Source organism: Oncorhynchus mykiss, chromosome 10 (genome assembly GCF_013265735.2).
Source record: "Oncorhynchus mykiss isolate Arlee chromosome 10, USDA_OmykA_1.1, whole genome shotgun sequence".
Taxonomy (NCBI): Eukaryota; Metazoa; Chordata; class Actinopteri; order Salmoniformes; family Salmonidae; genus Oncorhynchus; species Oncorhynchus mykiss.
Genome location: NC_048574.1, coordinates 61914192 through 61975139, shown reverse-complemented (window position 1 = coordinate 61975139; position 60948 = coordinate 61914192). Strand labels below are relative to the sequence as shown.

Genomic DNA, 60948 nt, shown 5'->3' with positions numbered 1-60948 from the left:
AGGATGGGGGGCTGAGAGATGTGCTCAGGATGGGGGGGCTGAGAGATGTGCTCAGTGAAGTGGCAGCGAGCGAGAGAGCGAGGTTCAGCACACAGTAGCTGTGTTCAAAGAGGGGAGATTGAACACTCAAGAGAAGAAAGTCCTTGAGAAATAACCGTATTTTTCAAATCTTCAGTTTTCCTCAAGGCCAATTCATTGCTGCCTTTGATGACTGTATGCAAGCATGCAGATTTGCAGAATTAGGAAACGTCATAGTGGAGAAAGAGTTGATCAGACTTTTGATTGGATATCTATATCTTACCCTAAGAGGACCAAAATAACTTGAAAGGTGTCGTAGCAGAGGTAACCTGGTAGTTAGTTCGCTGAGCTACGTGCTCTCATTTGCCTGACGGGTAACCTTGCCTGAGACCTGAAGCTCATAGAGATAACACTTAGACTTTAGCTTAGCGGGATAGTATGAGTTGAGTGACAACCATAGACCGGTAAGGACCAACATTTGATACACAGCCTGTTCAATGAAACTCATCCAGGCCAGGGGTAGTCATTGATTAAAGAAACATTTCAGAGCTCCATCAACTGGCAATGAGAATCCTTCAGAAACTAGAAAAGGTCCATTTTCTGAAGAAAATATATGTGTTCTTGCTTCAGCTTTTACTACATGTTTTAGATACAGTGTATATGGTCTAGATTAGAGCTAGCCTGGTCCCAGATCTGTTTGTGCTTTTGCCAACTCCACTGCTGTCATTGTCAAGCCATACATACACTACCGGTCAAAGGTTTTAGAGCACCTACTCATTCAAGGCTCTTTCTTTATTTTGACTATTTTCTACATTGTAGAATAATAGTGAAGACATCAAAACTATGAAATAACACATATGGAATCATGTAGTAACCAAAAAAAAAGTGTTGAACAAATCAAAATATATTTTATATTTGAGATTCTTCAAAGTAGCTACCCTTTGCCTTGATGACAGCTTTGCACACTCTTGGCATTCTCTCAACCAGCTTCATGAGGTAGTCACCTGGAATGCATTTCAATTAACAGGTGTGCCTTCTTAAAAGTTAATTTGTGGAATTTCTTTCCTTCTTAATGCGTTTGAGACAATCAGTTGTGTTGAGACAATGTAGGGGGTGTATACAGAAGATAGCCCTATTTGGTAAAACCAAGTCTATAGTACGACAAGAAAAGCTGAAATAAGCAAAGAGAAATTACTTTAAGACATGAAGGTCAGTCAATACGAAGCATTTCAAGAACTTTGAAAGTTTCTACAAGTGCAGTCGCCAAAGCATTTCGCTACACTCGCATTAACATCTGCTAACCATGTGTATGTGACAAATACATTTGATTTCATTTGATTCTTCCTCGGTTCCTGCCTTTCTAGAGTTTTTCCTAGCCACCGTGCTTCTACATCTGCATTGGTTGCTGTTTTGGTTTTTAGGCTGGGTTTCTGTATAACACTTTGTGACATTTGCGGATGTGAAAAGGGCTTTATAAATACATTTGAATGATTGATTGTTAGACTCCCGCCTGCTGTACTAATAACCAGTAAACAGTGTCCTTCTCCGACAGCGCAATTGTTTCGCCCTGTTCTGGTGCTTGAAGTATGTTTTTTAAGATTTCGCGCACAAGAGCAATATATGCACCAGTAATGTTCAATTGGTTTGAGTAACTAATCCTAGCCTCTGACTCATAAGTACCCGGGACCATTTCACTTTCACGCAAGCCTACATCTGAAAGAGACATGATGAGAGACATTGCATGAGATTAAGAGGATCTGCTTGAATAAAGGTAAGTAAAGTTAATTTAGTGCAACGTTCACGCTTCAGAGTATTAATGCCAGCGCTAGCTAACTTTGATCTAGCTACATAGCTAGCTAACGTTTGTGGAACTACACTTTCGGCTAGAAGTTATCTAGCTAGCTAGCTAACGCAAGTTGGACAAGACAAACATATTGTCCTCCGTTATAACAAACTTCGCTATTTAGTTAATGTAATAAGCGCATTTTCACTATGAATCACAAAGCTAGCTAGCCTAGTTGAAAGTTAGCTGAAGTTAGCACACGTGAGCTAACCAGCTAATCATCCTATCATACATAGATAACGTTACTAGTAGCCAACTGTCTAACTTAGCAAACGTTAAATGTGTAATTGTTTGCTAACTAATCCGTGTGAATAAAAGCAGTTTGAGCTAACTAGCTATCCCGCTAACGACGTTACAAGCAACAGTTAGATAGCTAACTGCTAATAGCTTGTTATAGCAACAGAACCTGGCCACCATCACTTGCTGATTTAGGCGAACTTTTTAAGCTAATAGGTATGTAGCGTGATAACGTTAGCTACTTTTATCAATTGAAACTGACCTTGATATGGCAAGGCTGACTACAAAAATGTATATTCAAACTAAAAATGAACAGTTAGCCTAAAATGTATTTCCTAGCAAGTGTATTCTAGCTAGCTAACATACTGTATCATTGAAATAGCTACATTGTAAATAGCTAGAATATTTCGTCCTTTCATGAGAAATATAAAGTTAGTTGAAACTGGCTAATTATCTTTACCTACTTCTGAGTTTAGCAATGCCCATTACACTATTATTTAATGTACATTTGTTCCGTGAATTTATAGATGGAGGCCTGTCGACTGGCTATTAGAGAATACAGTAGATTTGTGTTTGTTGCGTCAGGTGTGGAATCAAATATTTTGTCCTACCACCACCTATTATTGTACATCAGAGTAAATTCTTAGTATCCCTCTATTTACCAGTGGGTGGCGCAATTTCACTATCAGCAACACGTTATTTATATTAAACTGCCTTTGGATTTGACAGTGTATATAATACAGTATATAGTACAGTATAATATAAATATACTAGGATCTGTCTTTGATTAGGTACGAAATAAACGTGTTATGCAGGCCTATGTCTAGACTCCACAACCTTGGAGACATGCCCTTTTATATCCTAATCAGACAGCACCAAATGTTCTGAAAACACCAGCCTGAGAGTCTAGTAGGAAGTTCAAACAAAAAGGCAATGACTGTCAGTTGCTACAGAATCAGAGTTCACAGGAGGTCTACAATACAACAGTGAATACATCAGTGTGTCCTCGGTCCTTTTACATCCAGTCTGGCGTCAACCATCAACATATGAGAATAATCCATAACATTGAGTATCAAGTCTAGTGACCATCAACCCGCACCTTGAGTATCAAAAACACTGGAAATCAGGTTTCAAACAATTATGCTGCCTCAAGGTCACATTACGAAGTGATGGGTGATGTGCTGTTAGTCAACGGTAGGCAGGCAGGCTATAGACTATGCGTTTGAATGGATGAATCTGAATGAATTGCGAGTTGAGATTGAGAGATAAAAATAGGTCCTTTTTAAATCATGGCCACAACTTTTTTTTTTAATGCGATTCTATTTAGAAATGTTATTTGTTGCGCAATTACTGAGTTTACAAAAGCAGGTTTCACTCTATAGTCTACAGGCTTTTTGAGGAGCTACTGTTGCGCTGTCTGACAGGTGGTAGGTAGGCTATAGTCTCTGTATGCTGTGATATTTAAGATGCATGACGACTAACAAAAATACACACAAGCCAATTTAATTTCAAAATGAATGCAAATTGACCTGTAGACCAATAAACATGTCTGGTAAAATGTATTCTCGCCGACCTAACACTGATTAACTGTTAACATCTCTCTAACCCCCCCAATTAATTCAGGACTCTCCGTAACCAATGTAGCATCTACATTAATGTAGAAGTGTTTAGAAACATTATATTCCTATATATACAATAAAATGGACTTCATAATGACAACACATTATTTCTATTGGGCCACAATTAATCTGAAACACAACCAAAACAAACAGCAAATGCATCCAACAAGTTTGCAGAGTCACACGCTTGATGTAATCATTGCGTGCAAGGAATACGGGACAAAATACTAAACATTTGACTACTTTAATACACATAAGTGGATTTTGCCCAATACTTTTGGTCCCCTTAAATGGGAGGGGCTATGTACAAAAAGTGGTGTAATTTCTAAACGGTTGACCCGATATGGATGATAATACACTCAAATTAAAGCTGACAGTCTGCACTTTAACCTCCATAGTCATTTAATAATGTAAAATCCAACGTACTGGAGTACAGAGCCAAAACAACAAATGGGTCACTGTCCCAATACTTTTGGAGCTTACTGTACAACACATCTCAAACACATCTATGGCATGTTAATATACCTTGCCTAATCGTCCTCTATGTTTGGGCTAGGCCATGTGTTAGGATTATTAATATCCTATGCAAGCAATGTTCTCACTATATAGATGGAGAATGGCGGTGTCTGTGCAAACAAACATCAGGTGAATGGGTCCAAAAATCTCTATTTTTTTTTTCTGGTTGTTATGTAACATACCCCTCAGGTTGTATCATTGCGCCATTCCAACCATTCCCTCAAACCTGGTAAAATAAGGGTTAAAAATAATCATTTCAAAAACACTTGGGGGGAGGGGAATAAATCTCCTTTATCATACGTGGCAGCTTCCCATCTGGACTATGATAATTACACGAAAGAAGGCCAAGGACTCTGGATTTAAGCCTAAACAAGCGAGGACCAATCGAAAGACACCCTGCAGATGGTACATCTTGGAGGAGTTAGAGAGGAGCTAAAGTTTTTACATTTGTTCTTTTATCAGTAAGATTTATAATAACATTAGTAGTAGGTAGACAAATCAAATGGGTACTATAGTGCAGCAGGCAAATCAAGTGGGTACTGTGGTGCAGTAGACAAATCAAGTGGGTACTGTGGTGCAGTAGACAAATCAAGTGGGTACTGTGGTGCAGTAGACAAATCAAGTGGGTACTGTGGTGCAGTAGGCAAATCAAGTGGGTACTGTGGTGCAGTAGATAAATCAAGTGGGTACTGTGGTGCAGTAGACAAATCAAGTGGGTACTGTGGTGCAGTAGACAAATCAAGTGGGTACTGTGGTGCAGTAGACAAATCAAGTGGGTACTGTGGTGCAGTAGACAAATCAAGTGGGTACCGTGGTGCAGCAGACTACCGCATATTACACACGGCAGAACTACATTAAAAAAAGCCCATAGATTTAAGAAGTATTTTGGTACATGCAGTGCATTCGGAAAGTATTCAGACCCCTTGACTTTTTCCTCATTTTGTTAAGTAACAGCCTTATTCTAAAATGGATTAAATAGTTTTTCCCCCTCCAATCTACACACATACCCCATAATGAAAATGAAAAAAACAGGTTTAGATTTGCTAAAAATTCTATCAAATGAAATGACATTTACATAAGTATTCAGACCCGTTCTCAGTACTTTGTTGAAGCACCTTTGGCAGCAATTAATGACTTGCGTCTTCTTGGGTATGACGCTACAAGCTTGGCACACCTGTGTTTGGGGAGTTTCTCCCACTCTTCTCGGCAGATCCTCTCAAGCTCTGTCAGGTTGGATGGGGAGCGTCGCTGCACAGCTATTTGCAGGTCTATCTAGAAATGTTAGATCAGGTTCAAGTCCGGGCTCTGGCTGGGCCACTCAAGGACATTCAGAGACTTGTCCCTTGGCCACTCCTGCGTTGTCTTGGCTGTGGGCTTAGGGTTGTTGTCCTGTTGGAAGGTGAAACTTTGCCCTAGTCTGAGGTACTGAGCACTCTGGAGCATGTTTTCATCAAGGATCTCTCTGTATTTTTCTCCGTTCATCTTTGCCTCATTCCGGACTAGTCTCCCAGTCCCTGCCGCTGAAAAACATCCCCACAGCAGGATGCGGCCACCACCATACTTCAACGTAGGGATGGTGCCAGGTTTCCTCCTTGGTTTCATCAGGTTTCATCAGACCAGAGAATCTTGTTTCTCATGGTCTGAGAGTCTTTAGGTGCCTTTTGGCAAACTCCAAACGGTCTGTCATGTGCTTTTTACTCAGGAGTGGCTTCCGTCTACCATAAAGATCTGATTGGTGGAGTGCTGCAGAGATGGTTGTCCTTTTGGAAGGTTCTCCCATCTCAACAAAGGAACTCTGGAGGTCTTTCAGTGACCATCAGGTTCCTAATTACCTCCCTGACAAAGGCCCTTCTCCCCTGTTTGCTCAGTTTGGCTGTGCGGCCAGCTCTATTAAGAGCCTCGGTTCCAAACTTTTTACATTTTAAGAATGATGGAGGCCACTGTGTTCTTGGGGACCTTCAATGCTGCAGACATTTTTTTTGGTACCCTTCCCCAGATCTGTGCCTCGACACAATCCTGTCTCGAAGCTCGACAGACTATTCCTTTGACCTCGTGGCATAGTTTTTGCTCTGTTATGCACTGTCAACTGTGGAACCTTTTCTATAGACAGGTGTTTTCCTTTCCAAATCATGTCCAATCAATTGAATTTACCACAGGTGGAGTCCAAGTTGTAGAAACATCTCTAGGATGATCAATGGAAACAGGATGCACCTGAGCCCAATTTTGAGTCTCCTAGCAAAGGGTCTAAACACTTAAGGTATTTCTGTTTTATTTTTTTATAAATTTGAACAAATGTCTAAACAAGTTTTCACTTTCATATTATGGGGTAATGTGTGTACATTTAGATATAATACAAAAATATATAGATTTTAGAATAAGGCTGAAAGTAACAGTGGGAAAAGTCAAGGGGTCCGACTACTCTCCGAATGCACTGTCTACTGCAAAATGAAAACTCTAGTAATCGGCTTTGAGTGTGGACAGTATTATTATGCATACTGTATGGACTGGATCTTATGCTACGCTTCAAACAGTGATTGTGCAGGGCAGCTTACAGAATAGTTGGCTTACAATATATAGTGCGTTTTTATTAGATTTTTCAAGAGTAAATGTATATTTTTTTAATAATTAATAGGCTGACATGACCTTTTTATCTACAGAATATTTCACCACTGTGCTTTCCATCGCCACCTCTTGCTCTCCTTCATTCCTTTCTTGAGTGTGCAAAGAGAGGGGCTGTCAACAGTGAAATGTTTAGTTGTGGAAACATGTTAATATGATTGTTCACAGATTTCACTTGTTTATTTGTTGTGACAGTCAACCTGATTTAACTCTTAAAGATTTATTTATAATTTTTTTTTTTTTTAATTGCTAAGCGAAAATTATTGTTCTGGCAAATGGGTTCCGGAAAGCAGCAGTTAAACTCTGACAGCCCTGTTTCTGGTATCATCCTGTTTGTTTTTGCTCCAACCCCAGTTGTGGAACCTGATTCAGCCCTGAGCTACGTCTATTTTTATTTCTCAAGTGATGTTTTGGAAGTGCCAGTGCAGGGAGTAGTTATTTCAACTCAAATGTATTTAAAAAAAATAAAAAGATATTGGGCGTGGAAGGAACAATTTGGACAATGGAACAATGGATGGGAGTAGTAGAGCTAGGACTAACGCAACATGAGGTGAAATCTAGCCTCTTTCTCAAGTATCATGACGTTGCATCAGAAAAGTATCCATAAACATTCTGGTGCTCGCTACAGCTAACCTAGTCATTTCCTTTTGCGGGTGTAGCCTATTTTGCGACTCGTTTCTGACACAGGATAGGCCTAGATGAATCATTCTGGACCACATTTCACACTGTGTGCTTAGAGCTAACATGGTTCTTGCTGGCTGGATCCATTTGGGTGTATCAATCCACACCCAGTGTGTCAATAGCCCATGCTGAATTAAGTCCTATAAGGCCTGGAACTCAACTGTTATTACTAAGTATCTGTCTATTGTGAAGTATCTCACCGTACAACGATTAGTAACCATCTCTATTGTTTACCTTATTACAATTATTAGCCTAATTATCTGTGACTGACCTATGCTGTTCTTGGAACAAGGCTAATAAAAAATATCTGTTAGTACTACTAGCCTGGGGCGACAGACCACGTGGTACAATAACTAGCTAGAAGTGGACTATGGGTCCAGGCTAGGACCAGGCTAGGTCCAGAGTCCAGGCTAGGTTGATGTTACCTGCTTTTAGTTTAGCTTCACTGTCTTTCTACTGCACTGTGAGTTGATATTTTTTTGTTATTCTATTTGGTCTACTGCTTTATGGGGTTATAGAAAGGTTGGGTTCTAGTATTGGTTCTAGTATTGGTTATAGTATTGGTTATAGTATTGGTTATAGTATTGGTTATAGTATTGGTTATAGTATTGGTTATAGTATTGTCTTTTATAAGTCTAGTAGTATTCCTGGCAGGGTTATTATGTCACGCGTCTGGGATGGAGAATATGTCATCAAGTTCTGGTCAATTCTTCACTTGCTTGACCGGATCTATTTTTGTGTTACTTAATTGGCCTAGGCGTTGTCCGTCCTTTTTGAACAACAATGGACACTTTATTCAGCGCAGAGGAGGCTTTTTGGCACGAGAGAATTCGGCATGTGTGTACGTGCATGTGTAGAGAGGCGCAGGCTACAGCAAGTGTTTAGGACTTAGGCTTATCTACAGTAGTAGTGATGGGGGGAATTCATAGCTACGTATTCATAGCTACGTATCGCAATATTATTTTGGACGATATTATGTTGTTACTTTGACTCAAAATTGTAAAAAATATTTGTTGTTGCTAGGTAGCCTTTGCTAGCTCTGGTTGGCTGTACCTGTGCCCAAAATCCAGTATTCATCCTGTAGCTTGTTCTCCATCTTTTTTAAATAGTGAGCCAACATGTTTTTAGTAGGGTCGCACGATATATCGGTGAGCAGTTCACACCCAGTAAGTGTATGTCGTGAATCGCCCATAGATTTGTCCATATCGCCCAGGGCTAAGCTAGGTCTACTACTTCAAAGGATGGCTGATCAAGTGGTTATCTAAGACCAATACTGTGTCTGCCACTCCAAGGAACTGGAAAGGCTGACAAATTATGCCAATAAATGCCTGCTTTTCATCCGTCACAATGAAAAGAAGTAGGAAGAAGTGTTCGAGAAATGGTTTGAGAGTTCATCTATCATCCACCATCACTAAAGAGATGGGCTCTTGCAGTGTTGTCAAGAAACCCGTTGGTCTATAATTCATGTGTGGATACTGACATACTTATTGATTAGGGGGGGGGGGGGGGGGAATGATGGTCATTGATTCCCAGACCTATGGTTGTCACGGTACCAGTATTGCAACACCACGAATCATGATGCTTGAGTTTCCATGACAACAAAGCACACGACTGAACTCTATTGTCCTTAAAAACCTGCTGTTTTAAAATTATTGTATGATGGGCCTTTTAGCTTGGGGGTGACAACAACGGGGTGTGACAACAGAAAGCTGGGGTTTGCAACATTAGGGTGAAAAAGACTTCACTTCATTATCAATATATGGTTATAGGCCTCACATTTCCTATTAATCATTGATTTATCTGGGTTGAGATCATAGTCGGTCTGTGATATGTTGGGCCCTGGCTGTAAGAGGCATCGATGCAGGAAGCTTCAACCGTTCCCTCTCGCCCAGCAGCCAATCAGGGCTCTCTTGAGTCGGATGAGGGAAGCCCCTCCTCCGCTCTACTCTCTCTCTCTCTCTCTCGACAGGCTGCTGCTGCTTTGTCGGGCTAGGAGGAAGACCAGCTATCCTTTTACAGTGAGCCTTTCAAATGATCCGAAGGGAAGGGAAGAGACTAAATAAAGGGGGGGAGAAGGATAGAGAGAGGGAGAGGAGTGGATCACGGAGTGGGCTGACCATGCGTCCAGGGCCTATAGCCAGAAACCCTCATGTGAGTCAAGGTGGCTTTTATCCTATTTTTTTTCCCCCCCTCCTTGCCTGCTGCTGCTCCCCTCATCGCTAGGAAGCAGCCCTGGTCTTGTGACACTTCATTGGAAACAAGGGCAGTGTGTGTCGGGGGGGGATTCTGTCTCGGAAGGCTGCGTTTTTAGACAGGCAGACTCATTCTGATGCTATATTAGTTTCTTATGGCCAATCGCATCAGCTCTTTTCACGTTGGATCTTTTTCAAAGCTGATCTGTTTGGTCATTAGACCAATTCGTGAAAAGACGATCAGAATTGGGCTGCCGATGTAAGCGCAGCCTAAGAACCAACCCAGTGCAGGGAGGAAAATGCCTGGCTGGTATGTTAGCTTTTCAGTGAGACAGCCTGTAGACTAGGCTGGATATATGTGTCTGTGAAGAAATGTAGTGTGTGTGTGTGTGTCTGTGAAGAAATGTAGTGTGTGTGTGTGTGTGTGTGTGTGTGTGTGTGTGTGTGTGTGTGTGTGTGTGTGTGTGTGTGTGAGACAGAGGGAGAGAGATGCAGAGAAAGGAGGAGCTGATGAGAGACCAAGGAGTGGATGGATTGTTGTGATGAATGCATGGACTATCTGTTTAAATGCCTGGACTGACCAATTTGTCTCTGTTGTTATTCAACAAACCAAAGGATAAAGATTTAATTTCATGTTGCAGTTGACTGGGATTTTCCCATGCCTCTTGTATGACTGTGTGGGTAGTTGGCCAATGTTTGTTCATTGAAAAAATGTGACGGTTTCTCTTCCGGTTGTCTGTGTAGCCTAATCATTCTGAATACTTCTTAAATGGCTTTGAGAATATGTGAATGCGACATGTGAATGCGACACGTGAATGCGACATGTTCAACGGAGGCACCGTGTCTTTCATCACTCCACGTGTCATTGAATAAGAATGTGTTTGTCTCCAAGATTACATACCGCAATGTTCGGTTGTAGGCTAATGCATTGACGAGGCCAAACTTTTGACTCCTTATGTTAAGAATGTCACAACATTCGGGTCACTAGCTAAATCTTTTTTTTTTTTATGATGGTCAGAGCGGTTCACGGGCTATACCTTGATATCCCAGGTGTATTGGGAAAAGGTCAGCTAGGTGTCTCGAGTATTTGTGGTCGTTTGGGATGCAGTGACGGTGCCTGAATGTAGGCCCACTGTCTTGATCCTGTACTACATCTAGTTATTTTGTTTAAACCGGGTGTCATTGCAAGCTTTTATGAGAAGCCTCAACTATACTGTGGTGAGCAGCCTTGTTTTTTTTTTTTTGCCTGTCCTAGAGTTTTTAAAATCATTTTCAGTGGAGAAGGCTTAATCGTGGGTCTGAGGAAACTCAAACTTAAATCTCAGTTTACATTGATTTATTATCATCTGCTCCAAAGTTGACTACTTCAGGACCAAGTCTGGCACAGTCTGGTTGTCAACCACCTCCAGGAAGGTCCAGGCTGGGTTATTTGTTGACTCCTCTGTCAATATTAGCCCGTAGTTCACTAACTTTTACAGTCTTGTTCGTTTGGCAGCAGTTGTTTTAGGAGTCTGTTTGCCAGGGCGTTGGTAGAGCTGCGTTTGTACACTGCCGCTCTGCTGCCAGTTAATTATTACTTTACAGCTAGTGGAAGACCTCTCAATGTTCTCTAGTCTTAGTTCTATTGAAGGGGTGATTTAGTTTGGAACAATACAAATCAAATCCAATTTTAGTGGTCACATACACATGGTTAGCAGATGTTATTGCGAGTAGCGAAATGCTTGTGCTTCTAGTTCTGACAGTGCAGCAATATCTAACAAGTAATCCAACAATTCCACAACAACTACCTACAACAACTACCTATACACATGCATCAAAGTAAAGGAATGGAATAAGAATATGTACATGTAAATACAGTGGAGCAAAAAAGTATTTAGTCAGCCACCAATTGTGCAAGTTCTCCCACTTGAAAAGATGAGAGGCCTGTAATTTTCATCATAGGTACACTTCAACTATAACAGACAAAATTAGAAAAAGAAATCCAGAAAATCACATTGCAGGATTTTTTTATGAATTTATTTGCAAATTATGGTGGAAAATAAGTATTTGGTCACCTACAAACAAGCACGATTTCTGGCTCTCACAGACCTGTAACTTCTTCTTTAAGAGGCTCCTCTGTCCTCCAGAGGAGAGGGGGCTTCTGTTTAATTTGATTTTAGCGTTTGACCAATCTTGAATACACAGCATAGCCTAGAGTAGGCTATATCAATACTTTTCTTAATTGAGGTACCACTGAAGTAGATTCATAACATGTTCAGAAACATTCTGTAGTCAGGACGGCTTACAGAGTATGAAATGTTTTATTGACAAAGACAAGCAGAGACATGACAGGCGTCAAAGCAGGCTGCCATGACAGGGCACCCGGGAGAAAAGTACTAGACATCTGAAGTACATTTTCTCAAATCTCTTTTTAATACCTGTTTTTGTTATATGTGCCTAAAAGAAAAATGGCTACAGTAATCAAATGAAACATATTTCACAACAGTTTGAGTGTAGAGTTTCAATAAACCAGTAGACCATATCTGGCTAAGCTTCCAGGTGACCAACTTAACCATGACATCAGTGTTGACACGAGACCACATGTACAGGTAGTTTGTTAGCGGCTGGAGTGTCCAGCAGGGCCTTCTCTCTCAACCTTTGGAGGAAACGCTCCCCAACTTAAACATAATGGATTCATACACAGACTGAATTAGTTTCAGAAACCAGCTGCAGGATGACCCCATATTCTATGATAACAGAGAAAGTATTTTGTTTTTCAAAAGCCCATTGGACGTCACTGTCCATTTTGAGCTTACAAACAAAACACACGGAAGCATATTTAAATACAGTTGCGTTCGGAAAGTATTCAGACTATTATTACTATTTTTATACTTTTAACTACTTTTACTTCACTACATTCATTAAGGAAAATATTTTCCTTAGTCTTATTCAGTTTCCAGTAACCTTTTAACTTTTTTTTTTTTGCTGACAAACCATGCATAATTATCGTTATGAAATCCCTTTATGGTCTATTGAAATCGAGGGTTCAAATTGAGACTGCATCAACCGTGTCAACCTTATCTCCAGATATCAGAAATTAATACGGGACTGTATAGATAAGTCGTTAGTCCTCTATGTAAACATCTTCTTCTATGGGTTCTTATGTCTCCAAATATCTCAAACCCTTAACCTTAAACATAATTCCTTATCTCACAATCAGATGGCCTCCTAAGGATAGCAACTATCTAGATTATCATGTCTTGGCGGCATTGAAATCTCCACCCTCATATTACTTTGACCAGCGGAAATGTTGACAATTTGACTTATTGTCCTCTCATTGTCTCTAAATAAAAATAGATACTTGACTTGTAATTGGTAGCACAAGTATTCACCACAATGAATTGAATGTGGTTGACATCTACCAATCGCATGATCCATGTCCCTGTGTTGTCTGCTTCGTCACAGTATATGGTCCTTTTTAAAAGTAGATTTTTTTTTAGAATAATGACACCTGCTGACCGACTGGTACTAAATGGAAGCCAAATATCATTAACCCATTGACGCTTCCAAAACCCCGTATCTGTGGAACAGGCATGAGTTTCCTGAATTAAATAAGTCGGCACTTACCTTTTTTACAATGCAAAAAATAAAGACTTCCTTTTCAAAATATGACAAATTCCGCTGGAAAAAAAGACTATCAGTGACTACATGAAGAATACTTGTATTTGTTTTTCACCTTTTTATATAACTAGGCAGGTCAGTTAAGATACGTTTTTATTTACGATGACCGCCTACCTCGGCAAACCCTAACCCAGACGACGCTGGGCCAATTGTGCGCCGCCCTATGGGACTCCCGATCACGGCCGGTTGTGATTCAGCCTGGAATCGAACCAGGGTCTGTAGTGACGCCTCTAGCACCGAGATGCAGTGCCTCAGACCGCTGCGCCACTCGAGAGTGTTCACATGAAACGGGTTCTCACAAAATGAAACGTTCTTGCCGGTTACAAATAAAACAGTCCTTTGCACAATGCAGGTAAAAACAATTTTTTTTTTACCAATTGTAAAATAAATCTGACATTTGCGCCATGCATTGGTATTATGAATAGCCATCAAGCTAACATTAAGTGTCAGTGCGAATTGCCATCATTTTTTAAAAAGAAAAACAAAGAATGCTCTTTCCTCACAAAATGGAACATTTTACCAGCTGCAAATAATATAAATCTTAAATAAATAATAATATAAAGCTTATATTCTGGGCTCTGAGGTACAACAGTTGAACTTTAGCTCATGAGGCATTTTACAAGTTATGTTCTTCAAGAATCAATGGGTATATATCATTAATTGCTAAGTCCAAAAACGGATGTAGCAACTGCAGATTCTAGCTTTAACATATATCCACCATGCCACAACAGGACGAGGAGCATCGGACCTCGTTGTTTTCAGCACAGCTTCTTTTCCCCCTGACATTCCAGCATCTCAACGCTGAACACCATCGCTCTTTCTCTGCTCACCAGGAACTGTATTATCTGACAATGCAGAGGATGAGAGAGAAGACTGACAAGATGGAGGAGAACAAAGCCACGAGGAAGCTGCGGGTGTGCGTGGCGACGTGCAACCGGGCGGACTACTCCAAGCTGGCGCCCATCATGTTTGGCATCAAGGCCAACCCGGATGAGTTTGAGCTGGAGGTGGTGGTGCTGGGATCCCATCTCATTGATGATTATGGGTGAGTTTGAGGTGAAGGTGGTGGTGCTGGGAGCCCATCTCATTGATGATTATGGGTGAGTTTGAGGTGAAGGTGGTGGTGCTGGGAGCCCATCTCATTGATGATTATGGGTGAGTTTGAGCTGAAGGTGGTGGTGCTGGGAGCCCATCTCATTGATGATTATGGGTGAGTTTGAGCTGAAGGGGGTGGTGCTGGGAGCCCATCTCATTGATGATTATGGGTGAGTTTGAGCTGAAGGGGGTGGTGCTGGGAGCCCATCTCATTGATGATTATGGGTGAGTTTGAGCTGAAGGTGGTGGTGCTGGGAGCCCATCTCATTGATGATTATGGGTGAGTTTGAGCTGAAGGTGGTGGTGCTGGGAGCCCATCTCATTGATGATTATGGGTGAGTTTGAGCTGGAGGTGGTGGTGCTGGGAGCCCATCTCATTGATGATTATGGGTGAGTTTGAGCTGGAGGTGGTGGTGCTGGGAGCCCATCTCATTGATGATTATGGGTGAGTTTGAGCTGAAGGTGGTGGTGCTGGGAGCCCATCTCATGGATTATGGGTGAATTTGAGCTGAAGGTGGTGGTGCTGGGAGCCCATCTCGTTGATTATTATGGGTGAGTTTGAGCTGAAGGTGGTGGTGCTGGGAGCCCATCTCATTGATGATTATGGGTGAGTTTGAGCTGGAGGTGGTGGTGCTGGGAGCCCATCTCATTGATGATTATGGGTGAGTTTGAGCTGAAGGTGGTGGTGCTGAGAGCCCATCTAATTGATGATTATGGGTGAGTTTGAGCTGAAGGTGGTGGTGCTGGGAGCCCATCTCATTGATGATTATGGGTGAGTTTGAGCTGAAGGTGGTGGTGCTGGGAGCCCATCTCATTGATGATTATGGGTGAGTTTGAGCTGGAGGTGGTGGTGGTGCTGGAACTAGTTTTTCCCGATCCACTGAAATCACAACTATTTGCAAATGTTTTTACAATGACCGTCATTGTTTATTTGCACTCTGAGGAAAAAGTGTTAATTGAGTAATCATGTCTCAAGTTTTTTTCTGATTGCTTGATCTGACCAGGAAAAACTCCTGTCCTTAATGAGGACCATAATGGAAATGAGTCGGAATTTGTGTTTTTAGCCGTGACTATATTTCGTGTTTGTTCATTTCACTTAGTGGAATCAACTTGATGTGTTTTTAATTTGTCTAAAATGTGTTCTTTCATGAATGAAATGATTGGTTTGACCACCTGTCCTCCTTTAGCAACACGTTCCGGATGATCGAGCAGGATGACTTTGACATCGGCTCCAAGCTGCACACCATCGTGCGTGGGGAGGACGAGGCCGCCATGGTGGAGTCAGTGGGTCTGGCGCTGGTCAAGCTGCCAGATGTCCTCCACCGCCTTCGCCCCGACATTCTGGTCGTCCACGGAGACCGCTTCGATGCCCTCGCCCTGGCAACGGCTGCCGCCCTGATGAACATTCGCATCCTGCACCTGGAGGGAGGAGAGGTGAGGGGATGGAGGAAGTGATGTCATGTATCTCAAGGTTTTTCAGGATGTAGGGCATATCTGTGTTGGGAGCTGAATATAACTAGATTAAATTATTGGTTGGCTCCCTCCACTTGTAGTTACCTGGTATTTGATATAGGACGTTTTTGAACTGTCGTTTTGTGTATTTTAGTTACTATTTACTGAGTTATTACCATAAAAAAATAACGGAGCTACCGAAAATACACAGAAGTCCTGGAAACCAAAGAAGGCAACATAACAGAGATAATTATGGTCTTGGTTCAATAAAAACAACTATTTGTTCCCTAAGGGAAATAGCAGTGCTTCAGACACTAAATAGCAGTGCTTCAGACAACGAACCGTCAGAGACCATAAACAGACTTTTACCCTGATGTCTGATCCTTTCCCAGGTGAGTGGCACCATCGACGACTCCATCCGCCACGCCATCTCCAAGCTGGCCCACTACCACGCCTGCTGCACCCGCACCGCCGAACAGCACCTCATCGCCATGTGTGAGGACCACACTCGCATCCTGTTGGCCGGCTGCCCCTCCTACGACAAGCTGCTGGCCGCCCATCACCGTGACGACTACATGGACATCATCAGGAACTGGCTCGGTACGTGTAGTAGTAACCTATCTGTTACGAATCCCTTTTGGCCCGACAGTCTAGGGGGGATGGTAATGAGACGTGTAACATAACTCATGCAAATTATAATTGTGACAAAGTAAAAGTGTGAACGAAATAACCAGGACAACTGAAATCTACCGTCAAACTCAAGGTTCATTTATAAAACACACGGTAATGGGGGGGAGCAGGAAAAGGGGCTGAGCTGGACCCAAGGAAAGAAACAATAAGCATGCAAAAACACCCCTAAGCTAGACTAGCCTACTTTAACAACAGCTAACTAACTAACCAAAAATACAGTGGGTGGTCCGCCCAGTTCTAACTAGTGTATTTAACAAAGTTCACCTACGGGTAGTGTATGCCCATGGGCGACTTGTCTTGGTTTCCCCTTTTCCCACCAGCAAACACCATAAGCAAAAACAATACTCACAGGAGATGACAAAGTGATTTGTAGGTGCTCAAACAAAAGAGAGGTTAAGACACAAAGAGAGAGTGAAACACAGAGATCTACATACATGGCGTTTACAGAGAGATTGAGCTCTAGAGCAAACAAATGATGGGGTTTTTAAACCATGGGGAAGGAACTGTGATAGGGTAGGAAACAGGAGGAGGTGTGTCTTCTGATTGAGGATTGATTGTTGACTGATTGGGGAGTGATGATTTTCACCTGTGAGGGGAGAAGGAGAGAAAACAACACAGGATACATACACACACACACAGGATACCTGTATCCGTAACACTATCCTTCACCCCTAAATCAGTGGCGGTCCAACTTTTTCAGCGGGGAACGCAGTTCAATGCGGCATACCAGACTAATAGCCAGGTTCCAGGGCCCAGAGTTTTTCCCGGTCAGGCAGGGAATAACAACCTCTGCTGTCAGTGTCATGCATCATGCAACCAAACTAAAACAGCTACAGTTTCTGCACAGCACCAGCTTTGAACTCCTATTTGAATATGCAGAGACCTCTTGGTCGGAAATAGTACTGACCTTGATGGCCTAGTCTGCTACAGTTACCTGGACTGAGGACAGTGATGGCGTTTTTGTTTTAGGTTTCATGGCCTGCCTTTACATCGCCACGGTAACAAGGTCCCTGTGTCTTTGTCATACAGCTAGCTATAACTAATGTTGGCTGACATTACACCCAACATGAACCCACTAGCATTTCAAACACGCACTCGTCAAATGACGCACAACACTTCAGAAACGGCATTTGAAAAGTCAGTCAGCATCCCAACAACTTGTCTTCTCGAGATACTGGTAACGCACGCTAACTTGGAGCGTGAGTAGGCGATGCCCTGGAGTGCGTCCATGTGACCTGATTGGTTGGAATGAGGTGGAGGCTTGAGTAAAAGGGTGATTGACAAGGCTGCAGGCCAATCGGGTTGAAAGGGCCAGCCTTTTTATTACAACCTTTAGGACAGTGGTATAGTACATATTAGAGGTTGACCGATTTATGATTTTTCAACGCCGATACCGATTTAATCGGCCTATTTATTTATTTATTTATTTTTAAATACAAAAAAAATACACAAAAAAAAAGAAAGAAAGAAAAGATTTGTAATAATGACAATTACAACAATACTGAATGAGCACTTATTTTAACTTAATATAATACATCAATAAAATAAATTTAGCCTCAAGTAAATAATGAAACATGTTCAGTTTGGTTTAAATAATGCAAAAACAAAGTGTTGGAGAAGAACGTAAAAGTGCAATATGTGCTATGAAAGAAAGCTAACGTTTCAGTTCCTTGCTCAGAACATGAGAACATATGAATGCTGGTGGTTCCTTTGAACATGAGTCTTCAATATTCCCAGGTAAGAAGTTTTAGGTTGTAGTTATTATAGGAATTATAGGACTATTTCTCTCTATACCATTTGTATTTCATTAACCTTTGACTATTGGATGTTCTTATAGGCACTTTAGTATTGCCAGTGTAACAGTATAGCTTCCGTCCCTCTAGTTAGCGCGCGCTAACTAGCTAGCCATTTCACTTCGGTTACACCAGCCTCATCTCGGGAGTTGATAGGCTTGAAGTCATAAACAGCGCAATGCTTGACGCACAACGAAGAGCTGCTGGCAAAACGCACGAAAGTGCTGTTTGAATGAATGCGCCTGCTTCTGCCTACCACTGCTCAGTCAGATACTTCTATGCTCAGTCAGATTATATGCAACGCAGGACACGCTAGATAATATCTAGTAATATCATCAACCATGTGTAGTTAACTAGTGATTATGATTGATTGTTTTTTATAAGATAAGTTTAATGCTAGCTAACAACTTACCTTGGCCGACTGCATTTGCGTAACAGGCAAATGCCTGTGCCTTGTGGAGTGCAACGAGAGAGAGGCAGGTCGTTATTGCGTTGGACTAGTTAACTGTGAGGTTGCAAGAATGGATCCCCCGAGCTGACAAGGTGAAACTCTGTTGTTCTGCCAATGAACAAGGCAGTTAACCCACCGTTCCTAGGCTGTCATTGAAAATAAGAATGTGTTCTAACTGACTTGCATAGTTAAATAAAGGTATAATTATTATTTTAATCTTTTTAATCTGCAAATCGGCGTCCAAAAATACAGATTTCCGATTGTTATGAAAACTTGAAATCGGCCATTCCGATGAATCGGTCGACCTCTAGTACATATACCACTATATAGTACAGTAGCTAGTACCTTCGGCATGGAAAGATGTGGAAAATGTGTTAAAATAATGTTCATAGATTTCTGGGGCTTTTCGCTAGTCCCTATGGGGCAGCTCGGGGGTTTGAACTTGCAATCTTCCGGTTACTAGTCCAACTCTTTAACCACTAGGCTACTCTGCTGCTCCAAGTGGTAGCAGTAGACTGTTGACTTCCCTCTGTTCAGAAAGTACTAGAATGCTGAGAATGTTCTAAATGACATCCACAGGAGACAATGTGAAGGAGCACGACTACATCGTGGCCCTGCAGCACCCGGTCACCACCGACATCAAGAACTCCATCAAGATCTACGAGCTGATGTTGGACGCCCTCATCTCCTTCAACAAGAAAACACTCATCCTCTTCCCCAACATAGACGCAGGTCAGTGGTGATTGTTTTCTTTTTTTCTCCCCCCGTCTCCCTTTCCTTATTTCTCTCCTCTTTGCCCCGTCATATTACGCAACCACACACACACACACACACACACACACACACAGATCGTGGAGCTGGAGGTACAGTGTCAGCCCTCCCTTGGTCAATAGTGTGGGAAGGCTGCTCTGTTGAAGGTATTTGCTTATCTAGTTCAGCTGCAATCCTTCAGTCTGTCTCATGATTAGGGCTAGGACTGGTTTGAAGGGCGTAGAACTTCCTCAGAAAGAATAAGAAACCAAGTGACCAGTACTTAAAATCCGACTGTAGACTGTGTAGGAGTCGGTTAAATTAGACATCCCGCAGTCTTCTCTGTTCTGTCTTGTAACCCCTGACAACCCCTGTCCCGTCTCCGTGATGACCCCAACAGGAAGTAAGGAGATGGTGCGCGTGATGAGGAAGAAGGGCGTCGAGCAGCACCCTAACTTCCGGGCGGTGAAGCACGTGCCGTTCGAGCAGTTCATCCAGCTGGTGTGTCACGCTGGGGCCATGATCGGCAACAGCAGCTGTGGCGTCAGAGAGGCCGGGGCCTTCGGGACCCCCGTCATCAACCTGGGGTCCAGGCAGACTGGGAGAGAGACTGGTGGGTGGGTCTACTGAAGTCAATGACCATTTACCAGGTGGTCTAGAATCATGGGTTTCGTCCAAAATGGCACCCTATTCCCTTAAGTGCTTGAATATGGGCCCTGGTCAAAAGTAGTGCACTAAATGGAGAAATGGTGTGCCATTATGGAGACAAGCGTGGCCTCCATTTGGAGCAGACTAGGGGGCCTACTTGTGGTTACCAGTCTTACCTTTTCATTATACATTTCATGGTATAGTTCTTAATTGAAGGTTTTGCCAGTACAGTATGAGTGTTTGGCGATTGCTTTGTTGTCATTCTTCCAGTCGTCCCATTACGAATGCTTATAGGATGTTGAGCTGTATTTTCTATTCCCAGGTGAAAACGTCCTCCATGTCCGAGACGCAGACACTCAGAATAAGATCTACCATGCCCTGGAGCTGCAGTTTGGGAAGAGATACCCCTGGTAAGCATCATCGCATAACCTCTAGAAAAGGGGTTATTACAGGGTTATAACAAGTTGCAACAGGGAGACATCACCCAGCACAGAAGCAGAGAAAATGTCTAACTGGCCTCTTGGAGACAGGGCCTTTTTATATCCTAATCAGACAGCACCAAATGTTCTGGAAACACCAGGCCGAGAGGTCTTGTTGAAAGACAAAACAAAAGTGAATTTTTCAGCTGCTACAGAATCCGTGTCAACGGGATGTCATCATTACAATACAACAGTGAATAATCAGTGTGACCTCGGTCCTTGTACATCCAGTCTGGCGTCAACCACCGTCAACATATGAGAATAATCCATAACGTTCGGTATCAAGTCTAGTGACCACCAACCTGCACCTTGAGTATCACAATCAGAACACTGGAAAGTGTGTATTACAGAACCTCTGAACTGAACTTAAAGGTCAACTACCCCTTAGAACCAACGTATTTGGTTTCAAATGGCCTATGTGGCATTGATACGAGTCAAACATTCATTGATACGAGTCAAACATTCATTGATACGAGTCAAACATTCATTGATACGAGTCAAACATTCATTGATACGAGTCAAACATTCATTGATACGAGTCAAACATTCATTGATACGAGTCAAACATTCATTGATACGAGTCAAACATTCATTCTAGTGTCAAAATCGATTACAAAGTGTAAAATAGGATCATTTTGGTCAAAGTCCGTCTCGTCCAAAACGGAGTTTGTCGCGACATACTGGAGAGTTGGGGATGGATTACAATCTTGCCCAGTACACTCTTAACAGAAGAGAAACAGCAGTGCTGATTGTGCCCTATCCAATCGTAGCAGCCAGAACCTCCCAGACAGTGAGACGGGCCTGCCCATTACTCAGCACCTCAGACTTGTTTACGTAAGAGAACATGTCGCCAATGTCATGTTGAAATAACCCTTGACCCTAAGCCTTTTTATAGAGTGGCCACTTGCTGATGTGTTTCTTCGTGTCAATCACTTGAGTCTGCCACTTATTTGGGCAAAATGAGAATTGAGACGATCAGAGTGCACTTGTATCCCAACTGGAACATAGTGTCCCCCCCACAGCCTGTTTTGTAACATCATTCCCTATTAAACACTGCCAGACAGGCACACTCTGGTAATGGTTGGAAAGTTGTAAAAAGCAAAACCTCGCCAGTGACTTGATTTAAGCTGATTGTGGCCTGGCTGTTCAATGTGCCCGACGGCTACTATTTTCTAGCTTCATTGGAACTTAGCTAGCTAGCAAGTGATTTTTAAGGCACTGGTAAACAGTGTGTAGCTTGTGCTTTATTTACCATAGTTTGACAGCTTGCAGATGATGAAGTTGTAGACACGTTGTTGTTCTCAGAAGTCAGTCCCGAGCGCGTAGCCACTCGATAAACTAGTCAGTGCCCAGCAGAGAACCGATCATGCACATTTTGTTTACTTGAGAAATGCTGCACCAAACACCTTTTAGCTAGATGTCAACTTGAGCGACTAAGACCTTCTCTGCAAAAACTTCTAAATAAATGATAGATGAATTCCTACTATTTAAATATTTTGAGGAAGTGGCTATGTTGTTGCTACGGTTACTCGGGAGGGACAAACAACAGTACCTGCCACGGTACAATTAAGCAATATGGCCGGATGGGGTGCGGTATGGCCAATATACCACAGCTAAAGGCTGTTCTTATGCACAACGCAACGCCTAGTGTCTGGATACAGCCCTTAGCCGTGGTATATTGGCCATATACCACAAACCCATGAGGTGCCTTATTGTTATTATAAACTGGTTACTAACATAATTAGAGCAGTAAAAATCCATGTTTTTGTCATACCCGTGGTATATGATCTTATATACCACAGCTGTCAGCCAATTCGAGGCTCGAACCAACCAGTTTATAATATGAAAACATTACACACCCACATCAAACCACAACTCATTTTGCTTCAGTCATTGCCGCTAGCATTTCTTAATGAGCAATCATCAAAACGAGGCCAAATCAGTGCAGTCACCCTTTAAGTCATCTACTTATACCTTTTTAATAAAAAAATATATATATATTTATTTATTTGCGGCAGCATTGGCTCTTTCAGTGTTTCTTATAACTGATATTTGGTCTACAAGCTAAAATCCTCTATTTTCATAGTAACCATCAAATTGCAATTTTTCATAGAACGGAAATCTCACTAAAATTCCCCTCTTCATCTTGTGTGATTCCCCCATCCCCCCCGCCCTCTTCTTCATCCTGTGTGACCCCCCCCCCCCCAGCTCGAAGATCTACGGCGACGGGAACGCGGTGCCTCGCATCCTGAAGTTCCTGCAGACCATCGACCTTGATGAGCCGCTGCAGAAGACCTTCTGCTTCCCCCCCGTCAAGGAGTGGGACATCTCCCAGGACATCGACCACATCCTGGAGACTCAGAGCGCCCTAGCCGTCGACCTGGGGGGGACCAACCTCCGCGTGGCCATCATCAGCATGAGGGTACGGTGGTAGGGGTGAGGGGGGGTTGGAGAGGGGGGGGTGTGAGGTGAGGGTTACACCGCATATTAGATTCTATTATTATTTATTATTATCTTATTAGTCGTGATTGGTTAAAACCATAAATCATCTTCCTGGTTGTCCATCAGCAAAATGAACACGCAGTACATTACACTATCCATCTATTCTCACACTGCCGTGTGCTTCCAACATTTCTATCTAACCATCCATGTGTGTTCATTATCCCTCTACACCCAACTAGTTCCGGTTTGTAATGGTGCTGGATATTGATGTATACCCATAACCACCAAAGATGGAACTAGAAAAGTTTCAGATAAAAAGATGATGTACAGTTGTAGTCGGAAGTTTACATGCACTTAGGTTGGAGTAATTTAAAACTCGTTTTTCAACCACCACAAATGTCTTGTTAACAAACTATAGTTTTGGCAAGTCGATTAGGACATTACTTTGTGCATGACACAAGTCATTTTTCCAACAATTGTTTACAAACAGATTATTTCACTTAAGTCACTGTATCGCAATTCCAGTGGGTCAGAAGTTCACATACACTAAGTTCACTGTGCCTTTAAACAGCTTGGAAAATTCCAGAAAATGTCATGGCTGTAGAAGCTTCTGATAGGCTAATTGACATAATTTGAGTCAATTGGAGGAATACCTGTGGATGTATTTCAAGGCCTACCTTTAAACTCAGTGCCTCTTTGCTTGACATCATGGGAAAATCTAAATAAATCAGCCAAGACCTCCACAAGTCTGGTTCGTCCTTGGGAGCAATTTCCAAATGCCTGAAGATACCACATTCATCTGTACAAACAATAGTACGCAAGTATAAACACCATGGGACCACGCAGCCGTCATACCGCTCAGGAAGGCAATGTGTTCTGTCTCCTAGAGATTAACGTACTTTGGTGTGAAAAGTGCAAATCAATCCCAGAACAACAGCAAAGGACCTTGTGAAGATTCTGGAGGAAACCGGTACAAAGTATCTATATCCACAGTAAAACGAGTCCTATATCGACATAACCTGAAAGGCCGCTCAGCAAAGAAGAAGCCATTACTCCAAAACCGCCATAAAAAAGCCAGACTACGGTTTGCAACTGCACATGGGGACAAAGATCATACTTTTTGGAGAAATGTTCTCTGGTCTGATGAAACAAAAACAGAACTGTTTGGCCATAATGAACATCGTTATGTTTGGAGGAAAAAGGGGAATGCTTGCAAGCCAAAGTACACCATCCCAACTGAGAAGCATAGGGGTGGCAGCATCATGTTGTGGGGGTGCTTTGCTGCAGGAGGGTCTGGTGCACTTCACAAGATAGATGGCGTCATGAGGAAGGGAAATTATGTGGATATATTAAAGCAACATATTAAGACATTAAGCTTGGTCGCAAATGGGTCTTCCAAATAGACAATGACCCCAAGCATACTTCCAAAGTTGTGGCAAAATGGCTTAAGGACAACAAAGTCAAGGAATTGGAGTGGCCATCACAAAGCCCTGACCTCAAACCTATATCAAATTTGTGGGCAGAACTGAAAAAGCATGTGTGAGCAAAGAGGCATAGAAACCTGACTCACTTACTCCAGCTCAGTTAGAAGGAATGGGCCAAAATGCACCCAACGTATTGTGGGAAGCCTGTAGAAGGCTACCCGAAACGTTTGACTCAAGTTTAAATTGTTTAAGCCAGTGCTACCAAATACTAATTGAGTGTATGTAAACGTCTGACCCACTGGGAATGTGATGAAAGAAGTAAAAGCTGAAATAAATCATTCTCTCTACTATTATTCTGACATTTCACATTCTTAAAATAAAGTGGTGATCCTAACTGACCTAAGACCGGGAATGTTTACCAGGATTAAATGTCAGGAATTGTGAGAAACTGAGTTTTTAAATGTATTTGGCTAAGGTGTATGTAAACTTCCGACTTCAACTGTACCATACCAAGGTGGCGTGATGTACAATCTGTTCTAGACCTATGCATATTTTGTGACGTTGCACTTCTCATGGAATAAGCCCGAGGCCTGTACCATTTCTAGACTTTTTTTAGCCTGACCAACCTTCCTCTGATCAAGCCATGAACTGTCCCTCTCCATCTTTGGAGGATGCATGCACTCAAAGACTCGGCCTCTATTGGTTGACCTAACTACAGCTAGGCTACTCATGATGTATTGCTTGTTGATTTTTTTAAGTGCTTTCAGGTGATGAAAAGCGCTATAGAAATGTCATTTTATTATTTGTCACGGGCATGCGTATTGTCTAAAATGTATTTTCGTCAGTGAGTAAGTTGGAGTTGAACACACACGTCAACAGTGAGAAGTCACCTTCTAACCATTAGTTCTGAAGTCGGAGATTAGAATGTCAACCGCCAACCGACCATTCTTTAGCCTAACGGAAGTCATCTTAAACACACCCCTTTTCTATTTGATTAGGCCCCGTTTTGATTTAGGATTTGACTTTACGTGAGAACCACCATGAGCATCTGCCGGCTCAGATGAAAGCGGCTGTCAGTTATAGCATTCTTCTGAGACGCTGATATTTAATTAAATCGCTGACGACAAACAAGCACTGACTTGTCAACCACACTGCTTGTGTGGCCTTCCTTATCAAATAATGTGCCAAATGTACTTCTGGGTTGATTGGGTTGGAACAAGTGGATTGATTGGCATGAAATATATTTGTGGGCCACCATTTTAAAACTTTGGTTCTCTGTGGCTCAGTTGGTAGAGCAAGGCACTTGTATGGTTGTGGGTTCGAGCTCTGCTGGGGCCACCAATAAGGATGACTAAGTCGCTTCGGATAAAATCGTCTCCTAAATGGCAAATACTTTGTTTTATATATGGGCAACAATTAAATAACATTTCATTTTTAAAGAACATTTTATTTGAAATATTATTGTAATTGGTCTGATTTTTATACGTATTTTTAATTGTAGGGTAAGATAGTGAAGAAGTACACCCAGGCGAACCCCAAAACCTACGAGACGAGGATGGAGCTGATACTGAAGATGTGTACGGAGGCCGTCATTGACGCTGTCCATCTCAACTGCCGGATTCTGGGAGTGGGTATGTGGCTTTCTCTCCTTCATGAAATGTCCCTTTTTTATGTTTTGATTTGCACTTTGAATAAGGCAACATTTACTTATGCGAATCTGTCAAGAAGCACATTGTTGGGTGGGGCTTGCAATTGAACCATTTCATTGTACTTGAGCATGTGTCAAATAACTGAACTTTTTAAAATGTTTATAAATGCGTAAACGTCACAATCTCTTGCCCCAATTATTTGTGCTCAACGACAATAAATGCGCTTCAAAGTCTGCATAGACCCTAGTTCTCACTATATAATCATTTTTACATTTTAGTAATTTCGCAGACAGACAATCTTATCCAGAGCGACTTCATCTTTCATCTTATGTTCATCTTATGGTAGCTAGGTGAGACAACCACGTATCACAGTCTTAGTTAATAATTTTTTTTCTCAATAAAGATGTGGTCAGTAGCTAGTAAGAAAATACCCCTAGTTTGACCGGATCTGATTCTCTTGCAATCGCCCCACCTCCCTCCCTCAGGTGTGTCGACAGGAGGCAGAGTGAACCCCCAGGAGGGTGTGATCCTCCACTCCACCAAGCTGATCCAGGAGTGGAGCTCCATCGACATCCGCACCCCCATCTCTGACGCCCTCCACCTGCCCGTCTGGGTCGACAACGACGGCAACTGTGCCGCCCTGGCAGAGAAGAAGTTTGGCCACGGTAAAGGAGTGGAGAACTTTGTCACCATCATCACTGGAACAGGTAATATTGCCACCATAGAATTAGAATGATTCACTCTGGTCATTAATTATCTGTTCATTGTATTTCTATGAAATATACATGACTGTCATTGTAAAAAAAAAAAAAAAAAGTTAAAAGGTTATGGTAAGTAAAGGTTGAGAATTCATTCCACACCCATAATGGCGTGAGATGAGCTGGATAGTAAACAATGACCGTATGGGTGGATCGAGTGCATAACAGGCCAATCGAAACGAGGCAATCAGATGTCAGTCAGTAGCTTTTTGATTTTTGCGTGGATTGAATAGGTATTGAAAAATTGGATTTGTGTCCTGAAACAGTCCTCCACAGTCTCTCACTTTTAGCCCCTATTGAATGAGGGACTGTTGTTGAGGCATTGAGTTTTACTTTTTACAAAAGTGGGAGACTGAAAGAAAAGACCTCACCGTAACCATGTTTTGACAATGCTACTGATACTATTAAGATGTCTAATTGGTTCACTTAAGAACTTTTCCTGAGGACAATGACATTTTAATCTACATGGCATGAGGCATTGGAAACGATTGCAAAGATGAAAGCACATGCTTGTATATAATCTCTTAAGGCAGTGCTGATGTGTAAATCATCGGTTAATGACAGCTTAATTAAAGCTTAAAGTTGAGACACCTGGTTATTTTATCAATAGGCTATATTTTCCCTTTCCTCGTCCCTACCTGGCCTCGAACCAGGGACCCTATGCACACAACTGCCTCCCAAGAAGCATCGTTACCTATCGCTCAACAAAAGCCGCGGCCCTTGCAGAGCAAGGGAAACAACTACTTCAAGGTCTCAGAGCAAAGTCACGTCACCGATTTGAAACACTATTAGCGCACAACCCGCTAACTAGCTAGCCATTTCACACCGGTTACATATACATGCTAAAAAGATGTTGGATTCTGGGTAAACTTTGAACATTGTTATACGCATAAGAATAGTATATAAAGAAGTGGAAGATACTTTTTTTTTTTTTTTTAGGTTAATGGTTCTCTGTAGAAAAACAGATGGCTTTGGAATGTGTTGGGTGGACAGGAGGAGATCACAGGATTGCTAGAGGGGAAGCGGATGGACATCTGTGGATTAGGCGAAGGAGGGGTTGGGGTCAGGTCAGATCCCCTGAAGGGAGAAAGTATGGTTCATTATCCTATTACCCTCTTCCTGTGGAACCATAAGATGTAAGGATTGGAGAGAAGGAGGAGTGTCTAAAGTGGAGTATAGAATATACTTGTAGTGGTGGATACATGTCTTTGTCTGAATACAGCTGTGTCGACCCTTTGGGAAGAATTAAACTTCTCTAGCGTCCGTGAGTTATTTACTTTAGAACCTAACAGATGGCGCTGCAAGCAGGGTTCACCACGATTTCTAGTCAAACCAAAGAGTCCAGATCAGTGGAGCAGAGCTGGCAACAAACAAGGTAGGCTAGTTCCTATATCTGTTTCCACTCATTTTGACATCTCAGGGAGATGAGAATCGTAGGCTGAACATTATAGGATACGGACCTGGAGAGCCTGAGTTTAATTCGGTAGGCCCATTGTGTAACCACCGGTCGTAGCTTTGTGGTAGATGGTAAACTCAAGCAGGCCAGTACCTGTAGGGTAAGTCCTAGGGGGTAAACCCTGAATCGCCATTTGTCGGATAATCTATTTCACTGACAAAAAAACAACTCACCCTTGTCAACTATTTTCTGTTTAAGTCACATCTGAGTTTTTTTTTAGCGCATAATTGTTTGGGGTTTGAAACGTTTCTACTGTCTGCAAGCCTGCATGGTGACGTTCTTTCCATGCCTCTATCTTCTTTCATGTCAGACAACAATAGTATGGTTTTCTATAGTCAAGTTCCACATTATGGTTGGACCTTGGCACATTGACAGGAAATGTGGCATATCTGTACATTTCAAACCCTGGATGATGACTGTAAACGTTTGACTTTTTTGCAGAAACACAGCGATATCCCAAGTATAAATACAGTTCTGTATACACACTAAAGGGTAAAACAATAAATTTTGAGCAAAATAGTGTGTTTTCAGACCACTGCAAACCTCAGAGTAGGGCATTCGAGGAATTGGTCTGATGGCTTTCCGTGATGTCGTAGGCCTCCCCGCTTGCTTGAGGAGCAATAGAACTTTTGTTTTTACTAATACATACAAAATACATACAAATATTGGTCATTTTAATTACTTGCACTTAACCAGTCATATCTAGAGTTCAACCAATGTGGTTTCTGTCTGAACGTTCCCGGAGAGCACCACTTTCTCCTCCATAGCCGTTGCTAGGTTATAATTGACGCTTCTGTGCTGTTTATTTCTGGTAGGAATGGAAAACTAATGAATATGTCCAGTGAAAGCTGATATGAAATTTGTTGACATCACAACACATGACAGACTTGGATACACATGTTAATCAATAAAAACGTAAATTCCCTCAGTTTCGCATGTTTACAGTTGGTCATTTCATAGAGGGAATTGTCGGAGGAGCTCTCGTGTTTACATCTCCAAGATGTAGAGAATGAAGACAACGTGGCATCCGTTCTAAAAATCTGACCGCACTCTCTCTCTAAATATGTCGCTAGACTTAACCGTTATGTGTAGCGACCCAATGAGCATGGCTCTTCCTGCTTTGCACAGGATCCGTTCTTAGCAAAATTCCGTCGCCCATAATGACAAATTACGTTGTTTTGATTGCTACGTTGCTCTACCATTGTATTGCTAGCTGAAGTATCTAATTATAAAATGTTAAACCTACGCCCCGGTTTGTCATTGCTCAAGGAAAAGAACATAACAATTAACGGAATAGCTAGCTATCTTGCTTAGCTAGCTAATGTTAGCCATCATTAAACTGGTGCACAACAAAATACACCACATGTTAGTTTCTGTGAGTCACAACATAAGGCTTACATGCCAGCGTAGATACTGTGGCAGACCAATGGGTTTGGTCAAGACGTTTACCCAGATCAGACACGGACAGAGTAGGATTAGCTCGGTTTCAAGGGTGTTTATTTAAATAATAAATCAAAGAAAAGGATAGGTCTCCCCTATGAGACCCTCTCCGGGATACCGTATTCTGGGCTCCGGGTTTTGCCTGTCGGGCACAAAAACTGAACTCCCTCCTTTTAGCTCAGGCACCGTCTCCAACTATGCGTAAGTCACCTCGTACAACTGGTGAGCAATCAGCCCTTGATTACCCACCAACCACAATCAGCCCCAATTAGTCCAGGCCGGAGAGCCCGCCGAGACCTGGCACGTCCAGCAGAGGGAGCCATCGCCTTGTGATGTCTGCCACGCATCATGCGTAGCTATCAAAACAACATTTGTCACTATAGGGGTGACTTAACCTTGCTAACAAAGGACCCCAAACGAATAAGGTAGTCGTGCTGATCGGGAAGCCACACCGACATCGGCGGTGGCACCACTAACCATTCTGTTTGTTTTGTGAACAGGCATCGGCGGGGGCATCATCCAGCACAACGAGCTGATCCACGGCAGTACGTTCTGCGCGGCTGAGCTGGGCCACATTATGGTGTCTCTGGACGGGCCGGAGTGCATGTGTGGCAGCCGTGGCTGCATCGAGGCCTACGCATCAGGCATGGCCCTGCAGAAAGAAGCCAAGAGGCTCCATGACGGTTAGTTAAAACACTTCTTAATTAGATTTGTTTTCTAATCCTTTACTTAAAACCACGATTAAAACCAAGAGGCACATTGCATGGTGGTTATAAATGCATTGAACCAGGCACTTGCTCATTGGAACACATTGGGTGTCAGTCTTCACCAGGGAGCGAAGCAAAGCTTAAAGCAACATGTCTTGTGAAAAAGAGATGTTGATTTGACCCCTGGCCCGTGTCTGTTTGGTTCTCCAGAGGAACTGCTGGAGGTGGAAGGAATGGTGGATCTGAAGAAGGCGGAGTCCGTCAGCGCCATCCACCTCATCAACGCAGCCCGCCTGGGCAACCACAAGGCTGAAGCCGTCCTCAGAACAGGTGGGTCCACACTCCTTATGTTGGTTGAACATCACCTTAAATCAGACCTACTCCTTCATAAGTTAAAGTAATACCTTGCCCATAGAAAGTTTACACCCCCCTTGGATTTATTCACATTTTATTGTTACAAAGTGGTATTACATTTTATGTTGTCAATGATCTACAAAAAATACTCTTAAAGTGGAAAAATTATATCCTAAAAAAAAGATGAATGAAACAAAGCAGTAATATACCTTGATTAGAAGTAGCCAATACATGTTAGGGACACTTTTGGCAGTGATTACAGCTGTGAGTGTTATTGGGTAAGTCTCCTAAGAGCTTTGCACACCTGGATTGTGCAATATTTGGCCATTTTTATATTTTTCAGAATTCTTCAAGCTCTGCCAAGGTTTTTTGGGATCATCGCTAGACAGCCATTTTCAAGTCTTGCTATAGATTTTCAAACAGATTTGAAGTCAATTGCAACTTGGCCACTCAGGAGCATTCACTGTGTTCTTTGTAAGCAACCCCATTGTTGGTCATTGTCCTGCTGAAAGGTGAATTCCTCTCCCAGTGTCTAATGTAAAGCACACTGAATCAGGTTTTCCTCTAGAATGTTGGCTGCGCCTATCTCCATCCTGTTTCTTTTCACCCTGAAAAACTCCACAGAGTATTTGCCGATGTCAAGCATACCCATAACATGATGCAGCCACCACCATGCTTGAAAATAAGGAGGCGGTTACTCAGTGATGTGTTGTTGGATTTGCCCCAAACATATAAAGCTTTGCATATATTTTTAGTTTGTTGCAGTATTACTTTAGTACCTTGTTGACTGAAGGACCTTAGATGTTGTATGTACGGGGGAGAGAGGTAGTCATCCAGAAATCATGTCAAGCCCTGTTATGTCACACTGTGAGTCCATATAACTTCTGTAACTTCTGAACTCATTTAGGCTTGCCTAAACAAAGGGAGTGAATACTTGTGCAATTACTTTTAGTTATTTAAATTGTTATTAATGTATAGATCAATGACCATAAATTACAATTCAATCCATTTCAATCCCACTTTGCAACACAACAAAATGTGAAGAGTTCAAGGGGGTGTAGACTCTCTAGGTATTGTCTAATTTTATGTTCCCTCAATGACTGACCTGGTCAAATACATTTTATAAACCACTTTCCTCCCACCATTGTTTTAATTTACTAGCTGAATTATGATGCGTGACACAACAAGGTATCAAATGTTACCAAATGTGACATTGAGATCATAGTTTAGACCCAGTTCGAATCATTGTGCCATCTCTCTATGAAAGCCATCCTGTATTTTATAGCTAACCCCTCTCCCCGTTTCCTCCTCAGCTGGCATGGCCCTTGGAGTGGGCATCATCAACATCCTCCACATGGTCAACCCCTCCCTGGTCATCCTGTCGGGGGTGCTTGCCGCCCACTACCAGGCTCCTGTCCAGCAGGTCATAGGTCAGAGAGCCCTCACCTCCGCCCAGAGCATCCAGGTCCTGACATCCGACCTCGAAGAGCCCGCCCTGCTGGGGGCCGCTAGCATGGTGCTGGACTACACAACCAGGCGCATCTATTAACAACATTACGGTGCTGGACTACACAACCAGGCGCATCTATTAACAACATTACGGTGCTGGACTACACAACCAGGCACATCTATTAAGAACATTGGTCAGTTGCCAAGTTCTAGTGTTCATTTCATTGGTCCCCAAAGGAGGGCCATATCTTGCAGTTCCCTGGTGTAGAAAGATGAACTTGCAATTACCAAATAGAAATGGCTAAGATAGAAGGTAGGATCTACAGATAGAGCCGCCCAATAGGACCGACATCTATACTACTGTCCCAGATGGGACAATCTGACATGCTCTTCAAGCTATCGCACCTTCTATTGGACGAACCATTGGCGATAATTTATTTCAGTCAGACAATGACATGTTATGTGTATTTTCCAAAGATTTCTTCAGTGATACTAATTGTCAACATAATATCATTTCTACAGCGGATGAAATGCCTAATAGAGTACTTAAATGGTAGTACTATAAATGACAGTGCTGAAATAGTAGTACTGTTAACTACAGTACTGAAATAGTAGTATGTGTCTGAATACATATAACAGCCGATACAGTCATGAGTACAGCCACAGTACCAGGGAATGGCTGGGTGTGTCCAGACAAAAGATTTCAAAAGATGTGACCAAATAAGGATCATTCGCATTCAATTATGCTTGTACTACATGGCCATATTTTGACCCTCGTAATTCCATGTTTTTTTTTGTTACTTCTTAATTCTAAACGTACAAGATGTTGTTTTTTTTTAAGCCACGCTATGAAGCATTAACAATATGTATTTTATCTTGCCGAGCTGTAAGATCTTTGCGCCGCCATCTTATTTTGAACCAGTTCTGCAACCCTGCGTGACTGACCCAAGGCTTACCCTCTCTAGGACCACCGTGACGACCGACCCTCAAATGTAGCGCCACGGCCATGTACGGCATAGTTGTCTTGACTATGCTGCCAGATCACGTGACTTCGTTTATCATTCTTTTTTGTTTGTTTTATGCCTCGTCATATTTCAAGAGATTACGGTATGCAAATCAGCCATGTGATAATCCCATTTTGTGTATTCCTGTTTTTGATCATGTCACAGAGAAGTTTTTGATTTTACTTCACCTTGGTACTTTTGTGACCTCTATCAATTGCAATGGTCATTTTTACACATTAAAAAAAACACACTAGAAAATGGTTTGGAGTGGAATAATAGATGATTCATTCGATGCTATTCATCGTTTTTAGGTGTGGCTGAACTAGGCCACATTGTAAACACACCGCAGGGCTTGGTGGAATGCCAGCCTGTTTGTGCGATCATAGGATTTAACTTTATTTTTCCCCTCAGGGACATTAGTCTTCAACCCAATACGGCTGTGTACAAAAATAAACACTGTATATTAAACACATTCCCATGTCATACTCACCGATTGTGATGAGTGACATGTATAATACCTGCCACTATTACATTTGGGTGTTCCCTGGAATGGAATCCACTATCCTGGTGTTGCAAGCTCCAAGTTCCACCAACCAACTGTGCTACAGAGAACCTCAGTACATAGTGCCTACAATCAGGTGATTGAGACTCCGCAAACCAGAATGACTGATTTCTTCCCATGCTCTTCAGCTCGTTGGCAAACAGGATCTGCCACCAGTTGTTTGGTCACAGTAGTCGTGAGTTTCTAGAATCACATCAGGTTCACAAGTTACTCGTTTATTGTACAGAAATGACCAGGTTTCTACTTGGTAAAGAAAAAGAAAAAACACCTTATTTACAATATGTATGCCTTTGTTGTAACACGGAACCCAAACCGTCTGCGTGCGCCATCGTGCATAAATTTATTTTGTCCCCCTACACCAAACGCGATCACGACACGCAGGTTAAAATATCAAAACAAACTCAACCAATTATATTAATTTGGGGACAGGTCAAAAAGCATTAAACATTTATGGCTAGTTAGCTTGCATTTGCTAGCCAATTTGTCCTGGGATATAAACATTGAGTTGTTATTTTACCTGAAATGCACACGGTCCTCTACTCAACCAAATCTATACATAAAACGGTCAACCGAATCGTTTCTAGTCACCTTTCTTCGCTTGACTTTATATTGCGATTGGCAACTTTCATAAATTAGGTGCATTACCGCCACTGACCAAGTTAGTCTTTCAGTGGGTACCTGGTTCTATAAACCAATGAGGAGATGGGAGAGGCAGGACTTGCAGCGCGATCTGCGTCAGAAATAGAACTGATTTCTATGTTGGCAACGCAGATGCTCGTTGGCGCAATAATTGAATAACAGATTTCTACATTTATTTTGCAACGCTCGTCAATGCGTATGGAGCTCAATTCAGCCTCTGCCATTGTGTCACACCCTCCGACCACATTTTCATATCAAGCAGAAGTTGGCTTTAAGAGTTGAATACTTCTGATAGACGTCCCAAATTAGGTTGCATTTATAAAATCCACAATAGCTTGTTGCTACACAAAATATATATGAACATAACTAATGAAGCAATTAATTTGTTGAACAGATTCAAGCTCGGATGTCACGTTTTGACTGGCCGCCACCCAACCAACAGCGTGGCTTTGATCAAAGGTAGGCAGGAAGCCTAGTGGGTAGCGTTGGCCCAGTGACCGAAAGATTGCTAGATCGAATCCCCGAGCTGACAAGGTAAAAATCTGTCGTTCTGCCCCTGAACAAGGCAGTTAACCCACTGTTCCAAGGCCGTCATTGTAAATAAGAATTTGTTCTGACTTGCCTAGTTAAATAAAGGTAAAAAAAAACTAAACATTTGCCATACTGCATATGTTGAGATGGTCTTCGCCCTATTGATGGGAGTCTTCCCAAAAGCAGGCGGTCTGCTTACCGAGGACAGACTTTAACAGGAGTAAACCCCCCCTCACTTCACCTCTGCCATTTTTGCCAGAGATTCATTTGAACCCAAGGTCAAACAGCATTAGGCCCTCCAACACTAGGGGCACTAAACAATTATTGAAAATGCAGTATAAAATGTTGTCTCACCTGAAATTTTACTTCCACCAATAAGGTGCAACCACAATTTGAACGTCACGGACAACACTTCAATAACGATCCTGACGACAAAAGTTGAATTCATGTTTTACTGATATTGAAATCGATGGACAGTGAACATTAAAAGCAACACTTGGTGCTACAGTTCATCTTTAAACCACAATTCTACTCTGTTTATGACATTAACGTTTTGTATATTGCCTGTATATGTACATAGGTACACACATATAGAGTACATGATACACCACATGATGTTTACCAGGGTTGGGGGCAATTCCATTTCAATTCCAGTCAATTCAGGAGGTACACTGAAATTCCAATTCTCTTCAATGCTTTTCAACTATCAAATTTGATGTGGAATTGTGTACTTTCTGAATTAACTGGAATTTCAAATGGAATTGACCCCAACCTTGATGCTTACACACACACATATAGATCACGTATATTTACCGGTGCTTGATTCGCGGTTCAAATGGGAAAAAAATGCATAGATTGAAATAGTCACAATAAATGCCACAAGCTGGTTCTAAAATGGTTTCCAACAACACACTTAATAAACAGAGTTTGGTCCTTAAAAGAATAGAAACAAAAAATAAGTGTATACTTATTTTGTTCTTTAATGACGGAAAGGAAGATGGAAGAGAGGAATATATCATCAATCCATGTACAACAACGACCCCAGGTCAGTTAGGTGGGTTGGGTGGGAACGACCCCAGGTCAGGTAGGTGGGGTGGGTGGAATATGACCCCAGGTCAGGTAGGTGGGGTGGGTGGGAACGACCCCAGGTCAGGTAGGTGGGTGTAAAATGACCCCAGGTCAGGTAGGTAGGTGGGTTGGGTGGGTGGGTGGGAACGACCCCAGGTCAGGTAGGTGGAATGATACATTTCCCTATGAGAGTTTGGTTGCAATCTGGGTCCAGAGAGGGTTAGCAAAGGGTAGAGATACAGCCGTCTCAATTCACTCCCTTCCCCTCAATGTTAACAGATCTGTAAGGTGAAAGCAACATGGTGGATTGTAGAAGCTCCACCACTACACTGCTTATACAGTACGTATTCAGAGCCTTCAGATATTCTAACACTGAATGGTTAGTGTTAAGGTGGAGGGGGTAGGGACTGAATTGAGACGTCTAACAGAGAGAGAAGAGGGTTGGGGTTAGCGGATCAGAGGGGCCTGCTTGAGGGAGATGAGGACAGAGCGCATGCGGGACACGTCTTTGGCCTGCTTGCTGGACTTTGGGTTGAAGTCGCAGAGGCGCGCCACGCGCTCCCACTCGGTGCCCGGGTTGTTCTCGTCCATGTCCGACAGCATGGCCTCCTCGGCCGCTCTGCAAAGGCAACACAGGAGGGGAACAGAGCTTTAGAGAGGGAGGGAGCAGGCCTGGGCCCCAGAGATCAGCCGAGCTTTACAGAGGGCCTTACTGCTTCCTGCTAACACACCACCTCCTCTGCAACACTTCAGGGATAGACATGGGGAATCCCCATAGAAATACATGCAGGTAGTTCAGATCCCTTCAGCATAACATCATTTAGTGAGTTGCCAATAAAAACATTTTTTTTTTTTTTTTTAAAGGATTCATTATCAAAATGGTGCCATTTTAGCATGGCTTTATCACCGTTTTAGTGAGGTGTGAATCTAAACCTTTGCTTGAGGAGGAAGTGTCGAGTAGACAGCAGTGGAGGCCCAACTACATTACAGTACATCCAAAAAGAAAACATTCTCCGGGTGGCCACATCAAAAACAGATGAAGAGAACAGAGTTGGATAAGAGCACATAGCATGCTCCCTATAACCCCGGTCATACAGCTAGTTAGTCACCTGCTTTTCCCTGTCAGTCTAACCAAGGGGTTTTGGAACGGCTATAAAAAAAAACGCAGTTTGGTTGGTTAAAAATGCAGTTCGTCACAGAACTGGGCGGGGTGACGCCCCTAACTTGCCTTTTGGTTACGTTCAAATATTCTCTCAAGATCCCCAAGTATAGCGTAAGGAATATGTTTTGCTTTATGTCCTTTATACTTGTGCTTGATGAGAGCGCTTCGTGGCAAAGTTAGTTTTTTTAACAACCCAAACCTGAGACTTTGCCATGCATTTGCATTTTTTGCTGTGGTTGGAAAGCAGGTCATTTGCAATGCAGCAAATACATGTCACGATCGTCACTGTTAACTTATATCATCTTTACTCCCAATAACCAAACCCAAAAAGGGAATCTAATTCCACTAGAAGGCGTACAATACATACTACCTGAAATGAAATAAAAAAATGATACCGTGCCACAATCACAAGACATTCTGAAATGCAAGCCAGAGGGCATAGCGAAACCCCAATCCCACCCACTTCCACTGCCAAGGAGTTAACCAAATGAAAAGAACCCCTCTATAAACTGGAACACAATACACACAGCCAAATGGGGATGAGAAGCCAATGAAAAGTCACTGTCACAAACAAAACTACAGATACGCACAGGACCAGTGGACCAACGCATCACAGGAGGAGGGACACCCAGCCTCTAAAATACATGTAATTGGCAGTGGATTCGTATTCGTCTACAGCAGGGCTCTCCAATCCTGTTCCTGGAGAGCTACCCTCCTGTTGGTTGACTCCAACCCCAGTTGTACCTAACCTGATTCACCTTATCAACCGGCGAAGGATCAAAATCAGGTGCGCTAGATTAGGGTTGGAGAGCCCTGACGACAGTCTAGTCTAATTGTGCACTACTATTGAATATCGTTTTGGCATTTTTCTAGGCTAATTTACTTCTCCCTACTAGGATATTGTCTTAGTTTTTTTTTTTTTTTTACTTAACTGGTCTAGGCGGTAGCAAGGATGGGTAATGTGTGTGCTTAAAGGTGCATAGGAAAAGAAACAAGGAGAAACAGATCACAAGTCAGATATATAGAAATGAAAAGTAAATGAGCTTTATGCAGATGACAGAAGCCAGCATGCATTTTCCCAGAGAAAAAAAAAAATTCTGTCATTTTCGGGGTGGGGGGGGGCTTTTTGTTGTTGGTGCTCTAAGGAGTGTGCTTAGCTTGCAGCCTTCGTCTGCTGTGCCATTGGGTTGGTTGGCGTGAGGCCACAACACATGCCCTCTCTGCCTCTAGCTGTGGGTCCATGTTGTGGCGGAGATGCCGGGTTATACGGGAACATTTGCTCTTCAGCGATCAAATTATTTAAAAAGTGGCAGAGAGATACAAGGGCTGCAATACTAAGAGGGCGAGGTAGGCAACAACAGTAGCGTGTCATTCTGCTGTAGACAGTGGCTAGCTCGTAGGCGCTAAGAGTCTAAACAGATCACATTTACAGATGTTTAAAGCAGCGGTGGTATCCAAGGTTGCCTTCAGTTTAGAAATGCAGACGTACAAGCAACACCACCACAACAGTTGACGGTCTACATCCAGGGCTCTGCCGACAGCACCAGGCTATATAGGCTACTGAAAAATAGACTTCAACTGTTGGATTCGGTCTTAAGTCGCCTCCTTACGAGCCTTGGATTGTGCTAGCCGGAACGGCTCATAGGAGCAGGAGCTCATCTCCTGTTTCTGTGGCGTGCGTCCTCCCTGGACAGGACGCACGTCTATTGCAGGGCCTTACCACCACTTGGCATCAACACGCAGCTGAGGTAGCTGAGGTTGCAGCTATACGGTTTTCAGCGATACATTTAAAGTAGTACATCCCACGTGACACACCTAACCAATGTTTCCTACATAGCGTCAAATTCTAGTTCTCCATGTACACATATGAATAATACAGGTATAGATATACAGGGATCTAAGAATACAGAACATTTGCAAATGGCATGATAAAAATGAAGGGACATATAGATGGATCATGGACGATGGAATTCAACAAAACCAAACAAAAACAAAATGGCCACTCGATGTACTACACTACAGTTATGGGAACAGAATTTATATGGAAACTGGGCAATGGAGCATTAAGGCTGATGCAATGACATTCAGCCTACAAATATTCACTGCATACATTTTTTTTTATTTTTTTTAAAGACACCGGGTGGGTTTATATTCGTAAAAACAGTCACGCACACTCAAGATAAATAAGTCTACTTCTTTAAAAAATAAACGTCAACACCAACAAAAAAAATTGAAGGGGAAAGCCGAACGTAAAAACGTGTGTTAAAATGGAAGATGAGGCAGGCAATTGACGCGAAAAAAAAGAAACAATGTTAGTTTAGCAACATACACATAACCAATCAGGTCAGAGAAGGGTTGTTTGTAGAAATCCTCATCCAGCACCCTGGAGACACAGGGGATGTCCCAGAGGAAAGCAGCAAGCAGGAAAGAGAGAGAGAGAGAGAGAGAGAGAGATCGGTAAAAAGGAGAACAAACGACAGAACAAACCCAGCCCAGAGCTCTTACATACACACATGTCCAAAATGGCACCCTATTCCCTACCTAGTGCACTATTTTTGACCAGAGCATGGGGAGACTACATATGGAATAGGATGCCATTTGGGACGCGAGTTACAAAGACAAGAAACAACATAACAGAGGCAGGTTAGAGGTAGCTAGACATTTGACAGAGACTGGAACATTGGCTGATATATTATTCAGAGCAGAGGGAGGGCTTGGGTTACAGACGCTCAAGTTAGTATAAAGCTGTCTTGAACACTGTAGATCACTTGAAGAACGGCAAGGAGTTCCAAAACCCTTATCCTAAGACTTATCAAACTGAAATAAATAAATAAAAATATATATATATTTTTTTAAACATCCTACATTTCTGTTTGCTGCTGGGGCTGTCCTGTTACCTTTCTATGGGTATTAACACCAATTGATATTATAATTCCTGATCTCAACCAGATATTTTGGAATATTCTGTGCTCAAATGTCTTGTAGTTCAAGGGTCAATTCTGGGGTCTTGTCATTTTGCAACAGCGTTTCACCTCTTGCAACACCATGCATAACTTGGATTGCCGCTCCACGTCATTATCAGAAATAAATTAACCTGTGAATGAATATACATGATTATTATTCATTCCGGGAACATACTGTACTGATCTTTTCACTGTTCTACCATAAGCTAGCTGTGTGCAGTCTACGTCTTAGTTTAGGTCTATATGAACCTTGAAACACGTAACAGGTAGTAGAGAACATAGAGGGACGAATAGGAACCATTGCAGCACAATAACTAACTATTCTGCACAGACATTTCAGCAGGAGAGAATGTTATTTATACTCAAAATGGACAGGGTTTCCTTTCCACGGCTCCTGTAGAGAAAAAGTGAGTCAGTGGACAAAAGGTTCCCTTGGAGTACAGTGGGTTTTAGTCCTCCTGGCTCAACCTGGGGCTGTTTTTACATTGAAATACAAATGACTAGACTCTCTCTATGCATTTGTACCTGTTGTTCACTTTAGTCTTCTCCAGCTGCTCGTCCTGTCTAGTGTGCCACTCCTCCAGCTCTACCTTGGCTTTGTCCTTCCACTCAGACTCCTGCTTACGAGAGTTAGCGTCTGGGGAAGGGGACATTAGGAAGAAGAGGAGGTCTTATGATTCACACAGTACAGGCAATTCTCTTGAAAAGTAAGATCACAAAAAGAAGCCTTCTAAAACCAGGGGCGATTTCAACATCAGGGGTGAGTTAACCAGATTTTAGTGGCGTTTCAAAATGTGCTCAGTGTTTTTCTTGCATTGCAAGTCAGGGACATACATTTTCCAATGGTTGTGGTGTTTTAAAAGGGGCGTTCAGCACTTTGGATTCCTTCTATTCTATTGTTAGGCTGCACGCTGCTATGGTCCTCTAGCCAGGATATACCAGGGGCCTATCCTTACCTAGGACCTCGAGCCTCTCTCTCTGCTCCTCCCTCCATTTACGCAGGCTCTCTGGCTCAGCCTGCAGCCGATCGGCACTGGAGATGGCTGAGTATGCATCAGACGGGCCGTTGCTCTCCTAACAAACACATGGGGTGGTGTTCAACCGGGCACACTGTAGCAAAATTAAAACGTTTCTCATTGGACAAGTCGATAGCATCTCCCCCTTTTCACTCTGCGTCAGAGCATCCTCCCCCCCACGTTTTGTGCATACTGAACACAACCATGGTCAATAATATGACACAACCATGGTCAATAATATGACACAACCATGGCATTTAGTATTCATTCGGCTATGTTCAAACAAACATGCATGGTTAAGTATTCTAATGTTTTCCTTGAGTCAATATAATCACAATCTCTGCTGTATGACAAAATGGAAAACTTAAGATATTACCTCATGAATGTCCCCATTAACGGCACCATCCACTGCATCTGCAAAATAAATTAAGCATTTATCGTGAACAAAGCCACATCAAAGACAAGGGAATGGCCTACATCATCAATTAACATGACAGAGCGGCTGTGCATCAGACTTGTCTATGCGTCTTACATTCAGGAATAAGACAGATAGGATGGTTGCATTTGCTTTCAAAACCACCACGACCCATCACAAATTAGCCAGCTTTCACAATGATCAAATTCAGATTATTTGTCATTGGAAATTTGATAAATACTAACGTTACACGTAGGTTTGTTCTAGTCTAGTGCATTGGTGCATAAACGCTTGGTTAGGCAATATCTTTACGATGAGCGATTCATTCATTGGAACTAGCTAGCTTACATCCCTTCCTTAAAGAGTTGCATAACATGAAAATGTTTCGGACCAATGTAGCTAACTAATCGTTCAATAATCTCACTTCCTGAAGGCGACAGTTTTGTATGAAAGTCCAATGGTCATTGAGCCATATATCAAATTGCAGTAATGAAGTGGCCAGTATGTTGGTGCAGTGGGATCAATCAACGACAGGCTTACGTTAGCAAGCTAGCCAGGAAATAGACGTTATAACTAGCTAACCTGTCATTCAAAGACACGATATTTTCTGTTAGTTGATTCACGACACTTCCCAAAACATCAATGTCAATAAGTAAAGTTGCGTGTAAATTAGCTAGCATATATACCTGTAATGTAGCTACTAACTAGCGCCGTTAGCGAGCTTACAAAATGGGGTAACTAGCGTTACCTTGCGCATTACGAGATAGTTTCCTTAACATTTTAAAATAGATGGCCTGAAATATTGGATCCAGCCAGCTAAATTGACGTAACTTGTTTTTCTCACGATCTCTTTCATTCAAGTCCCCCGCAGACAGTCGATGTAAGTTAGCTAACTAGGTAAGGTATCTCGTTGGCTGGCTAGTTTCCTAAGTAAAATGGCTAGCTTCAGCTAGCTAACTGTGTAATTGGCTAGCACATTGCTAGGTAATAATTGCCAATTTGCTAGGCTTTGACTCCACAAAATTATACGAACGAGCTAGCTACTGTAACTTGATACATTAAGAGTTCAGGGAACACAGTTACCGTTTGCGTCGCCTGTCAGATTGTTGTCTAGCGACGTTGGAACCTCTCCGCTGTCCAGGATGCTGAATCCTTCGTCGTTCTCAATCCCCGCGATCTCGCTTTCTTGCTGGGCCAAGAATGCGGCAGCGGGGTCTTCGTCAGTCCCATTGCCGGCCGCAGCCTGTGGTGCGCTGAGCATGTCAAAATCGTCCATATCTAGCTATTTGATGATGGTGGCTACCTCTAAATAACGTTTCAGTATCTAACCGGGAGTAGATCAGTGGATGAACTCGCGAGTTAAGGGAGGAGAGAATGAAAAAGCGGAAACGCTAGCAGGGCCAGTCAGAAACGAGGAGTTGTTATTGACTGTGCTGTGCACCAACCACAAAAGGAATATGATTACACCTGATACGTAAGGGTCCCATGATCTACAGCGTGCGTTTGCCAATCTTGAATCTCAAGGGTACAATATAATTTGGAATTAGAATATTAGTCATTTAATTTATAGCCATCTATATGCAGGGTATGTGCATCATATTTTCTGCACTAAAAAAATGAGTAAAGCAACGATTGGTTCAAAGAAAAAAATATATATTTTAAGTGCAAAGACACGTGAATTATACTGTCAACAATACTGGCTTGTCTTTAATCATAATTTTCATCTCTCCTGAGGTTAATCGAAGATTTAGAGTCAATGGGATATGGGATGTCTCTGATATCTATACGCAATTTGATAGACTTCTAATTTCACTCAAGTGGTATATTTGATAATTGGTCTCTATTATAGCAGTGATGGGCCACTGTCGGCCTATACTGTATTACATTCCAACTGCATTTCTCAGTTAGTTACAGTGATCCACACCATCAGGTATCATATACTACTGACAGTATGTTTGTGCTATTATGCCAACTCTGTCACTCATGCCAACGATTTTTGCCTTGACAAAGTCAGGAATAGAGTTGGCAGATCTGGGACCAGGCTCAAGGGCAGCTACCGAGAAGTGGGGCTGCCTTATTTGACATCCATGTCTTCGGCGCCCGGGGAACAGTGAGTTACCTGCCTTGCTCAGGGGCAGGTTTTTACCTTGTCAGCTCGGGGATTCGATTGGCTGGTAGTTAGAGCCTGAAGCGAATCACAGCCAGCCACCAGAGAGAAGCAAATGTAACCACAGGACATGTGACAGAGTTGTGACAGAAAAGAGGGACCAGTTTAATGTTTTAAGTGGGATGATGCAGTTTTGCACATTATTATTTATTTTTCATTTGATATGGTAAAATATTATATTATGCTATTATGCTGTTCAGATTATATTCGTTTTGAATGGTTAGTTTTATATGCACTTTGTTTATATACACTGCTCAAAAAAATAAAGGGAACACTTAAACAACACAATGTAACTCCAAGTCAATCACACTTCTGTAAAATCAAACTGTCCACTTCGGAAGCAACACTGATTGACAATACATTTCACATGCTGTTGTGCAAATGGAATAGACAACAGGTGGAAATTATAGGCAATTAGCAAGACACCCCCAATAAAGGAGTGGTTCTGCAGGTGGTGACCACAGACCACTTCTCAGTTCCTATGCTTCCTGGCTGATGTTTTGGTCACTTTTGAATGCTGGCGGTGCTTTCACTCTAGTGGTAGCATGAGACGGAGTCTACAACCCACACAAGTGGCTCAGGTAGTGCAGCTCATCCAGGATGGCACATCAATGCGAGCTGTGGCAAGAAGGTTTGCTGTGTCTGTCAGCGTAGTGTACAGAGCATGGAGGCGCTACCAGGAGACAGGCCAGTACATCAGGAGACGTGGAGGAGGCCGTAGGAGGGCAACAACCCAGCAGCAGGAACGCTACCTCCGCCTTTGTGCAACGAGGAGCAGGAGGAGCACTGCCAGAACCCTGCAAAATGACCTCCAGCAGGCCACAAATGTGCATGTGTCTGCTCAAACGGTCAGAAACAGACTCCATGAGGGTGGTATGAGGGCCCGACGTCCACAGGTGGGGGTTGTGCTTACAGCCCAACACCGTGCAGGGCGTTTGGCATTTGCAAGAGAACATCAAGATTGGCAAATTCGCCACTGGCACCCTGTGCTCTTCACAGATGAAAGCAGGTTCACACTGAGCACATGTGACAGACGTGACAGAGTCTGGAGACGCCGTGGAGAACGTTCTGCTGCCTGCGACATCCTCCAGCATGACCGGTTTGGCGGTGGGTCAGTCATAGTGTGGGGTGGCATTTCTTTGGGGGGCCGCACAGCCATGTGCTCGCCAGAGGTAGCCTGACTGCCACTAGGTACCGAGATGAGATCCTCAGACCCCTTGTGAGACCATATGCTGGTGCGGTTGGCCCTGGGTTCCTCCTAATGCAGGACAATGCTAGACCTCATGTGGCTGGAGTGTGTCAACAGTTCCTGCAAGAGGAAGGCATTGATGCTATGGACTGGCCCGCCCGTTCCCCAGACCTGAATCCAGTTGAGCACATCTGGGACATCATGTCTCGCTCCATCCACCAACGCCACGTTGCACCACAGACTGTCCAGGAGTTGGCGGATGCTTTAGTCCAGGTCTGGGAGGAGATCCCTCAGGAGACCATCCGCCACCTCATCAGGAACATGCCCAGGCGTTGTAGGGAGGTCATACAGGCACTTGGAGGCCACACACACTACTGAGCCTCATTTGTACTTTTTTTAAGGACATTACGTCAAAGTTGGATCAGCCTGTAGTGTGATTTTCCACTTTAATTTTGAGTGTGACTCCAAATCCAGACCTCCATGGGTTGATAAATTTGATTTCCATTGATCATTTTTGTGTGATTTTGATGTCAGCACATTCAACTATGTAAAGAAAAAAGTATTTAATAAGAATATTTCAGTCATTCAGATCTAGGATGTGTTATTTTAGTGTTCCCTTTATTTTTTTGAGCAGTATACATTAAAAAGTTAGACTTTAAATGCAAATGTTTAATAGCATTCTTTTTCATAACAAACCAATGCATTTTTAAATACATTGTGGTTCAGGCAGAATATGATTTCAATTAATCATTTAATTATAATTATTTTAACACCAATCATAGTCAAACTATCGTAAACTGTTTGACTTGAAAAAATACAAAACATAGTTATTTTTTTTTAAAGAGCCGTTTGGGAGCCAAAAGAGCCGGCTCTTTTTGGTGAGCTGAGCCGAACGAGCCGGCTTTGGCTGGGGTAGGTCGTCGTTGTAAATAAGAATTTGTTCTTAACTGACTTGCCTAGTTAAATAAAGGTTAAAAAACAAAGAAACAAAAACATAGAGCAAGCTAGACCACTGTCCTCTTAGTACTGAATAACTTACTTGCGTACATATTTTCTTCATGTTTTCAGTGGTTGTGTCAGGGTTGTGTGGTGGTTCTTCATGCCTGCAGATTTCCCCTCCACCACTAATCAATATCTACAGCCTGCTCTGGCTTTTCCTGTAATGCACATCTTGGCTGGGCTCCAGTACTAGTGGGCATGTACTAATGAGTTCCTGAAACCAGAACTAGCAAGATGTCAGCCCCCACAAATCGGTGTTCAGCCATCTTGGAGGCTGTCTGTAGTTCTTATTATAGCTCAGTGATAACATGTTCACTTCTTTCAACACATCCTCTGAGACGTCCTTTCCTGTCTCTGGAAACTTACTGTGACTGCCTCTATACCCACTTTTAAACTTCTCTTCTGCTTGCTTCACTGTTTGTGCTCACCAGTCGGTGGATTGGGAGGCAGGAAGAGTCATATCACCGGGAAGCTCTCAGTCCTTGCCTCCCTTTATTTAAGGCTGACTGTATAGGTTCAATGAACTGGCAATGTCTCTCATTCCCATTATATTCCTAAATTGGAACCCAAGTTTATTCCCAGTAAGCAGTGACTCCTTCTAAAAACGACTTTCATTCCAAGTTGTGGGTTATATTGGGCCGCTTTTTTAATGTATCCTTTCAGCACCAATCATCACTCACTAATTGTGTTCATTTTCTAGTCTGAATATCTTGATTCATTCATTTATTTAGGAATATTTTGTATGTGCACAACATATTCTCGTCCGGTGGGAATCTGTGTGAGATACAATTACAACCCCACAACCATACGCTGTCAAGTCCTAAATACTATCTCTATCCCCTCAGATTTCGTAACGGTTGCTCTATCCACCAGTTACTGACATGATGTATCCAACTGTCACTCTCTCACACACACATACACACACACACACACACACAGGATGTTCCCTAAATGGCCATATCTAAGATTTGGTTAAACTTTTGAAAACCTCACTCTCTACGGAAAACTCTCTGTTCCTTAAGTGTGATATCTTACCAACAACTCCAAAGAAGACCAATATCTCAAATACCATGGACATATTTATCATACAAAAGAGCCCAAACTCAGTGACGTTTCAAACGTGTACTCAACAGAGATGTCAAGCTGAATACATGCATTCAATACAGTGCCGTGTCCACCTACACCCACAGCTCTCACCCTCTCCGTTCCGCAAAGATGAACTTCAGTACTTTTCCATCACCCAGGATTTCTTTGTGCATGTCACAGGATTTCTTATCAGAGGCCTTGAGTTATTGAGAGTACGCATTCCTACAGTCCACTGCAGTCCACTAAATAATGACACCTCATACACAAAGAGCTTGAACCTAACACTACTTCCAATCCCTAAAGATATATACAAACAGTCATACTAAGATGATATAATGCTATAAAAAGGTAAAGATATAAAACAGTAATATAAAACAGAATTTGACACTTTCTCAAAATAAATCAAATTTTTAATAAACTGCGTTCAATGTGGGTCTTTTTTCCCAGTAAAAAACATCCTACTTATAAGACCATCTCCTTCACTAATTGTACATGTCTAAACTGTACATGAGAGAGAACTTGGTCTAACGGACGTCGTCTGATGAAGGAACGGACCAAATCTCAGCGTGGTAAGTGTTCATGATTTTTGTGTTCTCTCAGGTCAGGGCGTTACAGCCTCACTGTACAATTTCCTTATTGAATATATTTTCTAATATTTGGGTCACCCACAAAAAAGGAGCCTGTCCCAGATTTGTTTGTGCTCTTGCCAAAACAGGTTGACTAAGGAAGATTCCATAAGGTGAACAGAAATAGACTATCACACAGACTACAAAAAACAGGCCCTAGCAGTCACTTTTTGCTTGACTGGTGAGGACACTGGCTTATCATTGGATAGGCTGACTTTAGGGATTTGTATAAAAGGGCAGACGATAAGCAATTTTTTCCTCGATCCACTGTGCGAGACTGCCACTGAAAATCTCATCCTTAAAAAGAGCGTGATTAATTTGCCATAGGCTTTTAATCATTTACCAACTTAATTTATCACTTTTACTTTCAAAATTCGAGAATTCGAGCTTTGTCCTGGCAGGATGATTGGGGGTTCTAACCCCTGTTTTATTATTGCAGAAATTGGACAGAACCACCAGGGAGATATTGAAATCGCCAAGAAAATGACCAAGATGGCTAAGGTAATGGAAGCTAAATGAAGAGACATTGTAAGACTTTAAGGACTAGTTTCCTGGATGCAGATTAACCCTAGTTCTGGACAAAAAGCATGCGAAATGCAGAATTTAGTCTTTTTTTGTTGTCCAGGACTAGGCTTGATCTGTGTCAGAGAAACTGCTGGCATCATGTTGGCATCAATTTACAGGACTGCGGGGCAGACTGCGTCAAGTTTCAGAAGAGTGAGCTTGAGTACAAGTTCAACAAGCGTGCCCTGGAGCGGAATGGACGAGGTAAGAGGTTATTCCATGATTAATGTCTATTGAATTAGTCCGCGGTGACTGTGTAGATATTCCGGATTTCAAGCAAAACATGCATGACTACCCCAACTGCTTTGCAACGTTTGTTAGGTGGCTGTGGACTTCCTAGATGAGCTTGAGGTGCCCTTCTTCAAAGTTGCCTCATGCGATGCCAACAGTTTCCCCTATCTGGAACTGACTGCAAAAAAAGGTCAGGGATTCAATTTAACACTGTTATATACAGTGCCTTGCAAAAGTATTCGGCCCCCTTGAACTTTGCGACCTTTTGCCACGTTTCAGGCTTCAAACATAAAGATATAAAACTGTATTTTTTTGTGAAGAATCAACAACAAGTGGGACACAATCATGAAGTGGAACGACATTTATTGGATATTTCAAACTTTTTTAACAAATCAAAAACTGAAAAATTGGGCGTGCAAAATTAAGCGTCACGTGACCCTGGACAAGAGCTGGAAGGGCAACGACCACGAAGCGTCGCTGGATTCTTCTGAGCTGACAGAGCTGGTCAGAGCCTGGTGGAGCAGGCCCAAGGCACGGGCATCAAGCAGATGTTACCCTGTAAGAAAGCCTGCCATGACAAGGTGAGCTGGCCTCGGGAGGTTTCATTTAAAATAAATATGACATCCTTTTTGGAGAATGTTAGTATTATGAATGGCATACAGTGTATTCAGAAAGAATTCAGACCCCTTTCCTTTTTCTAGATTTTGTTACGTTACAGCCTTATTCTAAAATGTATTAAATCGTTTTTTTCCCCTCTCATCAATCTACACACAATACACCATAATGACTTAAGGTTTTAGAAATGTTTGCCAATTAATAAAACATTTAAAACCGGAATATCACATTTACATACAGTACCAGTCAAAAGTTTGGACACAACTACTCATTCAAGGGGTTTTTCTTTATTTTTACTATTTTCTACATTGTAGAATAATAGTGAAGACATTAAAACTATGAAATAACACATGTGGAATCCTGTATTGTTAAGCAAATCTAAATATATTTACAGTTGAAGTCAGAAGTTTACATACACTTAGGTTGGAGTCATTAAAACTTGTTTTTCAACCACTCCACAAATTTCTTGTTAACAAACTATAGTTTTGGAAAGTCGGTTAGGACATCTACTTTGTGCATGACGCAAGTAATTTTTTCCAGCAATTGTTTACAGTGAAATAATCTGTCTGTATCTCAATTCCATTGGGTCAGAAGTTTACATACACTAAGTTGACTGTGCCTTTAAACAGCTTGGAAAATTCCAAAAAATGTCATGGCTGTAGAAGCTTCTGATAGGCTAATTGACATAATTTGAGTCAATTGGAGGAATACCTGTGGATGTTTTTCAAGGCCTACCTTCAAACTCAGTGCCTCTTTGCTTGACATCATGGGAAAATAAAATGAAATCAGCCAAGACCTCAGAAAAATAATTGAAGACCTCCACAAGTCTGGATCATCCTTGGGGGCAATTTCCAAACACCTGAAGGTACCACGTTCATCTGTACAAACAATAGTACGCAAGTATAAGCACCATGGGACCACGCAGCCGTCATATCGCTCAGGAAGGGGACGTGTTCTGTCTCCTGGAGAAGAACGTTCTTTGGTGCAAAAAGTGCAATTCAATCCCAGAACAGCAAAGAGCCTTGTGAAGATGCTGGAGGAAACAGTTACAAAAGTATCTGTATCCACAGTTAAACAAGTCCTATATCGACATAACCTGAAAGGCCGCTCAGCAAGGAAGAAGCCATTGCTCCAAAACCGCCAGAAAAAGCCAGTCTACAGTTTGCAACTGCACAATGGGGACATCGTACTTTTTGGAGAAGTGTCCTCTGGTCTGATGAAACAAAAATATAACTATTTGGCCATAATGACCATCGTTATGTTTGGAGGAAAAAGGGGAAGGCTTGCAAGCCGAAGAACACCATCCCAACCGTGAAGCACAGGGGTGGCAGCATCATGTTATGGGGGTGCTTTGCTCAGGAGGGACTGGTGCACTTCACAAAATAGATGGCATCATAAGGGAGGACAATTATGTTGATATATTGAAGCAACATCTCAAGACATCAGTCAGGAAATTAAAGCTTGGTCGCAAATGGGTCTTCCAAATGGACAATGACTTCCAAAGTTGTGGCAAAATGGCTTAAGGACAACAAAGTCAAGGTATTGGAGTGGCCATCACAAAGCCCTGACCTGAATCCCATAGAACATTTGTGGGCAGAACTGAAAAAGCATCTGCTAGCAAGGAGGCCAACAAACCTGACTCAGTTACACTATCTCTGTCAGGAGGAATGGGCCAAAATTCACCCAACTTAATGTGGGAAGCTTGTGGAAGGCTACCTGAAACGTTTGACCCAAGTTAAACAATTTAAAGGCAATGCCACCAAATACTAATTGAGTGTATGTAAACTTCTGATCCACTGGGAATGTGATGAAAGAAATAAAAGCTGAAATTAATAATTCTCTCTACTATTATTTTGACATTTCACATTCTTAAAATAAAGTGGTGATCCTAACTGACCTAAGACAGGGAATTTTTACTAGGATTAAATTTCAGGAATTGTGAAAACTGTTTAAATGTATTTGGCTAAGGTGTATGTAAACTTCCGACTTCAACTGTATATTTGTGATTCTTCAAAGTAGCCATGCTTTGCCTTGATGACAGCTCTGCACACTCTTGGCATACTCTCAACCAGCTTCATGAGGTAGTCACCTGGAATGCATTTCAATTAACAGGTGTGCCTTAATGCATTTGAGCCAATCAGCTGTGTTGTGACAAGGTAGGGGTGGTATACAGAAGATAGCCCTATTTGGTAAAAGACCAAGTTCATATTATGGCAAGAACAGCTTAAATGAGCTAAGAAAACGACAGTCCATTACTTTAAGACATGAAGACATCCGGAATTTTTTTTTTATTCACATGCAGTCGCAAAAACCATCAAGCGCTATGATGAAACTGGCTCTCATGAGGACTGCCACAGGAAAGGAAGACCCAGAGTTACCTCTAATGCAGAGGATAAGTTCATTTAGAGTTTGTGTAGCCCAAATAAATGCTTCACAAAGTTCACATAACAGACACATCTCAACATCAACTGTTCAGAGGAGACTGTGAATCAGGCCTTTATGGTCGAATTGCTGCTGCAAAAAAAACACTACTAAAGGACACCAATAATCCTTTGAGTCCAAATTTGGTCAACAGATGATCACCGCATGTGTGGTTCCCACCTTGAAGCATGGAGGAGGAGGTGTGATGGTGCTTTGCTGGTGACACCATCTGATTTATTTAGAATTCAATGCACACTTAACCAGCATGGCTACCACAGCATTCTGCAGCAATACGCCATCCCATCTTTTTTTTTTAGCTTAGTGGGACTATCATTTGTTTTTCAACAGGACAATGACCCAACACACCTTCAGGCTGTGTAAGGGCTATTTGACCAAGAGGGAGAGTGATGGAGTGCTGCGTCAGATGACCTGGCCACAATCACCCAACCTCAACCCAATTGAGATGGTTTGGGATGAGTTGGACTGCGGAGTGAAGGCAATGCAGCCAGCAAGCGCTCATCCTCCTTCAATATTCAAGTCCGGACGATCAGGTTCAAGTCCGGGCTCTGGCTGGGCCACTCAAGGACATTCAGAGACTTGCTCGAAGCCACTCCTGCATTGTCTTGGCTGTGTGCTTAGGGTTGTTGTCCTGTGGGAAGGTGAACTTCGCCCCTGTCGGAGGTCCTGAGCGCTCTGGACCAGGTTTTAAACAAGAATCTCTCTGTACTTTGCTCTGTTCATCTTTCCCTCGACTAGTCTCTCAGTCCCTGCCACTGAAAAACATCCCCACAGCATGATGCTGCCACCACCATGCTTCACAGTAGGTGTGGTATTGGCCAGGTGATGAGCAGTGCTTGATTTCCTCCAGAAGTAACGCTTGGCATTCAAGCCAAAGAGTTCAATCTTGGTTTCATCAGACCAGAGAATCATGTTTCTCATTGTCTGAGAGTCCTTTAGGTGCCTTTTGCCAAACTCCAAGCGGGCTGTCACATGCCTTTTACTGAGGAGTGGCTTCTGTCTGTTCACTCTACCATAAAGGCTGAATTGGTGGAGTGCTGCAGAGATGGTCCTCCCATCTCCACAGAGGAACTCTGGAGGTCTTTCAGAGTGACCATCGGGTTTTTGGTCACATCCCTAACCAAGGCCCTTCTCCCCCGATTGCTCAGTTTGGCCAGCTCTAGGAAAAGTATTGGAGGTTCCAAACTTCTTCCATTTAAGAATGATGGAGGCCAATGTATTCTTTGGGACTGTCAATGATGCAGAAATGTTTTCGTACCCTCCCCCAGATCCGTGCCTCTACATAATCCTGTCTTGGTGCTACGGACAATTCCTTCGACCTCATGTCTTGGTTTTTGCTCTGACATGCACTGTCAACTGTGAGAGCTTATATAGACAGGTGTGTGCCTTTCCAAATCATGTTGAATCAATTTAGTTTACCACAGGTGGACTCCAATCAAGTTGTAGAAGCATCTCAAGGATGATCAATGAAAACAGAATGCACCTGAGCTCAATTTCGAGTCTCATAGCAAAGGGTCTGAATGAAATCAAATAAAATGCAATTTCATTAGTCACATGCTCCAAATACAACAAAATGCTTACTTACTAGCTCCTAACCGACAGTGCAGTTAAAACAAATATGGATAAGAATAAGAGATAAAAGTAACAAGTAATTAAAGAGGAGCAGTAAAAAATAACAATATATACAGGGGGGTGCTGGTACAGAGTCAATATATACAGGGGGGTGCTGGTACAGAGTCAATATATTCAGGGGGGTGCTGGTACAGAGTCAATGTGCTGGAGCACCAGAATACTAATGTAAATAAGTATTTTTCCCATTGACATTTTGTAATAATAACTTTCTCAAAAAATTATAATGATGTTATATTCCTTTTATTTTGTTAGGTTGGCCCATTATGTTTGTCATAAACCTCCCTTACATCAAGTATTCTCTTTGTACTGTATAGCCTACAACAGCACATACTGTAGGAGGAAATCTCCATATTATTTTCTCTTCCAGCTCGGGAAGTCAGTGGTGTCTAAGGTGGTGATACCCAGAGGCACGGTGCTGAGTATGGATATGCTGGGGGTGAAGGTGGGCGAGCCAGGGGGCATCTCTCCTGCATCACGCCACGTATGGTGGATGGCTACAACAACAAGGGCTGAGTCAACCAGGTGTGCGTTCGTTCAGCCGGACACAACGTTGTGGAACGTTCAGATAGAAAGATGCTATGTAAAACAAACATGTTAACATGCTGACTAGACCGGTGTTATGATATTGATGGCATGTCAGGACTGATCGTCTGTTTACATTTCTACCATTGTGGCTAGATGGAGTAGACCTGCATCTTCATCTAGTGGTCGCGTCAGGGACAACAGTTGTTGACAACTTTAGTGTTGTAGCAACGCCTAACCCTAATCCATTTCCTCACTTTAACCTCAGTCTCCTGACCTGTTATTTCACATAACCTACTGTGTTGGTTCCCCTAACCTGCCATGTTAATTCACCTAACCTGCCACGTTAATTCACCTAACCTGCCACGTTAATTATCATTACCTGCTATGTAAACAGACCATCAATCCCAACTACTATCTGTATCACCAGGCCGCCACGTTTTGTGCGAGAGCGTTGCAAAATAAATGTACCCATTATTCAATTATTTAACTGCTCATGCGAGTCAACGGGCGTCTGCATAGCCAGGCGCTAAAATAGAACTTGGTTCTATTTCAGAACCTTAACGCCTGCAAGTCCCCCCCTCTCCATTTTACTCATTGGTTTTCACGAGCATACGAACCCACGTGGGTGATTGACAGTTGAACGAGAAGAGATTAATCAAAGAACCCTATCTAAAAACTAACTAGGTTTCACCTTTAATCTGTGGATTAATTGTCAGAGTAGAGAACATGATTTTGTATGATAAAAAATTCTGCAAAGATCCAGCAAAAAAAGGGACCCTACATTTAAACTAAACTATCAACCCAACGTTTATGTCCCAGGACAAATTAGCAAGCAATAGCTAGCGAGCTAAATATCCATGAATGTGTTGTGTGTTTTGACCTGTCCCCAAATTAATATACGGTAGTTGGTTTTTGCTAATTTAACCTGCGTGTCATGAACAAAAGTCTGATGGGGATAGTCAAAATCAACATGTGAATGGTGTATGCACTTGAGGGGCTGGTTTGGGGAAGTTGTAACATGCGGACTCTACCGGCCACACGCCAGCATCCGCATGCTTATTTTGTTCATCCACATCAGATACGATCATGACACTCAGGTTAAAACATCAAAGCCAACTGTGAACAAACTATAGTAATTTGTGGACAGGTTCGAAACACACATGAAACAATCATGGACATTTAGGTAGCTGGCTGTTGCTAGTTAGTTTGTCCTGGGAGATGAACATTGGGTTGTTATTTTACCTGCATATTGTCCTCTGTTTTTTAGCTGGTTCTTTGTAGAATTTTGACCCGGAGTCATACAAAATCGTGTTTCTCTACTCCAGTGATACATCCACAGATGAAAAGGGAAACCTTGTTAATCATCTTTAATTATTCTCTCCTCGTGTCTGTGAAGCATCCACGTGGGTTAGTATCTTTGTCCTTATATCCAATAAGGAGGCGACAGTCAACACATGTGCATCTCAAATAGAACCAAGTTCTATTTTAGCTCTTGGCTACACAGAGGCACGTTTAAGCATGTGAGAGATGTGGGGGAAACGATTGAATAACATGTAAGTGTACAGTAATTTTGCATCGCTCATACATGCAATGTGGCCGGCAAGGTTAAATAAGGTAAACAAATACTTAAAATAAAATAAATTTAAAAAATGAAAAACTATTTAGTAAACTGAAATAAAATAATTAAGAAAAACATTTCAAAAACTAAAGCTATACTGAAACTATCGTTTAAGCCCTTTTTAACTAATGGAGTTTTCGGAACAATGATGTGCATAAACCCTGGAGGACTGACAGGTGGCGCTGTATTGAAGCCACTGTGCAGCCATCTTGGTAATCCTCCTCAATTAAATGTTTTTATTTTGGAAGTGATATAAATGCAATTGTTAATGTATACTTTAGTTGCTGAAAACTGATGGTCATTTCTGTGTAACAATCAATATACTCCTGGCTGTCACCCAATAATATATTTTTCATATGCAAAAATCAACAATATTACATAAACATAACATGTTAAATTTGGACGTTTTTTGCTTTTGTTGCAGCCGTTTTTTTTTATTAACCCTATTTGAAGGTGTTAGTGAAGGACATATTTAACATTAATAACTCTAGCTGAAAATGCTATTAGTTACTTAATATTTACACTGCATCACAAGCGTTCATTGTGGACAATTGAAAAATGTTTGTGTGGCAGACTGTTGATCCCCTTTCCTCTAAAACAGATGTTCATTTTGGTGTTACAAAATACACCTGGCTGTCATCCAAAAATGTGTTTTTCAGTTTCAAAATTCTACAATATTACATAAACATAACAAATGTGCCTTGACTTCATTTAGTTTTTTTCCCCTGTCTTTCACTCAGATAAAGGTAAAGGTAGGCAACTTGATTCTTCTTACATCTACTACTCAAGTTTTTTTTTTAAAGCTTTGGATTGGTGTAAACTTGGGCAAGAGTTTCCTTCCACCATTATTATTGGACCAGTCTAGGCTATTATTCTTTTAAATCCAAGTCACGTCAAGATTGAGCTAGCCGAACATATGACCTGACCCATCACGTTAGTATTACTGCCTCCATTGGAACGAAGTGGCATCCCGAAAAAACACAAACTATAGTCCTAGTAAACGTAAATGGCTCCTAGAATTCCACCCACAGGCTACTTTCTGTCCCTGAAACTAAAGCTGAAACGAAATAATACAAAAACGAAACCGAATAAAAACTAGTATATCAAGTCTGAAAACGACCTAAAACTCAACTTAATTTAAAATAAAAATCTAAAATCGAATAAAAAATATGTGTTTTATATTAAATTACAAAACTATAATAACCTTGGTGATTGGTGAGGTTTGCATGTTAGGAATCACGTCGGCTCTATTCATTGAATTTCTATCTGCAACATTTGGATACTGATCATGGCACTGGGTGATGTATAGTCAGAAGCCAGTTTTTTATTTATACTTTTTTTTATAGGTAGAAACAAACAGATTAGATTAGAATATAGTAGACTTGACTGTCTATATAAGGTACATTTATTTATATACATGTGTTGGATGTTTACTTTTCTATATCAGAGGATGTGAAATAGAATTTTGTGTTAAAAAAAGTCAAATACACTGTATACAAATAATTATTGACGTTTATACATCTTCTGTAATAATAATAATAATAATAATAATAATAATAATATATATATTTGAAAGTATTAATTACAATGTCTCACATTTTGACTCTTGAGAATCCTGAAATGACCTGTGAGTGAAGGGAGAACCTTTATTTTGAAACATGAGTGGAGAGGAAACCACGTGGATTCCGGATGTGCAACGTGTAAATTAGCTCGACTTCTTCCACGAGAACCCACACCTGACTGTTTCTGTACTACTGGTTCAGAGCAAGCGAACCTAGCCATATTATCGCTACAAACTTTTTAGGAAACCGCATTTATCACATATCTAAAATGCCTCTGAAATTCGAGCTTTGTCCTGGCAGGATGATTGGGGGTTCTAACCCCTGTTTTATTATTGCAGAAATTGGACAGAACCACCAGGGAGATATTGAAATTGCCAAGAAAATGATCAAGATGGCCAAGGTAATGTTAGTAGCAAAATTAATTAGTTAACTTAGCTCAGCTGCTGTATTGGGGACCATGGTACTGACTTAGTTGCTAGTTAACTAAGCGGCTTCTTTAGTATGAATGCATTTGACTATTTTGGCAGTTTAAAAACTGACAGTCCAGTCTCTTGGATGACACTGCTTCTTGTTGGACTGCTGCCCTACTACTGTGCCAATGAGGAAATGATCGATTCCAGTGCCCATATGACTGTAAAATGACAATAGCCTGCTCTGTTGCTTGCTGGGGCTGTATTTCAAATTGTGAACTTGTGCCATTGAGACCATGGGCATCTATTGGTCAATTTATTAAGGACTGATATTGGTGAAAATGGAATTCCTACCAGAGCCAGAGATGGCACAACAGATACCCACCCCCATATACAAAATGATCACACCATTTGTGTTTTATGAAAGGCAGTGGGTGTGTTAGCTATAGATTGTTGCACATGTGATTTAACCAAAGATTTTTGGTATCCAAGTTTCAAGTAAAGTTTAAGCTTTTTAATGTCACATGCACAAGTACAGTGAAATGCCTTTCTGGCCTTACTGTGAGTTACAGGTTAGGTACTGTTTGGTGTAGCACAGTGAAATTTCGACCAACCTTAACTTGGCGATTAATGTCTTATTAATGTTTTTGCTCTGAGGTAATCCGACAATGTCTGTCGCCATCTTGTCTATTTCAAATCTTCTCTCATTGTTTGAGATGGGTGTGTCATCATGACATGCGGCACAGGTGGGTTCACACCCCAAAGTCTCAATACATGATAGAAGAGTTGAAACAAAGTTTCCTTCTCATCCTCCTTGGCAACACAATTTACAACTGTGACCCTACTCAGATTGACAATCAATTCACAGGACTGCGGGGCAGACTGCGCCAAGTTTCAGAAGAGTGAGCTTGAGTACAAGTTCAACAAGCGTGCCCTGGCGCGTCCGTACACCTCCAAACAATCCTGGGGAAAGACGTACGGAGAGCACAAGCGCCATCTTGAGTTCAGTCATGTACAATACCTAGAGCTGCAGAACTATGCAAAGGAGGTTGGAATTTTCTTTACTGCTTCAGGAATGGACGAGGTAAGAATGATGGTGATGTGGAATAGGCCCATAGAGCCCCACTGTGGAGGTGTCATAATACCCATAAAAGCTAGCGGTCAAATAGGGAAATGGTTCCAATTGTTTCACAATTAATTTTTCCTGTAGGGAATTTTAGAAATGCCTAAAATAAGGGCTGTGTTTACTGAATCCTTACCCTGGCGTGACGTTTTGATAATCATCTAAATCTCTCTCGGACAGGGTGATGATTTGTATAAAGTTAATCCAGAGATTCTTACCTTTGCCTCGATTCAGCAGTGTCATGGAGATCATGGCGTTTGTAGTTCTTTATGGTGTTTGTAGTTCTTTATTAGCAGCTAAGTAGCTTTTTTTGTTGTTGTTGGGTAAATACAGGCAAATAAATGTGATAAGTCACCTTGTCCTAGAGAGATTTACACGGTTATCAAAATGTCACACCAGGGTTGATCCTACATGAAACACAGCCTTTATTTTAAGAGTTTCTAAAAATCCCCTATTGGAAAAATGAATGGTGGGGGAAACAATTGGAACCATTTCCCATGTTTGACTGTTAGGTTTCTTGGGGTATTATGACTCCTACTGTGGTACTACATTGATTAGACCTGTAAAATGCATATAAAAACTGTTATTAATGATTTGTTGTATATCTCTTGTTAGATGGCTGTGGAGTTCCTACATGAGCTTGATGTGCCCTTCTTCAAAGTCGGTTCAGGGGACACCAATAACTTTCCCTATCTGGAAAAGACTGCAAAAAAAGGTCAGTGATTTAAAGTTTACAGTATGATAGATATTGGGGGGTCTTAGGCTGCTTAATGTAAAAATGAGCATTTTAGCTTCTGAAGTAGTTTGATTATTTGGTCTACTTTATACTCATGAAAGTGTAGTAAAAAAAATGTGCAATATCAAGAATAAAGCGAAGCGTAGATTTTGTTGTGTGAAATCTCAAGTCTCTTTGGTGTAATGCTAGGTCGCCCCATGGTGGTGTCCAGTGGCATGCAGTCAATGGAGACAATGAGACGGGTCTACCAGACGGTCAAGAAACACAATCAGAACTTCTGCATCCTGCAGTGCACCAGTGCCTACCCATTGGAGGCTGAAGATGTCAACCTGCGTGTCATCGCAGTAAGAGTTTTTCATTGGTTTGAATGAAGGAATTGTTTCGGGCAAGATCACCCCTAAACACACAGTGCATATTATTTCTGTTATTTACATTTTGTATTTAACTCGGTAAGTCAGTTAAGAACAAATTCTTATTTACAATGCCTAGGAACAGTGGGTAAACCGCCTTGTTCAGGGGCAGAATGACAGATTTTTACCTTGTCAGCTCGGAGATGCGATCTAGCAACCTTTCGGTTACTGGCCCAACGTTCTAACCACTTGGCTACCTCCTGCCCCAGTGGACCACTTGTGCAACAGTCACATTGCTAGTCTGTGGTTAAGGCTAAATCCAGAGAGAATAAATGTTTCGAGGCAGGAAAATGACTCATGATCTCGTTCATAGGAATACCAGAAGGAATTCCCTGATATTCCCATTGGATATTCCGGTCACGAGTCTGGGATCCACATCTCTGTGGCAGCAGTGGCGCTGGGGGCAAAGGTCATTGAGCGTCATGTGACCCTGGACAAGAGCTGGAAGGGAAGTGACCACGAAGCTTCTCTGGAGCCCTCTGAGCTGACAGAGCTGGTGAAAGCTATTCGATTGGTGGAGAGGTCTCTGGGGACGGGCATCAAGCAGATGCTGCCCTGTGAGAAGCCATGCCACGATAAGGTACTTCCTGGATGGGCACTTTCCATTGTATTCCAACAGATGACGTTATTGTTACGCCACCACATGGCCATCTGCAATGGTTAATGGCAGTCAGGCTATCTGATGTAAGACAAATGGGTCATTTTTTTTTACAAACATTATTTAAGCATTTATTCCAATTCAGGGGTGGGTGTGTGTGTTAGGGCCAGGAGTTTTTTTTTCTTAACCTTGTCATCTGACTTGGAAAAACTCTGTACCCTATGGGCTATATGATCTTTGGTACGTTGCTTCAAACAGGAAAGGATGTCAGAACTTCTTTTAATATATTGATTGTGTTCTCTTCCAGCTGGGGAAATCAGTGGTGGCCAAGGTGGCAATCCCCAAAGGCACTGTGCTGAGTATGGACATGCTGGGGGTGAAGGTGGGCGAGCCAAAGGGCATTCCCCCCGAGGACATCTTCCAGCTGGTGGGCAAGTCCGTCACAGAAGACGTGGAGGAGGACGAGAGCATCACCCCGGATGTGGTCGACAGCTACGGCAAAAAGATCAAGTGCCGAGTGGAGTAATCACCCTTGTAATAGCCTACTGTAACCATGGTAATACCGTAACCACAATGCCAAACAACAAAATGCACTTTTACAGGCTGAGAAAAGTGAAAAGATGGTTGTGTGAACAT

The 60948-nt window shown here is 42.1% G+C and overlaps 3 protein-coding genes across 10 annotated transcripts in view; 2 read left to right on the top strand and 1 right to left on the bottom strand.

The window, feature by feature from the left end:
- The first annotated feature begins 1499 nt into the window (after positions 1 to 1499).
- Positions 1500 to 33689, top strand: gne (glucosamine (UDP-N-acetyl)-2-epimerase/N-acetylmannosamine kinase). Of its 5 annotated transcripts, none has more exons than XM_036933586.1 (13): positions 1500 to 1789; positions 14219 to 14430; positions 15668 to 15914; positions 16325 to 16532; positions 19446 to 19598; positions 20017 to 20229; positions 20587 to 20674; positions 22952 to 23165; positions 26111 to 26240; positions 26744 to 26965; positions 30413 to 30595; positions 30830 to 30949; positions 32287 to 33689. In XM_036933586.1, the coding sequence occupies exons 2-13, from the start codon at positions 14237 to 14239 to the stop codon at positions 32520 to 32522; spliced, it is 2208 nt and encodes a 735-aa protein (XP_036789481.1). In that variant the 5' UTR covers positions 1500 to 1789; positions 14219 to 14236; the 3' UTR covers positions 32523 to 33689. The 5 variants fall into 5 exon arrangements, with proteins under 5 accessions (XP_036789481.1, XP_036789480.1, XP_036789479.1 ...); XM_036933585.1 differs by lacking the exon at positions 1500 to 1789 and adding an exon at positions 7965 to 7996; XM_036933584.1 differs by lacking the exon at positions 1500 to 1789 and adding an exon at positions 9494 to 9684.
- A 1907-nt stretch (positions 33690 to 35596) lies between these two features.
- Positions 35597 to 43185, bottom strand: LOC110533179 (clathrin light chain A-like). Of its 4 annotated transcripts, XR_005034200.1 has the most exons (8): positions 42866 to 43185; positions 41744 to 41781; positions 41308 to 41425; positions 40877 to 40988; positions 39718 to 39771; positions 38321 to 38356; positions 36364 to 36845; positions 35597 to 36321 (listed from the first exon to the last, which is right to left on the bottom strand). XR_005034200.1 is itself a non-coding variant. In XM_021617259.2 (7 exons), the coding sequence occupies exons 1-7, from the start codon at positions 43056 to 43058 to the stop codon at positions 36674 to 36676; spliced, it is 723 nt and encodes a 240-aa protein (XP_021472934.2). In that variant the 5' UTR covers positions 43059 to 43185; the 3' UTR covers positions 35597 to 36673. The 4 variants fall into 4 exon arrangements, 3 of the variants coding, with proteins under 3 accessions (XP_021472934.2, XP_036789484.1, XP_036789485.1); XM_021617259.2 differs by having other exon boundaries at positions 35597 to 36845; XM_036933589.1 differs by lacking the exon at positions 38321 to 38356 and having other exon boundaries at positions 35597 to 36845.
- A 13969-nt stretch (positions 43186 to 57154) lies between these two features.
- LOC110534455 (sialic acid synthase) overlaps positions 57155 to 60948 on the top strand; it is a 4065-nt gene continuing 271 nt past the window's right edge. The window contains exons 1-6 of the mRNA XM_021619324.2: positions 57155 to 57435; positions 58314 to 58529; positions 59184 to 59283; positions 59494 to 59648; positions 60028 to 60294; positions 60620 to 60948. The exon at positions 60620 to 60948 is cut by the window's right edge and continues 271 nt beyond it. Coding sequence (XP_021474999.2) covers positions 57304 to 57435; positions 58314 to 58529; positions 59184 to 59283; positions 59494 to 59648; positions 60028 to 60294; positions 60620 to 60838 — 1089 coding nt within the window. The 5' untranslated portion in view covers positions 57155 to 57303 and the 3' untranslated portion in view covers positions 60839 to 60948. The remainder of the gene's footprint in view (positions 57436 to 58313; positions 58530 to 59183; positions 59284 to 59493; positions 59649 to 60027; positions 60295 to 60619) is intronic.

Coding starts and splice junctions, on each gene's coding strand:
- gne (XM_036933584.1), top strand. CDS start 9,565: ATGATCCGAAGGGAAGGGAAGAGACTAAATAAAGGGGGGGAGAAGGAT. Junction 16,533..19,445: donor CATCATCAGGAACTGGCTCG/GTACGTGTAGTA, acceptor TGACATCCACAG/GAGACAATGTGAAGGAGCAC. Junction 19,599..20,016: donor CTTCCCCAACATAGACGCAG/GTCAGTGGTGAT, acceptor TGACCCCAACAG/GAAGTAAGGAGATGGTGCGC.
- LOC110533179 (XM_021617259.2), bottom strand. CDS start 43,058: ATGGACGATTTTGACATGCTCAGCGCACCACAGGCTGCGGCCGGCAAT. Junction 41,426..41,743: donor TTAATGGGGACATTCATGAG/GTAATATCTTAA, acceptor TGTGTTTGTTAG/GAGAGCAACGGCCCGTCTGA. Junction 38,357..39,717: donor TCTGACCTGATTGGTTATGT/GTATGTTGCTAA, acceptor TGCACCTTTAAG/CACACACATTACCCATCCTT.